Genomic DNA, 63,823 nt, shown 5'->3' with positions numbered 1-63,823 from the left:
GCTACGGGAAAACATCTGCAACAAAGATTCCCAGCAAAAAAAATGGATGGATGTTGTGATTGTTGGCTTCTTACCACCAGGGCTTCCTAAACTCTTCCTTTAAAATGATGCCCAAGTGGAATTTAACTTACACATTGATTAAATGTGATAAGACTTGATTAATCCCAATGGGGAAATTCTGTCGTCACAGCAGCATAGAAACACAGTCAGGAAGAAAAAGGTGCACACAATAAGAAAAAAATTACAAATATGTATGCAATAAAATAAGATAGATCAAAATATTTTTTTAGAAAAAGTAAGACCAATAAATAAATACACACAAACAATGAAATAAATACAGCTTGGGATGAAAGAAAGTGTCAAGTGCTGTGAAAAGAAATACAGTGCAACGTTATTTTATTGTGGTGTTGAACAGTCTGACAGCGCTCTTTCCTGCACTGAGGGTGCAGCAGTCTGCCGCTGAAGGAGCTGCTTAAAGCTCCTACAGTCTCATGGAGGGGGTGAGAGGTGTTGTCCATGATCGATGTCAGCTTGGCTGACATCCTCCTCTCACCCGCCTCCTCTACGGAGTCCAGAGGACTGCCCAGGACAGAGTTGGCCCTTTTGACCAGCTTGTTTATTCTCCTCCTGTCCCTCTCTGTTCCTGCACAGCCCCAGCAGACCACTGCATAAAAGATGGCAGACGCCACCACAGTGCTGTAGAATGTCCTAATTAAGTTAAATTAAAAGTCATATAATCTTGTAGGTCTGGACCTTACCACGAATTAAAATTAATACAAATAATAAATTGTCACCTGACAGCATTCAGATGTCCAATTCTGCTGTTTAAATGCAGCTCTGCAGCCCAGACTGCTTTATCAAAAACTCGTGCTAATGAGTCAATTAGTGCTTAGATATGTGATCGCCTGCTGCTGCTCAGTTTTACTGTTCATTCCCCTCTGTTTAAAATCCACATCAGTAATTGTTCACTGTAATCTTCCCAGCAACACATACTCACAGGCTTTTAACACACAGGAATTAACTCACACTCCTCCCAATGTGTGCGTGTGTGTGTGTGTGTGTGTGGGTGTGTGGGTGACTTGATGACAACCATTTAAAGGCTGACATTAACTTCATGATACAGGTAATTATTGTTGTTGCATTTCATATAAAATATTGAGGAATACAGAGAAGACACAAAGTGGGATTCACTTTGGATTTTCCCTTCAGTAATGAAACTTTTGTTTCATGCTCACGAATAGATTAATGCAGGCGAGGGCGTTATGGTGTGCGGTCCATAGGAGTCCACAGACCCACACCTCTACTGTACATCCTCGCTACACACACGCAGAGGAAATGGGAAACAAAGATGAAGCCACGAAGAAATCCATTTGCAATTTAAATGGAAATGAAATGAGTCCATGGTGGCAGTGAATTAGCCTGCTGATCAATTGATCATGTCAAGGACAAATAGGTAAACAAACATATCCATTAGCCTCCTGCTCCACCTCCTCCCTCGGCTCCCTGCTGTGGAGGAGTACTGGAGGATCACTGAGAGGTGAGATGATGCTGTGTGTGTCTGTGTGTTTGTGCGTGAGATAAGTAGGAGCAGGGGTAACAGAAAATACAGTCTCAAGTGTGTTTTCATGGGGAGACTCCCTTAAAAAATACAAAGTGCTCACTGCAAACACATATACACAAATGTAAACACACTGACACCAACAATAGCATACCCCACTGTGACCGTCCTGCCCAGCTCGTTACACAGACAGTTGGTCCCAGCAAGGCTCCTTTCAGAGTCAATGGAGAGAGCGGAGAAGGAGGAGGAGGAGGAGGAGAAGGAGGAGGAGGAGGAGGAGGCGGGAGCAGCAGGGCCTCAGAAACTCAAACAAGGACCAGGACGGAGACAACAGAGGAGAGAACGAGTGAAGAGGCTGCCGGAGGACAGTGGGCTGGAACAAGACCTGCTGCTTTGTGTGTGTGTGTGTGTGTGTGTGTGTGTGTGTGTGTGTGTGTGTGTGTGTGTGTGTGTGTGTGTGTGTGTGTGTGTGTGTGTGTGTGTGTGTGTGTGTGTGTGTGTGTGTGTGTGTGTGTTTCAACACTGATATACCTCTTAATTACTGCTCTAAGAAGATGCTAAAATGGATGCTAATCTATGTGTGTGCAGAATCATGTGCAGTTTTAAAAAATAAGGGTTATCAAACTTACGTTTTCTAATGCTTTTTAGTTGTTTGAATTTGGAGCACGCCAAACCATTGATATTTCCTGAATCATTTCAATCCACACTCACCGAGTCTCATCACCTATCAGTCACAGTGGCTTGTTTCTCTAATCTATCAGAAGTCTCTGAAAACTCAATCATGACAGCTAATTCATCCTAATAGGAAGCCGATGAAGAGCTTCTCTGGTTTGAATGCCCATTACAATAACCTGATTACTGCCTATTAGTCAAAACAAACAGAGATGTCTGTTTCATGGAGAATAGTTACAGAAACTAAAAGTATACTACAAAAAACATGTTCAAATGTGGTCTAAAGCATATATTACAAAATCGTAAGGTTCCTAGTTTAACACATTGGTCCCATTTGCTAAATCCATGCCAGTAGCTCTGTTAGGCTGCACTTTGAACTAAATGTTAATTTAAATTCCCTTAATAAAGCATTTCTGACCTTAAAAAAAGCCTTAACTAATTGCTGATGAATGATTTACGAGTATTTTATCAATCATTAATAAACCATTCATTAATTGATAAATTTTTTTAAGTGATTTTTTTTCCTTACTGACAAAATAATATCCAAATGCATTAAATTAAAGTGCTGATGAGTAATTTATCAATTAGTTTTAACTTTTATAACTGCAGGTTTAACTGTCTATTACAGTGATTTCCAAACTATGGGGCTCCACCTGGTAGTTTGCAAGAGCAAGAGCCTTGCCGCAAGGCCTAACATTTGCACTCCAACTGACCAAAGTTCAAAATATTGTACAATATATTTATATATATTTATTTTTATTACAGAAAAAGAGCTACATACATACAGCGCGGTGATGAAAAAAAATGACCCCGGTTATTTTAGAAAAAACATTGCCTGTCATTAGTTGGGGTATCGTGCGGTGTAATACATCCGTCCGTTCACTAGAGGGCGCTGTGTCAGTGTCACATTTTGTTTCGCCTCTGCGTGAAAAGTGCACGCACATATTACCAGGGTAACACAGGAGTTTCACCCAGGAGACCAGGGTATGTTATAAAGGACTGGTGGTTTTATCACACATGATACCGAGCTGACATCGGGTGATATCGCGTCCGACATAGCATATTGCTAATGTTAGCCTGACTTTCAGTCTTTGACTTAAGCAAACAGGATGAGAGCAAGAGGTCCAAAACGCAGTTGAGAATTATGTGGTCACATTGGACCCGACAAGATAGGGAGAGAAATACAAGCTGCCGCAAACAACTGTTTTGACGCGCCTTCCTGTACTCAATGCTAAGTGCTCCGATTATTAAACATATTCCTTAAGTTTGAAAAAGTAGCTTTATGTTGTTGTTGTTGTTGTTGTTATTTAGCTGTTCTGAGGGTATTGTATGGTTACATTAGGGAATCTTATTTTGTGGAAAGAGCTGCTGGTATCTACAGTGGGAAGTGGTGCGATTTGGTTTGGTGCATAGCGGACTGAAAAGACAGGGAATCTCTGGTCTATTAGAAAGTATGCATTAATGCACTATAAATATTTAAAAAAAACGGCATTACCGAATGGAACGGATATAGACAATGAAAATAGCCTGGTAACCTCAAAGTTGCTCTTTCAATTCATATATACAGAATTATTAAATTATTCCTATGAATGAAGCCATTATCTACAGCTTAAAGTGGCGCCCAAGACTTCTTTTCATACAAAAATTGCTGCTTCACACAGCCACTGACAGAGTTATCAATCATTAATGTGGATAATGTCTTGAATTTCTCAGGTCTAACAGACTCGCTCCACTCAGGCTCAGTACAGATAGCACTGGAGACACACGAGAGGATGGCAGCCTGAACATTTCGATCAGGAGTTATTTCATGCAGGCTGCCTGTTCAACGAACAGAAAAAAAAATGCCGCCATGTCTGATTCCAAAGCAGGATAGGATATTACCCTTAGCTTCTGAGGGCAAGGACACATGGAAAGGTATTTGGAAAATTATAGTATCGTGGCATGTAATGTATCCTGCAGTGTGAATGGTGACACAGTAAGAAATAAATAAAAGACTGTAGATTCAAATTCTTTGTGTGTAATCACACAGCTGTTTCACATGTTACGTATGCGCACCAAAGGAGGGAATTCTAAAAATATAGATTGTTATAAAACTTGACTCAAAATCTGACATGCAAGGGAACAAAACAAATTAAAAAGTGCTGATGAGGAAGCAGCAGGTTAATACAGGATGAAGAGGACAAGAAAAAAGACTCGAGCAAAGAGAAAGAGCTTTTTAAAGAGGACAATTTGTAAAACAAGGAGTTTAAAGCCAGATTATAGGCCAACAATGACACAATCCCTTATGTTCATTCCTGTAATACGCTGTGAAGAAGAGGATTTATACTTTATTGTGGTGGAATGCATCAAGGCTGCCTCGTGCCTCCTTCTCCGTCTGCCTGCCTCTTTGGGAAACATTTTCCTCCTCCTGAGGCCAGGTGTAATCCCCGCATGAAGGAAACACAGATGCCTTCAGCCAACTGCTGATCAGCCTTATAATGGTTCGAGTATTACGAGTGATACCACCAGAGGGAAAATTCCTTCAATCCAGTCTAAAGCATTTTCTCTACACTGGCTGACTTATCAGAGAGCGCTGCTTGGTTTGGGTGGCTGCTCGGTGGATCACTCCCTGACTTCTCTCCCTGTCTCCGGGTCTGAGTTGGATTGCATTGGATTGTCTTAATTGTCTCTAATGACTCTATTGTCCCAACTATTTGCTTCATTAGGCCTGTGTTAGCTCTATTAGGAGGGAACGGAGCCGAAGAGGGGAAGGTAATTGAGAGTGTTAATGAAGGCAACATGATGAGTGCCATGCTGAATGTGACTGAAAGTAAAAGAAACAGTGTGATGCTTTTCCTTTTGACAGATTGGTGGAGTATTTTATTCTGACAGGGCTTTGAATGAATAGTGTTTTAAAGGAAAATAAGTGATTTACAAATCATTGCCACAACCAATCACTTTAAAATGTGTGAAACTAATTTAACAGAGCAATAAATTGTAATTTTAATGTCAATATTTACCTGCAAGATATCCAGCTAGTCTCACCAGCTGCCCTTCAGAGCTCTGCCTGAAGCTCTTCAAACTCTCAGTCTACTAAACCCAGCTCCAGATTAGGGTCCGATTGTCCAGTGGAGCCGATACAGTGGGATTTTCTGTAGTAAAGACAGATGTTTGAGAGGAAGTGAAGGGATTCGGGCTATACAGAGGAGCTTTAGCTAAGTCATCGCTGTTAAGATTTGGCCTCATGCACCCATTTCTTTAATTGGAGGAAGAACCGTAAGCAGAGCCGGCCCAGAGTCAGGAAGGGCTGCACCTCAGTCCAACACAAAATTCTCTCACTGTCTTTAATCTGCAGAGTCTCACAGTTGGACAATTTGGGCTTGTTTTGGACTCTGTGGGTCTTAAAAATAACCAAGTTTAACAAATGGCAACAAGCAAATTAAAATTAACTCATTAATGGATCAAACAGTAAATGCGCAAGGAAATTCTCAATTAAACATGAGGTCTCATCCCCCTTCCTGGTTTACTAACCTCAGCCAGGACATGTATTTTCTCAGAGGGGTTCTTTTCTAGCTGCAAAATTAGGGCTTTCTGTACCCACAGTAAGATAAATGTGCATCTACTACTCGCCACCCTGTACAGTTTTAAGACCTCTTATTTTGAAAAAAAAATATTTTTGGGGTATATTTGCCTCTAATCCAGGACGGAAATTGGCCTGACTGCCTCAACCACAGACCACTGTGATGCTCCTCATCACTCTAACATTAAGTGCTTGGCATTTAACAGAAACATATTCTATAAATCCTAAATGAGACACACAAACATTATCTTGATGTAGCTCCTGACACGTACAGCAAAAACATCTTTTTGTACAAATTTAAATTCATCTATTGGAATCTCAATAACCTGATTAATGAGGCTCTTAGAAAATTGAGTACCCTGGTAAACAAATAAAGTCATTCATGTTTTGTAGTTATTTGTGAGTTGGTAAGTTACAGACAGTTTAGTTTCACTCACTTCTTGACCGTGATTTTAAATGATATATGTGTGAGCTTTCATGTGCGTGTGAGATAGATTTTATTTTCTTGCATGCAGCCGTTCTCTTTACATTAAATTCCGTGATCCTCCTGTTATCTTCACCCATACTCACATCAGTGTAGACAGACTCTCGTGTTTTCTTACACCAAATACATGTTTTAATAGGCCTTATTAATTTGTTAATTCTAATAAAACAGCATTAATAATTTCTTCACTGATATGTTTGCATCTATATTAAGAAAGTACATTTATGTGGTTCGAATATGAACTTTAAATGAGGGGTCCATTACACCTCTGCAGCACTCACAGTTAACACACGAAGCTTCCTGCAGGTGAGAGCTTGTCAGTATTACTTACCTCTTCCAGGAAATTTCAACCCTCCCTGTATGATCTGCTTCAATCCCAGAATGTGTGAGATTTTTTTTTTTTTTCTCCTCCAACAATCTCTTGTTTTTCTCTCTCCCATTCTCTGCCACTCTCTCCAGTTTTTCCTCTTTTTTTTTCAACACATAGGTGGATTAAGGCAGAGGGGGCTTTTGTTTAGATAAAGCGAAGGATTAGGGAGAGATTTGCCCCCATAAAGTTGTGGGCTTGATGGGCCTTTTATCCCTGCATGTCCCTAAAGCTGTGTTGCCTCTGGATTAGGACTATACAATGGGGCCCCTTGTGCAGAGGGATCCGGGCCAGGGAGAGAAAGAGAGAGACAGAGAGGAGAGAGGAGAGAAGGCAAGGAAAAGAAATGAGACAGAGGGATTGAAACGAGGGAGAAAAGAGGGCAAGAAGAAAGAGAGAAGGGGATGGACGGAGAGAAAAAAAGAGGGGGAATTATCCAGCTTTCAGAGGAAACTGACAGGTTGAAAACTTTTAGAGGAGGGATTTGCGGAGGAGATCCTGAGATCTTGTCACCAATAAAAGGGATTTCAGGAGGATTCAGAGGCGTGGGGCTGACAATAAACCACAAAATTGCCGCTGTCTCTTTAAATTCATTTATTTAATTTTTATTTTTTTTTGTAAAACATAAAAGCAGGTCTTACTGTGGAAGTGCTGCTAATAAGGTGTCTAAGAGGTGGCTCCTGGCAAATTGCTTTGTTATTCTTGTCAAAAAGGTCTCCTGCAAGAAGTCGATTTTAAACCACACATCAAAATGATTAATTGCTGTGGGATGAACAGATGCTGAAATACCCTTGAATGGAGCAGGGCAGGCTGAGGCTGGCTGGATTGCAGACCTGATGTATTCATGAAGTTGCAGAAAGCATCATTAAGAGTATTAATTAGCTATTAGAAGAATTCAGCAGCATTAACGATCATTTTGTTCTCCATCAAATAAAAGGCTGAAACAAGAGGATCAGGTTCACTTTATGAATTGTGCAAATTAAAAAAAAAAGTTGCTTAAAAAAGGAGACTAAAGGGGTTAAATATGACCACACACAAAAAAAAAAATCATCCTGATTCTGACATTTCCCCCCCAAAACAAGAGCCTTTCTTCACCTTCATTAGGGAGTTAAATGAGATTATGGGACTTTTGAGGGGAAATCTTCGAGTTCTGCTGCCAAATTAACATTTATAAAATGTTGGGTTGCTCGTCATCTGAGGTCATTGTTGGTCCACCTTGTATTCAGCGGTGCATGGCTGGGTACAAGGGTAAGGGGAGCTGTTTTGTTTTTTTTGGCGTTTAAGCCCTTCAGATGCGCTGGACAGCTCTAGTCGCTCTAAGGAGCTTTAGGTGGAGAGGCGCTGAGAAGAAACTCTTTCTCGCTTTAATTGCTTTAGAGACGGTCCTCACAAAGAGACAGTGGCCAGATTTACCTCCCGTTTAAGTTCTTATTTCCATTGGTTCACAAGTTAATCCTCTTTCTTTCTCAGACCTCGGAGAAAAAACCCGAGTGATAGGAGCCTACCAAGGCGACGGAACCAGAGAGGCACACGAGTTTTTCCAGGCGAGGGGAAACAGTTTGAAGCGCACATGGAAAAAGTTAGAGGTGGTTGAAAATAAATATTTAAAAGGAAAGACGCACTACGGAGAAGACATTTACACCGAGTACTGTAAAAATAATAATAATAATAATATTTGTAATAATAAAAATAATAATAAGCTAATTTCACTCTTTATTTATAGTCAGTATTTAAAGGTTTATTCGGATGTGTTAATATTTCTGGACTTAATACGCAAATAAACACCGAATATTTAGTCCGTCTCAATTTACCTAATGCCAATAATAGCGAGGGATTCATGTAATTAGCTCTTGTTAAGTAGCCTGCTGCAGTGTTTCTTTCTTTCTTTTAATTTTACAGGTTAGTTTTAAATTTCTCCAATCAAAATCAACCTATAACTTCTTGTAGATTTAAGTGGTTCTTGACTATTAAGCTACATAACATAGGCCAACTTAATTAAAAAAAAAAAAAAAATCGTAAGACTTTTTTTTTGCTAAAAAGAAAAGAAAAATGTCTTAAGCTCTCCTACCCCCCACCACCAACCCATCTCTCCATTAACTCATAACTTTCAGGTGACCCATGTAAACTTTATAATAAATGCCCACAAATCGCTGATTGTCCATAAACTGTGCACTTACGTTTCAATATGTGCCAGCACGCATCAACATTAATATTCTTTATTCCATGAAATCTTTTGTCTACTGTTCAGATTTGTCAGAGTGAGAATCGTGGTCAGCAATAGGCCAAGCACTTTCCCAAAGACTCTCCCAACAAAATATGCAAGCTTTACATTAAAAGGCTACTTTGCGCTGCCCTTAATTCCCTACCTAAACGGTTTTGCTCCGGGAGAAGAAATCTTCTCTAAAAACCCCTCAAGAAGAGAAGGGCATTATTGCCCTAATCCTCTTACCCGCAGTCATTTTAAGACAGGGGTTTTTGGAGGCTGAGATGGCGTCTTGTCTTTCCTATCCCATCCCAAATCCTTCCAGGCCGGGAGACAGTCTAAAGGCAGCACCCTGGCATCTATTAGCCATCTCACCAAAGTCTCTCTCTCTCTCCCCTCCAGTGGCATGGAGAAAAAGCCGAAAAGCAAACAAACTATATAGGTTGGACGCTTTTTCTCACAAAAACTGAGGAGAGACAATCGGATTAATGCACCTATAGTGCAGACAAGCAGTATGAGGACAGAGAAACAAAGATCATATTTTTTTTTTTTTATCATGCAAATAATCAGCTTCACCCACAGTTGCAAAAACTTACTCGCTTAAAAAAGTGTTTTCTATAACGGAATATTTTAGAAATCTATTTATATTATTATGAATAGCCTTGACAGGAACATTTTACTCACTTGTTCAAAGTTAGAGTTTAGTTAATATGACCCATAATTTATGAACGTAATTACAGATCAGATTTGTAAAGAAGTCAAATGTATTCCACTTTCTGTGACCACAAATCAATATAGTCAACATATTTGCTTAAATGGAGCCAGTAAAAAGCGTCACACTGTTTGTTTATCAAGTCAAGAAAAAAACAACAACAACAACAACGTGTCGACAGACATGAGGGGATTTCAGCGGACATAATGTGCTTAAATTGATCAAATTTGAAAATAACTCCAGACGGCAGAGCACCAACGTGCCGCTGGACCATCAGCTCTCTTATTTACTTAACTGACAGCCCCGAGAGCCAATAGAAAGCATGCGTGACCCCCGCGAGGCGCTCCTTAAATCCCTCCACCGAGAGCTCGCGCTCCAGCAGATGGCGGCTTCCTCACTTCTGCGGGAGACTCGGAGAAATCACCACGAATCGAGCAGGAGGAACGCGAGCGAGCGGACTTGAAGCGAAGCAACAGACTGGATGACTTTTACACTGGCCTCAACTTGTTATCTCACTGCCGGACGAAAGGAACGAAAAGCGGGCTCTGAAACAGCGAGAGAGCCACTGAGAGAGCGGAAGACAAACCCTGGATTCTGTTGTCTGACTACGAAGTGACAGAAAAGAGGACTGGGACTGCACAGGAGGTAAAAAAAAACCAAAACCTTTTTAACTTCTCCACAGTAACACATGCTTATTCTTTACAAGTTGTGTTGTTTAAACGATTTACCCAAAAAAAATGCTTTCATGTTTTTCTTTCATTTTATTTTGGAGGAAAACAAATATTGCAAAGCCTGTAGATCAATATGAAGTTGATTGTGTTTTATTTTGAAAATATTGTGAGAAGCCTGCAGTGAATGTAGATTTTACTCTCAACTTTGAAGACATATGCGGTTCCTCGATTGAATATTTCACTTTTATTTGTTTTTGGAAAAGTTTAAAAATGTTTAAAAGCCATATTAGAAATAATACGCTAAATTAAACTAAATTGTACAATTATTGTTTTGGGCCAGCTCTTTACCCGACCCATTTTTTTTTTTAATGTACAATATATTACCGAAATAAAAGGGCTCCTGTTCTTTTGGTTACACATCACCTCAGTCTCCTCTAAAAGGGAACTATTTGCAACTTTCTATTAAAAAGTCAGATTTTTTTTAATTTAATTTTTGTCTTGTATGCAAAAGAGAAAAAAAAATCTATTGTCTCAATGTCATTTTGTATTTTAAACGGTTTAAAAGGTTAAACGCTGACAATAAGACATCAGAGTCTGAATTTAAATGTGGCTTCTGCATAGCAAATATCCTTCATAATAACAGCTCAGGGAAAAATCAAAGATGCTCTTCGCCCTCTGACAGTTTACTGCAATGACACAGCAAAGAGCAGATTGTCAGGACGTCCCGTGCCCCTGAGGGCTCTTAGCAAATAACATTTTTCCTAATTTAGCCGGATCAAAGAGTTGCACTGTACATGCCAATTTACATAATGACGGTTTGATAATCGAAGCATTGAGCAGGGCAGCCAGGAGGGCCCAGTGCCTGGAGCACAGAGAGGCTTATGAATGACAATAACAGCACTGACAGGCTCGCAGTGATGAGCTATTGTGCAGAATTTGATATGGGTAGGGAAGATACTACAACCTGAGATGTAGTGGTAAATTTAATAAGCTTAAAAAAAAATAATAAAAAAAATTAAAAAAAAATGTCCACCTGCACTTTAAAAACAAGCAGTTGAGATCAGAATATTTTTCTTTTGCTTCATGATGGAAAAAAAAAAAATTGAGATTAAAATCAATGTTTTAGTCCCTCAAACTTTCACCGGCGCTGTGCATGCGAGGAGGTGTAAACAAACACACATCTGTAGCCTACATTTTTTTGTTTTTTTAGAGACGTTTATTGGTACATGATGGTTTTCTTTCTCTTATAAATTCTGTGTGATTTCAGGCTTAATTTGAATTAAATGAACGCCTTTGATTTCAGAGAAAACGAAAAAGAAACGCGGTTGAGGAAAATCGCTGGCCCGTTACTAGAGCGCGCGCCCGCCCGCCCGCCCGCGCACACGCCTGGGAACTCCGACGCAGAGCTAACCACCCAGTCCCACTGTACGTCCGTCCGTGTCAGCGTTGATGATAAATGGAGGGCCTCGCAGTCGAAACCTATTTGCACTTCCATTAGACGGGGAGCCAAATGGGGACCAACATGCATATTTTTACCCGCGGAGAAGCCATACATCTCAGCCAAAACGTTGCCCCGGGGCGATAGGATAAGAGGCCGCCAGAGAGAGGGGAAGGGGAGGGCGGAGGGGCGGGGAGGCGGAGGAGGAGGAGGAGGAGGGGGGGGGCCCATTCAACTCAAATACTTGGGGGAGTAAAGTAAATGTTTAGCGAAGCACCTTCTGTCCCGGCGAATTAAACTATTCCCCACTGCCCTCTGATCACATTCATCAGCCGCCGCAGCCACTTAATAGGCTGGGAATGGGCACTGCGGGCATCACGCGCACGCGCGCGCACACATATTCACACACACACACACACACACACACACACACACACACACACACACACACACACACACACACACACACACACTCTTGATCCAGATGCACTGCACTAAAAAAAACTAGAGAGAAATTGCTAGGGAAAAAAAAAGCATTTTACAAGAACGACCACCCACAATGTTTACATGTATCCATTATTATTATTATTATTATTATTATTATTATTATTATTATGCAATTGATTATTACATTTATCAACTAAAATTCGGTGTTTTTAATGAACATTGATTCAATCATTTTCAGGTCAATATGAAAACATGTCAACCAGCCACATGTTTACGTGAAAGAGTCTGACCTTGGTCAAATTAATAATAAGGAAACATATTATTAAACCCGTTAAATATAAAGGCTATGCGGAATAATTGGCTGATATGACAAATTCTGATTTTCTCAAGACAATGTATGAAAAAAAAAAAATCGTTTCAAATTAATCAAGTTAAACAAAACAACTATGAATTAAGAAAATAAGGACAGCAAAATGACAATCTTAAAGTTCTTATTATGTGAGTTTCCTGTTTAAGTGCAAAAACTCACCGGGCTCCCTGGATACATACCTGTCATTGAGCAGAAAGATTTATATCTTTTCCCTGTGGTCCCACTGTAATAGTTATAATAACTGTTTGGGCCTCCGAGATATCCCCTCCTGTCAGCCTCCTTGCTACTAATACATATCTAATCGTGTCCTGCAGCGATTCCTCTATGAAAATCTCGGTCGTGAAGGAGAACTACAAAACAGAGTTTTGGAAATTGCTGCCTTGTGAAAGACTGGGTGTTATCCCTTAACGACATAATCTGCTCGTATCTTTTTAAAGGCTGCAAGTATTCAGACATATGGACTATTTATATAGGACATCATTTGACCCCAAATAAATGTCGAGCTTTGCTGTTAAATGTTGCAAGAAAATTGATTTTCAGACATAAAAAAAAAAAAAAGATTCATATACGAAAATAGCACTTCCGTAATCACAGCCTATTAAAAAATAATCCTGCTCTCCGGTTGCACGTTTTTACAACACAGACCCGTAAAAAAACAAAAAACAAAACAACAACACATTTTCCAACACATTTAATCAGCACCTTGATCTGTCAAAGCAACGTCTTCAATGAGGATTTGGGTTCTCCGGGAGCACAGAGAAGACGTGAATAAATTCATGAATGAGGCATCCGTCACGGTTCATTATGGGAACGAGTGATAATTACCCCAATTAAAAGTCTTTTGTATAATTAATGGATTGAACAAAGCGATAATTGGATGTTAATGGATAACACTTTAGTTTAAGTGCGCACATCAAAATCTATTGGCCCTTGAGCGCGTGGGCCTGCCGACATTCACGACTAGTAAAACGCTCGCGTGCGTCGTGGTCCGTCACCGATCTACAGATGTATCAAAAATCAAAACGGGGGGGAGGAGGAGGAGGAGGAGGAGGAGGGGAGGGGGGGGAGGGGGGGTTGGAGATCAACAATCACAGCGGGTCCAATCAGCAGCCACGCGCCCTTGTCATGTCAAAGCGTCCTTTACGCCTCCTCTCCTTCCGCTCTCTTTATCTCGAAACCTCAACAGTCCTCTCTTCCAGTCCCGCAGGTTCAGCGACCTCTCACCATGCAGCACTACGGGGTGAACGGCTACTCCCTGCACGCCATGAACTCCCTCAGCGCCATGTACAACCTGCACCAGCAGGCCGCACAACAGGCGCAGCATGCGCCCGACTACCGTCCGTCCGTGCACGCGCTCACGCTGGCCGAGAGACTCGCTGGTAATTGAGTGCACGCTCACACACACAAATAGAAACACGGGTTAAAACCCACTGCGTGGAAACAAACTACGTTAGTCGACGCGGGGCTGCAAGTGAAATACGTTCAGTTTAAATAGCCTAGAATTTAAGTGAACCTTTATACTTTTGGTTAAATTTCTATTTCTATCACACAGCTACTTTCTTTTTTTTTTCTATAAATTTAAATTCTAACATCTGTAATAAGAAAATGGTGAAAACTTGAACGGAGAGGAGAAGACGTATAGGCTTTCGATTTGCTGCCAACTATTTGGTTTTTAATACTTTTGCATCTGTAATAACGCACTAATTTTGTGTTTCCGAAACACTGACATCCGTGCAAATAAAGTAGCCTAAACAGTAAAATAAAACTTGCCGTGTGTTTTCTCTTCCAACGGCTGTGCATTTCAAGACATCATCCTGGAGGCTCGCTACGGCTCTCAGCACCGCAAACAGCGCCGCAGCCGCACGGCCTTCACCGCACAGCAGCTGGAAGCGCTGGAGAAGACTTTCCAGAAGACCCACTACCCGGATGTAGTGATGAGGGAACGACTGGCCATGTGCACCAACCTGCCCGAGGCCCGAGTGCAGGTAGGCCTGTCGAAACAATGCACAGTATTGTGATAATAATAATAATAATGCTGTGTCTTTGTAAAACTCTGAACTGTGAATTATGGGGGCGTTTTATCAATACTAACTGTATTTTTATAAAGTATACTTTGTATAATATTGCTGCTATTGGTCATTCTGCTAAAGATTTGTAGTGGGGGACGATTCTATGTAAAAAAGTTGAACTAAAATATGAGAAATTTATATAAAGGAAATAGACATTGTGTAAATCTTAATTTATTTATTTTTTTAAACAGTTTAAGTAAAAAAAAACTGATCACAGAAGAAAAACGAACTCACTATATTTCTAATCTATATATCTTAGGTTATTCATCAGAAACCTATGTATCAACGTACAAACGTATTTTTTTTTAACTCCAGCTTGCAAAGCCCTGTAGAGATGCAGGATTCTGCTGGCACACGTGTATTGTTGTATCTGGGTGCACTGAAGTCCCGACCACGGAGTTCATGTTTTCCGCTCGCTCTGCCATCAGGTTTGGTTCAAAAACCGCAGAGCAAAGTTTCGTAAGAAGCAGCGCAGCCTCCAGAAGGAGCAGCTTCAGAAGCAGAAGGAGGTATCAGGGGAAGGAGGAAGCGAGAAGGAGGACGCCCCTCCCTCCACCACTATCCTTCCTGATACCCAGCTCCCTCCTTCTTCCTCCTCCTCCTCCTCCTCTTCCTTGGAGGTGGAGGGTCCTGTGGCTCGTCCCGTAACACTGGACATGGAGCTGAACGTCACGTCAGCAGAACATTCGGGCAGCGAGTCGGCGACAGAGGATAATGCCACGGATAAGGAGGACGACAGCAAACCGCAGAGAGAGGAGGTGAAGTGCGAGAGGGCAGTGACACCTGGAGACATCTCCCCGGGATGCAAAAGACTCAGCCCTAAACCAGGTAAGAACACAGGATACCTGATTTTTACTTTCTCAGACAGACTTTTTGATCATATTCACTGTCCTCATCAGCTGACTATTAATAAATATACTGACCAGAACTTTCTTTATCTTCTGTCCAGACTCTCCCCTGGTCTCTCCATCAGTGACACCCTCCTCCTCCAGCAGCAGCCTGGCGGGCAGCGGTCCTCTCTCTCAGAGCCACTCCTACTCTTCCTCCCCTCTCAGCCTGTTTCGTCTGCAGGAGCAGTTCCGCCAGCACATGGCCGCCACCAACAACCTGGTGCACTACCCTGCGTTCGACCTCGCTGCCCCATCTTCACTCCCCTACCTGGGTATGAATGTGAACATGCCTCCCGCGCCACTGGGCTCTCTGCCCTGCCAGTCCTACTATCAGTCCCTGTCCCATCATGCCCAGCAGGTGTGGAACAGCCCGCTGCTGCAGGCGTCAGCTGCAGGCGGCCTCACCAGTCACAACAGCAAGACGACGAGCATCGAGAACCTGCGTCTGAGGGCCAAACAGCACGCTGCCTCGCTGGGACTGGACACAATGTCTAACTGAGGACAGTGTAAACTAGGCCAGAGCCTCACCCCATTCCACTGCGTGTCCGTGTGACTGTCATAGCTCTTTAGAAACCATATACGGACCTCTTCCCGAGTACATGGGCACAGGACATGCAAAGATGTCCAAAAATAAAACCTGGCGACATGCAGTGGACCTACAGATCTCCATTTAACATCTCTCGGAGACAAACCACACTCCCTCGAGTCGTTTGATTCCTCACAGCTTTTGCGCGGCTCAAATCAATCCGTAGGGAGAAGAAGATATTTCTGCAGTAAGATGCAACGGTTCAAGTGAATGTACCGGCTCAAAGGACAATGAACATATTCCTCACTGAAAATACGATGATTTTTCCAGTCGTCGTGTGATGCTGGACCTTCTGAACATCCCAAATAAAAAAAAAAATTAAAAAAAGAATCACTGAACATAATGTGAACAGCTGATGATGGATGCTGTCAGTTTAATAGACAAAGCAAATGATGTTTACAAGAATAATGTGAATAAATGAGGCACTTTGGAGGGAATTAGGTTTGTTGGCCAGGAGGGGGAAAAAGGTATCACTAGGGCAGTAAAGAGACATTTCAATTTAGCAATGTGGTTATGTACATAGCGTGTACTACATAACAGCACATAAATAAAAATAAACCCGAGCCATGTTGTCCTTAACAGCATAATTAAAAGTGACTAATTTACCAGTTAAATGGGCACTTTGTACAGAGGCTGGCTTGATGACGAGAAAATGATTTCAGTGACTAAATTCTCAGAGCTTTTAATTACATTTTGCCCTGGGCTGAGGGAGCTGGGGCAAATGCAATTATGAACATGCATACCATTTAAAGCAGACTTTCTAAATTCAAATGGTCGGTTTTGATTATGGTCGATTCACGTAGCCACATGACACGTAACATCACGTCACAATGAGTTGATAGTTTTCTGTCAGTACAAAAACACAGTCTAGCATATTAGGACTTCTGGTTAAACACTGTCTCGACTTCTCAGCATTTAATCTCGCCTTAATAATCTCTTGAGGAAACATGCAGCTTTTTTATTGAAAGTCTCACGGACTGTTAGCACTTGATGAAGAGAATCACACACATCTCTGATGTTTTCTGTTTACGTGTTCTGGAAGATCATTTCTTCAAATGGGAAAAAAAAAATGCACATTATTTTAATATGTAAAATACAAAAAAAAAAAAGTCTATCTATTAATGTTTACTGGTAAGGTAATTGTAAAGTTCTTATTATGTTGTATAATTGATAACAGACTCTGTCTCGGATGAAATTCCTTTAGCTGTCAGATTGTAAGATTGTACTTGAGCTCACGACAGCCCGTCTACCCCTCCTCTCTTGGTTGTCTGTCTACGGCTCCTGGGTTGAACTAACATTTAAGATGTAAACACTTTCTTTCTTACTTAAAAGAAGCGACTGAACACTTTTGTATTCCCGGAGAACTACCAGTCAAAGGAAGTGAAAGTATTTGAGTGAATAATTGACCTGAGTCCTCTGTGTACTGCTGTCTTGACTCTACTTGAGTTCTGTTGTTGTTTCTAATGCTGTTCCCCCGACTGTTTCTGTCCAACTACTTGGTCCAGTGGTAGATAGATTTATAATGGGGGAGGAGAGAGTGATCGGACCGTCAGCAGTGTTGTTTCCTTTGCTCCTCCCACTAATGTAGACTTGAACTAGTGTTGTTGTAAAATAATTGCAAATAAAAACCTTGCTTGAAGATCTTTATAATTGACACTTCTCCATCTGTGCTGAATGTGGACATGGCAGAGGGGTGGTTATGGCCATAAATCTGCAGTACAGAACACATGCCATTTAACAGCATGAATGTAGAGCTACAACAAGAAGATGACAAGCTTAAGGATCTTATGTATTAATGTTATTAATCTGTCTCTCAGTGGGTATTAATCAGTGTGATTATTGATTGAGGGCACTAGAAGAACTTTGAGGCAACAACGTTTAGAGAAGCTTTAAAGTCCATCGGGCAAAGGCAAGTTATGTAAGCAAAGAATATATTTTAGGTGATCCTGGCTGAGCCATTCTGCTGTCTTAGAAACTAAACGTGGATGATGAGAAGAAAAAGAAAATGGCAACATGAAGAAAAAGCCTCACGACAATGAAAGCGTGAAGAGAAGGGCAAATTAAAAGGGCGATAAAAAAAAATATAAATGACAATACATGAGAATTTCCGGCTGGACAAAGAGTTCGAGAGCAAAGAGACAGAAAAAGAACAACGTAATCTGAAATATCTGCAAAATATAAAGCAGCGTGGAGACATAAGGCATCCCCAATGAATAAGCAGGCCATTATCCTGAAGAATGACGGCCTGGGGCGGTGATTATGCTGCTATTATATCTTTAACAGCATGGTTTGTCAAAACGCACAGACCCCCACCCAACCCTGCTCTCCCTCACACACTCACTCACACTCACACACACACACACACACACACACACACACACAGTTAAACACAATGCCACGGATAAGTGGGCATCTCTAACACATCCAGAATGTGTCCTTGCTCTTGCCACACTAAACTTCACATGTATTGTGAGTGCATCGCCCTGACTGTGTGACATTGTTCTGCTGTTAATTGAATCGGCCTTGAACATATATTTTTTCCCCCTCGGTGTGTGTGTGAATAACTAATGCACCTTGGCTCCTGGACTGAGTAATTTCTCCGACCGTTATGAATGACCGCTTTCCAAAAATCGGATAGAAGGGGATAATGATCTCACCAGATTAGCAGTGTTAATGTGGGTGTAACACCTCACCCTAACCTTGTTGTGTTTTATTACACCACATCCGTGTGTGAGTGTGTGTCCTCGGCCAAGGGCATCCTGATTGCATCCTGATTGCATCCTGAAGACTTTGGTGTGGATATGCATCCGAAGTAGATGTCCTTGTTATCCAGAGGAGGAATCTGTCCAGGTACATGGCAGGATTTCCTCCCATGGGGATCCAGACCAGAGAACATAACAATACTCTTGTTCCAAATGTTCTCTCTTTTCTTAACACCCTTCCCCCTACCAAACACACAGACACACACACATACAGACACAGACACACACACATAGACACACACCCTGGGGGTTGAACAGGGATTGCTTGATTGTACCGCTGCAGGGTCAAGTGTGTCGAGCCCTTGACGCTGGATCAGGTGCTTCCATCTCTAACACTCAGGGGCTGTATATTCACCAGTAACGCCATCACCACCTATTTGTAGGCACTCAAGGATCTCCATCTACTTTCCTTTAAGCAAGTGATGACATGTGTGTGTGTGTGTGTGTGCGTGTGTGCGTGCGTGTGTGTGTGTGCTATGAAAAAAATCCATCACCCAACAAGTAGCAGTAAAAATACTGTGATACAATCAGATGATTCAACTTTAAGATTTTAGCCATCCAGACTTCTCAAGAACATCGTTTCTAAAAGTAACCTAATATGATTTTTTTCTTTGCATCATTAAGTTAAAACTGCAACAAAGAGGATAGTTTTACACATTTTCACACAACAGTTCTTTGTACCTGACTCACACAGGCCCACCAGTTTGCTGTATCTCTTGCTTTGACTCTCTCTGTCACACACACACACACACACACACACACACACACACACACACACACACACACACACACACACACACACACAAACGCACGCGCGCACACACACACTAACAAACACACACAGCCCCTTGGAGCAAGACCCCCACACAAAAATCACAGTGTACCATTCAATCAGTGCTTTTTCTCCCTCCTCTCCATGGTTCTCTTAAAGGTTTTAAGCATGGCGAGAATGAAAAGTGCCAGCGTTAGAAACCTCGGCCCATTGAGTAGGTGACAGGTCTGCCAGAATATGATCCTAATCCTGTTTCCAGCATTCTCTTAGCCCAGTGGCACTGCCATTTTGCAGCATATTCTCTGAGCTGTCAGGCCCGGGGAAATCCCTCTAATAGTGCATTGCCCAGATACACATCAAAGCCCTCCTGGAAACCACCACCAGGAACTTAAGGGAGAGGGAAGGACAAGTACAATCAGGCTCACAGCTGCGCGCGCGCGCGCGCGCGCGCACACACACACACACACACACACACACACACACACACACAAAAAAGGGAGCAAAAACTTGCTTGAAAGTACATAATTTTGCAACAAATTCTACTTATACTTGACGCTAGAAGGTGTCCAAAAATGTGGCAACAATCCTTGCCCTCGTCCCTTTAAGACACAAAACAGAGGGGAGCAGGTTATATGAAGAGAGAAACAAAGGAAAGAGTGATATCAAGAGGCAGACAACAGGTGGCTAAACTGTGTATCCAGGGCCACCCTCCTTTAGTTCCACTTCATCTTCCATTTTCTTCTTGTCCTTTTTCTCTTAAACACTCTGACTGCCATCTCGCCCCTCCCCGGGTAATCTTCTTACAGAGAAGAAAACCCCCATTCTCTCTCCTCTTAATCTGGCTGCAGCCTAAACCCTCGGTTGCATTTCCAATGTGGGCTTCACTAAACTGAACCGGAGTGCTCTCAGTCACTTCACGGGGTATCAAGTCTGCCGGTGAATGCTCAGACTGCACACTAAAAAACACGTCTGCTATATGAAAGATTATTGGAAGTAATTTGAGGTAAGGTTTTTTTTTTACCTATGAGGGGAAACACTAATAATTGCCAAACTATTAGCTGCAACAAAAAGTGTGCAAATATCTCATCATTAAAGGCACCATAAAAGGAAGCCTGGGTTACAAGATGAAACTATTTTCAGGCCTGTCCCACCAAACTGTATTCGCCACGGCAGCAGATGTGTCCAAATTAAATATAAAAAAAAACACACATTAGGAGTAGGTGAAATGGATAAGATTGTCTATCAAGGTAGAAGATATCATATTAAGATATAGAACATTTTCTGAAAAGTTAATTGGGAAAATCTTCATGGAAGAAAAGAGGAAAAACTAACTCAAATGAAATACATAAAACAACAAGGTACTTCATTATATTAATGCCAATAGTGGACCGTTACTGAATACATTTACTCAAGTCCTGTACTTGAGTACAATTTTGAGGTAATTCCCTTGATCATTTCCACTGGCACTGTAGTCCACAACAAGTCAGAAGGTGATATTATACTTTTACCTCACTTCATTTACCTGACAACTGTAGTTACATTTTTAGTTTTGAGATGAAAATGTTACACTTAAAAAGTAGAAGTTCATCAGCCAACGCCAATAGTTCACTTTTCTATTATCTACAACTGCAACCAATACGGCATATGTCTGTATACAAGTATATTTACAAAACTATAGGAATGATTTCAGAGTGAGCTTGCGCCCAGATGAAGCCTCAAATCTCAGCTATTGTACCGGTTCTGGTTCTCTCCTATAAAATCACTGTTCCCGACTGCTCCATAAGTCTGAGCAGGTACATGTCTATCCCAGAGGATCGCTGAGAACCATGAATGTTAATTGTGATACGTAGTTATCGTATTTCTGGACTAAACTATGTTTTGTACCTGTTTAACTTCACTATGATGGACTGGACATTTCAATTCCATTTAATTGTATTTATATAGCTTAGGTGTGGGTGTTGAGGGGAGTAGTTCTGTGACGCAGGGACTGCTGTTGAGCCTTCGTAAAGGTGTTGTGGGCTGAACTCAACAAAACACCGGTGAACGGAGGTGCCCACTGATAACCCCAGAGAGATACTTCACATTCTCACCTTGTTACGAAGGCTTTGTACAAGGCAGTTTCTCACTTTGGTGTATGAGCATAGTATGCACAGTATTGTAATAGCATCCTGTGAATTAGTGAGCTGTTGATAGGTGAAGACAGACAGTAATATTGAGTCAGTTGACCCTTGTTCTGCATTTTTTTGGGTGATTTGTAGGTCCTTTAAAACTAGAAAATTCCAATCACAACACAAGTCACTTCACGGCACTTTACACCGTAAGGACAAGACTTTACCATATCAAAGAAAAACCCTGATTTCAGTCCGTCTGTCACTACACCGTCAAACGAGTTTCTGTGAAACATGTGATACAACTGATCCCGTCACTATGATTTCCAGTCAACTTGATGCTTGTAAATAGAATTTAGCTTCAGAAACGAACAGTGAAGACAGGAACAGCTGTAATCTGGAGAAATCACTGTATACACATACAGCAAATAAACGTTGTAGCATTTTGTATCTGCCCCGTGGCTGAGAGCAGCCGAGTGCGTGTCCTGCTGGGCTCGGTCTACATAGTGCATCTCCAACAAAGACCCCCAGTGTTGAAATCTGCTCTCCCACCGCCAACCAGGACACGGGTCTGATCCTCACCTCTGGGCTGGAAACAGCAGGAAGAGCAGAATCTGCTTTAAACACACCGCCGACAACCAACTCACTGCTCTCCTCCATCTTTACTGAACAAACGGACACCTCACTGTTCACTTCCAACCATCACAGACACCGAACCATTAAACTGTTTAACAACCTGCTGTAGGTACTCAGTTAATATATAGAGTTCAATATGTACAAGATCATTCATTCAGTGTGTTGTGTGGTACAAGGTGAAAGACTATTACAGTGTTTTGCATGTTTATTGACAAAAATGTAACATTTAAATTGTATCTGAAGACACAACAGAAGCACAGCTATATTGTTAAATCCATAATATTCATCTTTCTAATACACAGCATGTCTCCCTAACACAGGCTTACACACAGGGGCACAAATGCACAGCGCTTCATTGGCTAATTCAATAATAAAGCAGGCAGCCAGTCGAGTCTATAGACAAGCAGAATAGAGAGTAACTCATCTCTAACAGTCTGCCGTCTCCCGAGTGTTAAAACATGTAAATTTATGGAAGGGCCCATAGGAAACACATATTTACAATACGTTTAGGTAATCACAAGATATGCGAAGAGGCATTCAAGGCCCCGGGGACGAACGCAGTCAATACAAAAATAGTTTTTATGTGTCATTAATTCCCTCTGCATTCGCCGATACATCCCCCTTTTACCGCAGTAATACAGTAATCACTCACAATCGCACAGAAAATGATCTGCACTCATCTGTGGAATAAAAAAGCGAAGGGGCAAAACAGGGCGAGCCATCCCATTTTAGCTCTCTGCTGCCTCTTTAATGTTCAACTGGGAGCCGCATGGCTGCCGTCCATCCCTGCACGGGGATGGGAGTCGGCTCTGGCGCTTGGAGCAGCTTAATGACAGTGGGATGTGGCTGGTGGATTCGTTAAGACACACACACCTTTTTCACACTACATTGCCTGGCCAGGACAACATAAAGGGTCATCGGCGGTGTGATGGAAAAAGAGGCACCTCTGCGCTCACATTAGGTCGTAATAAGAGGAAACATTTCACCTCTGAGTGATGTCAATGCAAAACAGAGTCGATCCAGCCCCAGTAATGAAAGTTGCACACATTCAGATGTGTGAAGCCAAATGGTCAAAGAAGTCATTACCTGCCTGTTCATTATGTCCTCCCTCCAACACATATCGCATTATTAGGCATACCATTAAACCTGATGAATAACCACAGAACAAAATGAACCCATTCTCATTGCAGAGTTAAAGAGGGCAGGTAATTCTGATGGAAATTTGTGTTTCAGTAATGTGATTTACCAACTTGCAATATCATGTGTACATACAGTGATCATGCATACCTGCAACCTTTGCACATATTATGCTTTGTGTCCTGAGTGGGCACAGAAGATACAGGATACCTTTTGACTCTTTATCTACTGTTGACACCTACAGGCGAAAAATAAAATCGCAAGTGCTGGTTTTCCTTTTGATTTAAAAGAGTTCAAAAGGCTCCATGACAAACCGTCATCTAGTGTTTTCCCAGTTCTGATGTCCAACGTCCAGGTCCATGATGTTATGATAAGTCAGCCGTCAGGTCCATCAACTGTGCTCCGCCAGGAACAGTTTGTAAGAGCTGATGAGTCTTAATCCGGCAACGGAGAGTCACTCAATACTTGAAAGTCCAAAAGGTAATAACATCATGATTCACAAATGTTTCTGCACACTTTCAGGGAAAAAGTCCCACGTCTACGTAAGTCTCTTTAGCTTGCACATGTATATGGGTCCAAAGTTTGCGGCTAAGTGTGGGATGACCATCTCCCCCAGGTGGAGGTCAGGGGCGAAGTGAAAGGTGTTCCTAAACATTTGTGTGAGGGGTCGCAGATTGGCGACCTGAACGTAGATATGATGAAGATGAGGGGGAAGAAAAAAAAACGGCCAATTATTGAAGTGCATCTCTAGTGTGCCGTTTCTTGTTGATTGCGTGTGTCACTAACCTGAAGGTGGATGCCGTGTTTCTCTCGAGCGAGGAAGATGGCCAGTTCAACCACACTCTGGTTCTGGCTTTGGGAGAGTGTGCAGGTGGAGTAAAGGATCTCTCCACCTGGACAAGCTGCTTCAATTCCCGCTCTGTAGGATGGAGAGAGTGTTTGATTACTTTATGTAACACCTAAATAATAAAGCTTACCCATAGCTTTGAAGTGGAAAGCTTGACTGTATACTGTCATGAAACATAACCACATAAAACAACCTCCTGCATATTATGTTTATATTTCCAAACTTACAGCAGCAGTTCCAGCTGTAGCTGCGGCAGCCGTCGTCTCTCACCGACCCTGTTCTTACTGAATATATTGTTGTCGTTCTCTATGAGGGAATGTCTGTCTGTGGTGCAGGGAACATCAACAAGTACCTGAACTCAGAGAAGAAAGAAAGAGGTGGACAATTTTTTTTAATTAATTGAGGCACCGGCAATCTGTGAATTATTTGACGAGGATAGAAGTGATTATGTGCCACTGGCTTACTCTGTCAAAAGTGTTCCTTTCGATTTCCCCCCATCTGGTGCCATCAAAGGAGGTGATGCGCAGTTTCTCATCAATCAAAAAATGCTTAGGCACGTAGCTGTGGAGGACCTTTTGCAGGCGCATGGTCCGAGATACTGAGCTGTCATTTACACACAGAAACCCTTTGACGTAAACACAAATGATGGATGGTTAGAAACAGAACTAATACAGACAGAATCAGCGAGACAGATTATAGCATGCGGTCCACTCACTGATAGCCTGGGTCTGAAGTAAAGCCAGGGACTTCCCTCCTGGAGCAGCACACAAGTCAAGCACATTGTGACCTTCTTGAACATCCAGCGCAAGACACGGCAACACAGACGCTGCGTCCATCAGGTAGTAACCCAACAAGCCGTGCATGTCTGGTCTTAAAAAGACAAGAGGGAAGTGAGGATCAGACTATACTTTGGCTGGAGACCATGTCAAAACTAATAAAAGATGGCGTTTTTCTTACCGAGCAGGTTTAAACCGTGTGACATCCGCTCTTTGAAACACCAAGCACTTGATGTTCGGGCTCAGCTGTAGGGGAGACAGCTGCTGACTATCAACCTCAGATTTCTTCACAGAGGCATCGGTGGATTCCTGTTTGGACCCAACCACAGATTTTTGCTCCGAGGATGGCTGAGCTGTAGATGAGAAAAGAAACAGCTGACTTTTTAATGCTGGTATTAGAAAAGGACAAATTCTGACTATTTCCTGTGAAACAATTTAGTATTTACTGTGCTGAGGACACAAATAACATGAAATTAAAAGTAAAAAGTTCACACTCACTTGAATAGCAGTTTCAGTAGATAACGATATGAATTTATATTTATAGGAAATTTGTACAACTGTGCAAATTCTTGTTTGTCAACTTCAGACAAAAAGGAAAGAAAAACAGGCATGTGAGGTTCAAGAAGACGTTGTGTTTAAAAGAAAACCAATTTGCACTACATAACAGTAATCATGTGTTTACATGCGCTGTTCTGAAAAATGAACTCTAAATTTGTCGGACGCTCAGCTTTAAAACCTGAAGGAATACCGTTTTCCCCACTTCAGTAATAAGCACTAAGCAATAAGCCTTCCTACCCTCTCCATCTGTGTCAGTCATGAAGTCCCTGCATCCCTGGGCGTGGAGGTCTGCCAGAAGAGGCCCGTGGGAGAAGTTATTGAGCAGGGCGCCGTACTTCTTCTCCGACAGCAGGGCGACTCGGACTGATGGCCACAACTTCCCCAGCTGGACACTGTAGGTGGCATCAAAGTGCTGCAGGGCGAGCCGAGTGGGAGGCTGCTTGGAACGTGCAGCTGCCTGTCCGGGAGCAAAGAAGGTAAACATTTATTGTACAATGTTAATTTTACTTCATGCTATTTGTTTTATTTGTGAGTTTTAGATTGTAATTTAAATGCAAAAAAAAAAAAAAGACTACGGACAATTGAAACTGTAACATACCACACAATGTACAATTGTTGTTTTTTTTAATTAAAAAAAAGTCTGTAAAAAGAAATGCATTTCATTGCATCATCATATTGTAAAGCTTTGACAATTTCATGAATTATCACTGATTATATTTAGCTACATAAGACACACCTTCAGATATTTCCAGTGATTGTTAACCTAACTCAGCTCTATCTTCAAACCTGCTGCTCTTTTCTGCTCTCATTCATCAAGAGATGATTAAATTACCAGTAAAAATTCAAGGACTTTTCTAGAAGTATCGACTTCATTATCGAGTTCATCTTTGTGCCATCTCCTATTTAAAAAAAAAGAAAAGAAAAAAAGAAAAGACCATCATTACATGCTTTATCGATGACTAATTTGAGTACGTACCCATTTTTCTTTGACTCGGTTCCGTCTGGGTGTGAAACATCTTAAATCTTTCACTTTTCTTAACAGGAGTCTGGTGTCCAAGCACAGTGCCATGATGCCGTACGACAGGTTATTCGGTCCGACTTCGCTCCTATAAGCCAGACAAAAGTTCCGCACACACGGCGAAATCAGATGGGTGGGCCTTACAGAAAATCTGATCGATCATTGGATAAGAGGAAATTTGATCATTCCTTTTAACCAATAAGAAAAGACATCCGGTGAAGATTCTAGACGTTTCCGGCGTGTGACCGTCCTCAGCCGACCTCGCGGCCTGTGACAGCACTGAAGTTCTGACTTTTTGGCACATTTCAGAGACTTAATCATGGTGTCGGAGAGGAAAATGCTCACAAACGGGGACCCCGACGACGAGGTACGGGAAAAAAATACCGACAGGAGTCTTTATACGTCGCTTTTTCTGTGTTACCCAACTTTGCAGCTTAGTTTAGTGCATCGAGCTCAGTGTCATCTCTCTTAATGACGTTTAAATAGGACTTAAGCTGGTTCATAAACTGTACACGAAGTTTCCATTTTCTGCTATCCGAAGTTGTATTTTTTTTTTTTTTAATTATTTGGGTATTCATGAACCTATATTGCCACTTATATGCCACCCAAAATATTAAACCCATGTCTGACTGTAAGTGGAGTTTAAATTGGCTCATTAATTGGAGCGGAACTTAGTTTTAAGGCAGACCTGGTTCCTTTTATAAATGCTAATATTTGCAGACCAAACTAACCTGAATGTCCTTGATATTATTGTCACCCACCAGGAGGAAGATGCTCCTGCTGAGGAAGAGGAGGAGGAAGAAGAGGAGGAGGAGGAAGAGATGGTGGTAAGTTTGTTCTTCATATTTAATGAAAATTATTTTTGTACAAACTAGGAAATCCCATTTTTCCTTAGATAAAAATAATAGAAGTTTAAAACTAGTCACATTAACAACTTTATACAGGAATGATTCTTTTTATGGACAGAATGGGTAAAATAAAAAATCAACATTAAAGGCCAAAGATTTAAGCCCACATTTAAGTTACATATTAAGGAGGTTTGAATATCCCGATACCACCACCTTAATATTTACATGATGTACAGTACGTTTTTATTTACATTTATAGCGGTGAAGTGAGATCTGATCACGAGGTCACTGGAGATGCATGATCATGTCAGGTGTGAACTGATGTACTTTCAGCTGATTACTTGTAATCGGATCACTGAGTGCATGTTGATGCCAAGTATGAACAGCCACTATGACGGCATGCAGAATCTGTCCTTTTCCATGAATCAGTAGAGTAAAATAAACTAAACATAACTATTCTCTCAAGTACTGCACTTAATTACCATTTTGAGGTACTTGTGCATCTCTTGAATATCACAGTTTTCTAACAATCTTTCTACTCTGCTAAAATTCAAAGGCAAAATTTGTGCTTTTTACTCCAGTTACTGGCACTAAAAGGTACTGTGCTTGTCTAGAAAAGTTTCCTTCATGTACTATATTTTCATCTTGTGTCTTTCAGGACCCTCTAGAAACGATACGAGCCAAGTGTGAGCAGACTGATCACTGTGTGCACACTAAGGAGCGTCTGGAGGCCTGTGAAGCTCGGGTCGGCTCCCGATCCAACACCGAGGAGGACTGCACAGAGGAACTCTTTGACTTCCTGCACGCACGGGACCATTGTGTAAGTGTGTGTTTTACACAAAGGCTGTGATGGCAACACACTTCAGGAAATCAGTAATGATATTATCTCCGCACAGCAGGTATAACTGTGCAAGTTATTCGCCTCCATGTCTTCTAACGAAGATGCCGATTGTGTTGTTGTTTCTCGTTACAGGTGGCGCACAAGCTGTTCCACAATGTGAAATGATCACCCGCCCAGTTCCCACACATTGCAGCTGTAGAGTCTGTTTAACTGCTAAAACTTTAAAATAACCATCACAGTTATGACGTCTGTTGTTGTTCTCCTTCATTTCTTAGACTAAGTACACACCACACCTTTGTATATAGTGCATACTTGTTGACAGTCAGAAGTATCATCAGCATTATGAATCACTGCTCGTCTGTGTTACGGGTACATCTGTTTTAAAGATTTGTGCAAAGAACGGCTCATTCATGTATAAATGTGGTCAGACGATTTGCAAAAGCAAGTATGCAGCTCCAGTAATGAAGTTTACCTCAGGTTTGATCATGGATTCATTGTTCTGGCTGGAAAATAAAGACTTTCTTTGCTTTCTACTCGCTGTGGTTGCTCCTTTTTAATGCATTTGACTCCTTTGTGTCAGTGAATGATGGCATGATTCAGTTCAGAAAGCTACAAACACTTAAACCCATCTTTTGTTGCGTTTCCAAGACAGATTTGGTTTATGGTTGGGTGATATGGATAAAATACTTTTCAACTTGAAGGGCACTCAGTGCAGACTTCTGCCAAGGAACTTTACTACCATCTAGTGGATTTAACATGTATGGCATTCAGTAATTCTCTAAACGAAAGTGAAAAATAATTTGTGGACCTACCTTGCCATTGGGATCCACCCTCAAATGTAATGTTTTTTTCTGTGGACCGTGCTAAACCCTTCCACCAAGTTTCAGGAAAATCTGGCAAGCAGTTTTTCTGTGATGGTGCTGACAAACCGTACTGAAAATATCACCATCTTGGCAGATAAATCACAGCATGGAGTTTTAAGTTGAGTTACAATTGTCATATGCCATGATTAATACTGTTTCACTGACTTATTATTGTGACACACTGGATATGAAATAAATACAGTATCTGTTTTTCAGAATTTAACCGTGATGATTATGAGGCGATGGAAAAACAAAAGTTTGAGTCCTTTTAGGGGCATGCAGTATCCAACAAGCAAAAATCCCTGACAGTTCACCAGATTTCTTCCCACAACTTTAATTTTACTAGATCAGACTCTAGTTATAGAGAAGTCTAAAGATTATAAGGGGATTTATGCACATCTCAATATCACCATGTGTATTAGCAAAAAGTTACCTGCTCCCACTCTTCAATGACTTCTTACAGCAGGGATTTTATTTATCAGTCCAAAGACATATTAACTAAGAACAATCCTCTGGAGTTCACCAGTATTACTTTCCTATTTTTCTTTTGATATGAATTTTTGCTGTAAGCAAAAGAGAAAATACTTCAAATTTATAAGTTGATTAAAAAACTTTATTTGAATACACTAACACATGATAATAAATAAAATCAAACCATAGTAAAAAAAAAAAAAAATTTACAGTCATGAACAGATGGTGGCAGTGTGACTCCAAATAAAGCCAGTTAAATCAGGAACTGAGGTTAATGTTTGTGGTTCAGTCATTTAAGAAAACCATATCATCACTAGAATAGCAGACCTCATGCACACAGTGCATAACATTACAAATATTGTAAAAAAAAATGATTCCCCTCCTCACCAAGCATTTTCTTTGTTGCTGCTGCCGATAAAATCATCCATGGAGGCCTGCAGAGAGCGGCAGAGACAGAAAGCTGTTTTACAAGACTGAACAGTTTGTGAAGGTTTCTTTAAATGGTTCTTCTACAGCGCTCCCATGTAATCTGCTGTCGTATGTAATGCACTCAAAATACTTAAAATGAGGACTGCAGTTTGGCACGTGAAAGATTAATTTTATGTAATCCCTCTGAGGGATTAGTTCATGACCAGGTGAGTTATGAATCGGGTTCTGGTAAAATCATGATAAAGAGAGCTCTCCACTCACCTGCATGAGCAGCCTCTCCTTCCTCAGTCTCCTGTAGAAGACGAGAACATCTGGATCTGTTCGGACCACATGGGGGTCAAAGTCCATGACCCTCAGACCCTCCAGACTCCGAGCCCGAGACAGGGCCACGTAAGCCTGGCCGCTCTCGAACACGCGTGCCAAAGAGATCTCCACACAGTCCAGAGTCATCCCCTTGAAAACAAAAGCATACAAAACTTTTACAAATACTACTATTGAATATTTAAAATAATACAGCACACATTGATGCATGAATATTCCAGTATTTGACATAAAAAACAAAGAGGAATCCCCGAGTCAAGGATTTAGTTTGTTCACAAAAGATTAAACAAATTTTCTTGCAGGGTAGAGGAAAAAAAAAAAAATAAAAAAAAAAATAAGCATTGCTCAGTGTATAAGATTTGAAATGTTTTTGTTTTTTTTACCAACAGTGCAATAATTTCAAGATTTAAGTTCACCTGGTTAATATCTACACCCCTACCCTCTTTATTCTCAAGTTTTATCATAATTTTATGATCACTCATTTCCTCCATAGGGATGCAGGAGTGGAATTCCTTTTTAATGCCCCCTGTGCCTCGACACCTCCGCTGTAAATCAAACACTGGTCTCACCGTGGTCGTGACCAATGAACCCAATTACCCTGAGGGCCTCCTCCCCCCTTTCCCTCTGTCCAATTTCAGAGAGTGAGGTCAGGATATAGAGTATGTTGTGGCGGCAGAGTGGAAGCTGTTGGTGTGACAGCTGAGTGGTTGGTGATTACAGTCACTGCTCATTTATGGATGGAACTGGGGGTTCGTGTTCGGGGTGTCTGACCAGGTCTTTAGAGCAATTTCCTCTCATCAGACAAAACTCATGTACCTCCTCTCACCAAACCCGACTCTCTCTGCCTAGCATATGATTGTGAAACTGAGTAGGAACCTTTTAATCTGATAACTATTTTTTTCTTAATTAGATATCATACAGAAGAATGATGACAGGAAAGAGAGGTAATAAAGTTGAGCGAGACAGACCCAGGCACTCTGGTCTGGAATGTGGCTCAGTCCCTAAAAATAGTATTAGCAATTCATTTAATCCACTGGGAGGAAAACTGAAGCAAGCTTTACAAAGGAAATAGGTCTGTAAATTTGAGCTCAAATGCTCACAACATTTGTAGTAAATATAAAATAACCAGTTTAGTGCATAAAAAGGGATTTACTGGATGTGGAGTTTGATTTAAGATGTGAAAAGCTGACTGTAAACCAGTGTTCACCTACAGACCAGTTAAAATGCTTTCACCCGGTGAGGAGTGAGAAGTCCACCACAATGAAAAGCTGAAGTGTAAAGTGTGCAAGTAGTGGTGTCAATGAAAGTGTGCAGACTGAACTGAGCCATGCCAGCAGCTCTGTGAGGCTATACTCGGACACAGCAGAGAACACTAACAACAGCTCAGTGACAAGACCAACATGCTGATGTGCAGCTGGCATAATGTTTAACATTTGTGTAACTGACCTGATGGTGTGGTTAGACGAAAAGTACAAAGGGAACATTTGGATCTGTTGTCTGGAATGAATGTCGCTACAGAAACTTGGGAATGAAATCTATTAAATGTTGAGATATTTCAAAGGACTAGTGAAAACTTTGACCCGTCGCTGTACAAAAAAAGTAAAGCTTGAAAGGGAACATATCAAAGTGGAATTGTGTGTTACTGTGAGAGTGCAGGAAAGTCGACAAAGTTATCAGGTGAGCACATCTTCAATAAGTGGTCTTTGGTTGTCCTGCACCTCGGTACATTGATGTACTCACCTGGCTCTTGTGGATGGAGATGGCCCAGGCCAGTTTAAGAGGCAGCTGCTGTCGACTCAGGTGCATTCCTCCTCCAGACTTAAACACCCAGTGCTCTGGCTTCAGCACTTCTGTGGCACCACACAGGAAACGTACGCGTGGGAGTCCTGAGGATTCACCGAGTGAGTCAGAACATGGACAAACGAGACGTTGCCTCCACTCATTTCTGACGAGACCATCTGTGGCATTTTCAATAAAGTTATGCAGTTTTATTTTGACCTGAGCTGCAGAACCATCATCAAAGACTTTTAGTTCTTCTTCAATTCAAAACCCTTCACTGAAAAATGGGATTTTCTGGTAGAGTTAAAGCATACTTTTTTTAGTGGATAAAATGATAGATGATTCTGTCAAGCCTATAACAGCAATTATCCACATATTTTAAAATGGAGCATACAAAGGTGCCATTTGGTGTGAGCAAAAATCTCTCCTGTGGTTGAGTGCAGTCGCAGCAATGGTAAATGGTCTGTACTTGTATAGCGCTTTATCACCTTTTGGTCTCAAAGCGCTTTAATATGGTTTTTCCATTCACACACTAACGAGACAGATCACCATGCAAGGTGCTGTCATCAGGAGCACATTCACACACTGGAGCAACTTAGGGTTCAGTGTCTTGCTCAAGGACACTTGGGCATGTGGACAGGAGGAGCTGGGGTTCGAACCACCAACCTTTCGATTAGAGTGCAACCCGCTTTACTGTCTGAGCCACAGACTCGCAATGGAGGCTGCTTGAAAAGTAACCCGAGAAGTGTATAGTACGACGAATAAAACAAAGCACTGATAGAAAATACATGTCTTTCTCCTAAACATGAAGCATGAGTCAACTGTAAGCTTGACTTACCTTAGTTGGGCTGGGTTGCTAAATTTCTTTAACCAAAATGTTTTAACTGTGGTTTATCTTATTGCTCTTGTGTAATGTTGCATGGCAATTTTTCATTTGAAATGAAAGTGAATGACTCAGGAAGGTGAACAAGTTTATTTCCTAAAATGTCAAACTCTCCCTTTGAGCAGTCCTCTGCAATTTGCTTGCCACCGTGTTTACAAAATTTTCAATGAATTTTGGCTTTTCTGAGCAAATTATTTGAAAGTATGATGTAATGATTATGAATACTGACCTTGTTTTCCAGACTCAAAAGCCACCACGACCCCCCGTGCTCCATTCACCAGCCCGCGAGCAACATCCAGGTTCTTTGTCAGCATGACCTTTAGAAATGTCAAACATTTTAAAGCACATCTTCACTCAATATGAGTGCAGTACTAAACACATGTCAAAAGATAAATATGACATGCCAAACTACAGCAGGTAAAGAATCGGATAAAAAAAAAAAAGGACAATCTGCACGCGCACACACACACACACACACACACCTGAGCTCCCACTTTGAGCTGAATCAGTTTGCTGACGGGGCTGTGAGCATCGATAGTCTTCACCAGCGCTGGGTCACTGTCCAGTGCCTCAAACACACGAACTGAGCCTGAGGGACAGCGAGAGATTCACTAAATTTATTACAATATTACTGTGGCAAATATTCTTGTTCAGAACAAAGATAATACAGTATCAAACCACAATAAAAAAATTACAAATAAAAAGAAAATCATGATAAAACAGTGAAACTGCTGCCACAGTGTGTCAAAAACTCTCCACAGTCTCATCATGAAGTGGGGTCAAACAAAATAAAAGTATACAAGGACAGAAAATAACAGGAGTCAGAACACAAGCGGCGTCCGACTGAGACCGAAAACACCTCCAGAGAGGAAACAGGTTTTAACAAGTTTACCACGCATGACTCAAGACTCTCTTCACCTGCATCCAAGCCAAACAAAGTAGCACCTGTTTCAAGTTCAAAATATCTATGAAATCAGACGAAAGAATTCACACCTGCCAGCTGCTGCAGTTTGTTCTCGTTGGTGAGCTCCACATCATCCTTGTGAGTGCACAGCCGGGTCGCTAGAATCCCGTCCTTCTCGATCTGATGGTAGGCACTTTTCATCAGTCTCGCTGTGACTTCTTCTGTCACCCTGAAATGTGTGAATTGACAGAACTTTTTCTTTTCTGTAGAATGATACAAAGGCCTGTTGTGCCTGGACCAATATTTATGTAACATACATAACTTGATTGAACAATGGGATCACATTGACTCTCGTAAAATAAAATATGACGATGGGATAGCTTGCAAAAATGAACAGGGCTCATTATTTTACCTGCCCACCCTCACTGCCTGCAGGAGGGCGATGAAGGTCTGGTCCGTCTGCCTCCGTACTTCTGTTAACTCCATGTTGACATGAATGACCTTGCGCCAACTCCTGGCCTGAAGGTTCAGAATGGAAACGTTTTTTTGATTTGCGTTCAGCAACTCCATTAATGCTCTTCAGCAGAGACTGTAGAACAGATGTTGACTCATGAAGAGCATAGACCAGTGATGACTCATGTACTCGGATCAACCCCTCAGGGTACACACTGACATACCAGAAACAAGGAACACATTTACAGTCCCAATAAACCACAGCTTTTTAATACCAAGTGTTGAAGACCCAAAACACAACTATTTTAATTACCCATATCAAAGGAAAGCTGTATTTATCACAGGACTTAATTCAGTGAAACACACAAACGGGATTTTTTTTTTCCCATTTCATTTCATTTAGCTGACGCTTTTATCCAAAGCGACTTACAACACACCGATGGTACACCACTGGGAGAAATTTTAGGGTTCAGTGTCTTGCTCAGGGACACTTAGGCATGTGGACAGGAGGAGCTGGGGATCGAACCACCAACCTTCCGATTAGTGTGCAACCCACTCTACCGACTGAGCCACAGCCTGCCCAGGATGCACAAAGATCAACAGAGGTCTGACCTGGAAGCAGAAGCTGGCCTTTTCTTTTCCTTTAGAAACTGGAGGCAGCTGCAGGAAGTCGCCACACACGATCAGCTGGATGCCTCCAAAAGGCTCAGTGGACCTCCTCACTGACCTGCAGGAGTGCAGTGACAAGGTGAGTGTCAATGAAGATAAAACTGACTGCTGTAGGGCTGCAATGAATGATTACTGTCATTAACAAGCTTCTTGCTTAATTACTTAATCTATAAAATAATCAAGACACCTTTCAGTATCATTTAGGATACTTGGGGCTTTCAGTTCATGAGATCATACACATCATATAGATTTCCTTAACCTATTGGTTTTGGTTAGTTGTCAATCTCATCAATAAGTTCTTTGGTTTGCGTTGATTGGAATGATTAACACAGAATCCTCAACATGATGGGAATAATTTCCATAAAAGGTTAGCATACAAAACACAATTCCATCATCATCATTATTATGAATTGATGAAGATGTTTTTTGATTGAATCACTCCATGATTTATGTTTCTGCATGACTGGATCTCTTATTGTAATTGAACAGTTGCAGCCACAAGATATCAAATATCTTCTTGACATTGGCTATAATAAATAGTGGCTGTCGTGAAGATAGATTAATCTTTGTCATTGCACAAATACTCTGACAACAAATCTGAAACTGAAAATAGTAAAAAGTAGTGTGAGGGTACAAAAATGTAAACAGTTCATATAAACATAAAAGGTGCCACAGGTGTTAGTGAGGTATTGGATGAAATTGAATAAGAAAAAATTATGCACTCCTAAAAGCATAGATGTATATATAAATAGGACATGTTATCATACATATGCACGCACGCGCACGCGCACACACACACACACACACACACACACACACGCACACACACACGTGTAGCTATACAAGCATATATTTAAATAAGAACAGAAGATATCCACTTCTCTGCTGTGTGTGATGCTGGGCTTGGCCACGATGTCCAGCTTTGACTCATGTCCTCACCTGGCGACAGACTCCAGCTTGTCAAAGAACTGAGCCTCCACCATGGAGATCTCATCGATGATGAGGTGTCGACAGCACGTCCAGTGCTGCAGCACCTTGGGCCGCTGAGCCAGCTCGATGCACTGCTCCAGCGGGGCAGAACCTGACCCAATACCTAAAAGAGCGTGGATACAAAAGATGGCAAGAAAGACGGCCAGAAGGGACATGAATTTATAACATCTAATAATCTGTTAATGTGGAAAGACATCCGAGACACCTTCCTTGATTACATGCAAGATTCATAATGTGAAATACGCTATCACACAGCCATTGTAACGGAGACCAAGAACACTTTAAAATATTATACATACAACAAGAAATGGATTAAAAGAAGCAGAGACTTTTAATTACAGGGGCCATTGATAAGTAAAGCCAAAATAATGATTTGATTATGTCAAATCATTATTTTGGCTTTACTTAATGTGAGCATTTGCCTTTTTTTTTGTTTGTTTTAACTCAAAGTGACATGTTTGAATTTTAGACCGTTGGTCACAGAAAACAAGCAATCTGAAGACAGGAGGAGGAATTCCAACTTCCCTTTTTCACCACATTATTTAAAAAATTTTGAAGACAAAAGAAGGAAATAATCAACACATTAATCATTCATAGAAGTAGTTGTTAGAATGCTGCTCTGTGTTTTTTTCTTTCTGCCTATTCTGAATTCTAACTTTAGGATAAATCTTTATTAACGCCTGAAAATTGACCAATTATTTGGATAATCATCAGTAAGACTTATTGTTGTTGTTGGGAAAAAATAACCTCTGCACTTCCAGACCACTAATTCTCTACTTTCCATAAAAGAGAGACACAGCTGGACAATAGATCAGATCTCTTCAGAGGCACAATGAATGACTGACCAGCAAAGTTGTGCAACGTTGTTCCTCCGATGTGACATGCAGCCACTCCTGTGCTGGCTGTGGAAAAGGTGCCCTTTGGTGGGAGAGACCCCATGATTCTCTTGAGCAGGAAGGACTTTCCTGTACCTAGAAAAAAATATCACAGTCAAATGAGTTTAGACCAGACAAATGTGTTGTATATTTAAAGAGAGATTTACACCATAATGCATGGAGGAAACTAAGATTAAAGAGAGACAAAATACCCAAGACAATTGTCAGTAGAATGTAGCAAAGATTGTTTATATATATATATATTATTATTATTTTTTTTTTTTTTTTTTAACTTTTAACCTGCACTTCCAGTGAAGAAGACGTTCTTGCCACTCAGCACTGCACTGAGAACAGCAGCCTGTTCTTTATTCAGCTTGCGAGACGGTAGAGACAGGGTGGGTTTCTTACTTGGGTTGGCCTTTACCTGTAAGAACCAACAAATCTGCTGTTTAAAGGCACTTTACAGTGTGGACAGAGAACATCAGAAGCTGAGAGAATAGATTAAAAGACTGAGTACAATTTATCGTGCTGCAGTTCCCTGCAGTCTAAAGATATATGAGGGAACCTGAATGACATATTTAACTGAGTGGTGCTAGGGTGCTGTGTGTGCAACTCACTGGGCTGAAGTTACTGTCACTCCTGGAGCGTTTGACCTGCTGCCCAGTCCCAGCCACAGTCATCTTATTGGTGCGGTCTGCCAGCCCTTTAGGAGCCTCCTTACTTCTCAGCTCATTCACCTTCTGGATGTCTTTCTGCTGCAGGGGGCTGATGGCCTCAAACCTGCGGGGCAGGCCGGCTTTGAGCTTCTCGCGGTCGCTCAGAGGCTTGTTGTTCTGCCAGGCCATGTGTTTGATGCTCAGGGTTTTGAGAAAGAGGCTCAGCTGGTCGGGCGGACAGTTGGACATGAGCACCTGGATGTTTTCTGGGAGCAGCTTCACGGTGCACTTCCCGTCTCTGGCGAATTTGGTGAAAAGTCTGAACTCCTTCAGATGATAATTTTGTGGTACTTTCCCGTTGTGGACTCGCAGGATGATATCCTGGAACTCATTTCGGCCCAGAATAACGGAGGCTTTCCGGATGACCTGCCTCCGGGTGGCCTGGCCGGAGCTGTTCAGCTGCTCCACAGTCACGCAGCATTGTAACTGGGCACCGTCCTCTCCTGCGAGCATTGCTGCAACTTCGTGCTAAACACAATAATCTACGTTAAATCAGGAACAACACGTTGCTCCTGCAGTTTCCTGTAACACGTCCAACAAAGCAGCTGTCCCGGCGGATACATGAAGAAATAGACTACAACTATTTCTAAATACTAATTTCTTTATTGATACTGTAACGATTAAACGTGACCACGTGATCAAAATAATCAGGTAACTGCCGTTACGGAAAAAGTTCAAACTTAACTCTTACCTTTGGTAAATAAATTATCTTTGTCTTCCGTGTCGCAGTTGCTGCTCCGCCTCTGAACGCAAAACATCGATTTTCAAATTGTCAGTGTGAAATCAGCCAATAGCAGAGCGACGCTCCCGTCCAATCAGCAGAGGGGATTTAAATTTACGGCCAATGAAAACCAACCAGAGACGCCCCTGTGCCTGTGAGGACCAATCGGTGGGATGTAATCAGTGACGTCTTATTTGAGAGAAAGACACATGGCTATCCGGAAATGTGTTTAAAGTACCACTGTTTCTAATTACATAGGCGTATAGGCTACTTGTTAGAAAAAAATGATAATCTTCAATGTGCAACAGTGGTGGAAGAGGGACTCAGATAAATAAAGCATTTGTCTCGTGTTATCTTAACCCACATCATTACATATATGCGGATTATATTTTGTAGCCTACTATTAATCTTAATCTGCAAAGTATAAAGTTATCAAACAATAGTGCAGTAAAAGAACACAATGTATTCTGCAAAAACATATTGGAGTGGAAATACTCAAGGTGCCTCAAAATTGCTCTTTAGTACAGAACTTGAACTACAGGAAATAAACCAACTCTGGGATCTCTGGGTCATGATTTGTGCTGTTGGTGGAGCACTTTTGATTGTGTCTTACTGTGAACATCAAGAAAACAACCTGTCTTGCTCTTCATTTTATTTATGGTATCATTTCCATTATGTTATTATGTGTTGACTCATTGTCATGGCTTCATTCATTTTTAATTTAATTACACACACACACACACACACACACACACACACACACACACACACACACACACACACACACACACACACACACACACAGCAACAAACCATATCAAAGTATCAAAGCAGATCATATAACACATCTCAGGACCTGATGGGAGGAGAGAATGTTCCTCCACATTCATGCAGTCATTAGACAAGGCTGACCAAACTTAATAAAAAAAAAAACTTAAAATAAATTTCAAAGTGACTCACATCTTCAGCTGGGGAGTAATGTACAGGCTAGGTCAGGGTGTTTGATTAGTGTGAGACATCAGACACTCTCAGCCTCAGCATATATGGAAAATATCCTCAATTCATTATGGTTAATGTGTTATCACATATTGTAGCACTCACACCAAGCAGACAGAACTACATTATCATCCAATATGAGGTTGTTCACTAGCTAATCAATCCATCTGTCTGTCTACAACCCCCTGTCACATTGCCTTTCATTTGAATGAGTATTAATGTAAGTACATCAAGCAATTAAGCTTTTTTCTGCTGTTGTTATTAGGTTTATTTATTATTATCTAATTATGGTGCCATAAATTAAATCAGTCTTCAAACATGTTATATGAAATACCTTTTTAATAGTTTAAACTTTTTCTCTGTTGTTTACAATCTTTTTATGGAATAACGATGATCTTGGCTGCTGTACCCTAATTTGATGCTGTACACATTCTTAAAAAAACATAAAAATATGAAACGGCAGGTCCCTGCCTGAATAAGTTCTTGTGATTGTCAGTCCTGGGGACAGTCTAGTCCTTCTCAAATGGGATTATAGCATTTGAAAAGTATCTGCGATGACCTTTCCTGCAGCTAAAATATTAATCAGTTTTTTTCTAAGGCAGACCTTCAACCTTAGCTGTAAAACTTCCAGGGGATTTAAACTGTGCTCAGCAGACAGAGTGTGTTTTTAAATCATTAGAAAATTTCCATTGTGGATATTATTCACGAGGATATAATGTTTCTGTTTTGAAAAGCAACACATTGTGTGTGAGGACGTCCGCCCTGACAGTTTAACTGTTGAACATTTGAAACTGAATCTGAGGTGATGTGTTCCACTGCGTGCAGTGGACTCCAGCATGAGGGTTGGAAGTTGGCTGCGCTTGTATAATCTGTACTGATGGTACATTTATAGTAAACACTTTCCTCTGATGTTGCTTCTGGCCCATGTGGTCAGTATGAGCACAACACATCACATGGCTCTCCAGAAACCACAACAACTTTTAATACTCTGTGTTCCAGATAAACACAGGGTGACCGGCAGCAACACTGATTTCCCAGCATTATGTGAAAATGGAAAGATACATACTAATATGCATTAAAGGAGGGGATATTGAAAAGCTTGAAGTAATAAGTGCCAAATTGTCTTTTAAATTAAAATGCATGTTGAGCCACTTGTCTTAATCATTAAACACATTAGAGCACATTTTCATTACAGCTGACTGTGTGATGGTCCTGTTTTTATATAACAAGATGGCAGAGGGGGACATAATTTTCAATTTCCACCTGACCTTTAACACTCACTATTAGCTGGACAAAAGATGGGTGCTAGTGTCTCTCACCTCCCACAATGCCACAGTGGCTTTAACGACGACCTTGGGGAAATGTGTTGATATCGGATTATAAACCAAACAACAGTGACTCACAAGATACATGTGACTTTTAATACCGAGTATTGTAGGTGCTGATGCTTCTCTTTTGGCCTAATTTCCATGTAATATTGAAGCTGAACAACATCTCCTCCCTGCCTTCCATCACTTTGCTGGCTAATCTGACATAATCTAATGAAGGTTTCACTCTAAAACGCAACACAAAAACACAGTCATATGAGAGAACTATTTTCCCTTTCTTAACTTCTTTCGAACACATTTCCTTCTCTTCTTCTCTCCTGCTGTGTCTTTGTTACGACATGTTTCTGTCCAGTAGATAATAGAGCCGATAGAAAAAGAGACCTCACACGTATTCTGTCAGAATAAAGGGCACATCCACTTAACCATTCACCATCCATCCACCTACACATACAGTACGCCTGCTGTTGATTGTTCCTGCTATGGGTGGAGAACCTTTTTCCACCTAACTGCATGTTAATTATACATTGCTCTTAATGAGCAGCTACACACCCAGGCATCTTTAACACCTTCATTGTGTGCACTTCTGGTGGGGTTGTTTCACGATTAATTATTTATGCTGAGAAACAATCAGGAAAAACAAGGTGCAAACCAAGTGAGATGCATTCAATGAGTTTATCTGTGTAAGCCCTTCATGTTCCAATAGAGGGAAAAGACAAGAGGGATTTGTTAAATAAATCATATCAGTCAGTCTTTAGTAGTATGACACATTCCATAGGAGATCCTGTCTTCTCTCTGGTTTAACTACAAGAAATACGCTCCTTGGTCCATCTTCTGTAAAGCTGTAGGCCTATATTTGAATCCTAGAAATCTATCTTGTCTGTTTTTTAGAGTACATCTTCCTCTGAAATCTGTTCAATTATTGTTACTGTTTTAATGTAGTCACCTCAGGAAGATATGATCTCCTCATATAAGAGGTAGCTCATTATTTCAGAACGGGAACTGTAAGGCTTATGACTCACTCTGCTACAAGCTAATGCAGACAATGACATTGAGCTTGGTACAGTAATTATTCCATCCTTTACCTACATATTGGACTGCCTCTGGCAATTAGATCCTCTGAGGGAGGGGAAATGCCTTGAAACGGAGGAAAGGAAGGTAAATTAGGATGGATAAAGGGCGGTCTGGATGAGAGGCCACCGGAGAGTAATATCACATAATCAGGGACAAAACAACATTACAAGTCGCAGATTTCATATATTTATTGGACATTTGTAAAAGAGGATGATGTCCAAAACAGAATGAAGCTAAAACAAATTATCCATAAATGTACATTTGATGTAGCCACTTTATTGTTTAAGAAAAGGCTGTAATGATGAACAAAATCATGTGTAGTGGAGTGAACTTCATGACTGCCTTGGACAGCATATGAGAGATCAATAACTCTGGCAAACACTGTGACTGAAAAAAGCACAAAGGTACAGACATAAAGTAAATCCCAACTCCATGCCTTTTCTGAGAGACAGTGGGATGTAGGTAAACAGCTAAATTCCTTGAACACATAAAAGTCCACTGAGCCAGACAGATGTTAATATTTACTACTGCTGCCACTCAGATTGTGAGTGAGCTCTGAGAAACTTTCTACTTTCAGCAGAACTGAAAAACTGCCTTTTAGTCAAAAACTCACATACATTATTCTGCACAGTGAAGTTTAAACATCAAAACAAAGTAACATGGATCAAAGACATCCGAGTGGAGGGAGACTTGTAAGTGAAGAACCTGAGGACCTCCATTTGTTAATGAACCTGATTGAAAGAGGAGATTCATAGTTATAATGGTTATTTTGTCCCACCCATGTAAATGAATTGGATTGACACAATATTAGGAGCACCTCTCAGTATAACCCAGTACAGTTCAACAACACCACAAATTACAGTCTTGCAATAAATGTACCCCTTGAATCAATCACAGTGATTAAGAACTGAAAATTATAATCCTTATGAAGGGATTATTTTTTGTATTATACTGAAACTTCCACCATTAGTGGTTTTAATGTTGTGCCATTAAGCATCTCATCTACTGTAACTTCTGGCAAGAAAACAAATTGTTGTTATCTAAAATGCCAAACTATTCTGCTAAACTCTGCAAAAATCCCTCAAATCTGTGAAAACTTAATTTCAGATTTTTAGAGATGGAAAAATTACACTTGCATGTATTTATTCTGCAGCTCTCCCACAATTTTAAAGAGTCATTCCTGTGGTGAGCCTGAATTTGCTCTCACAGTATATCAACAGACATTTAAAACAGAGGAAGTTTACCAAACTCATCCTCTAGGAAACACTAACCATCATACTTGACTGTGTATCATGCTTTTTTGATTTGAGGTACATTAGATAAAACTGAAAATCTTGCAGGCAGCTCGTTCACTTCTTCCCTTCTTAAATAATTAAGTTAAGGCTAGAGAAAGTCAAATGTCTTTTTTAAAGATGAAGAAATGTCCCCGTCCTCAGAGAGGAATTTAAGAGACATTAGTATTCACCTGCAGACACCTGCTGATCTTTTAAATCCAGTCGGTGAGCAGCAGCTTCCTCTCAGTGGGCCTTTTACTCAAGAGCAGTGTGAAGATAATTTATTGATGTTCTGTTTTAAAAAAAATTCATCTCCACGAACATCCACAGCTTAGTGTGGCAACATCCAATGTAATTATCCTTTCTTCACTATTTATTTTTCATCACAGTTTGAGGGCAGGTCTACAGACCCGTCACCTCTGACTGATCTCTCTGCACAGATTGACAGTGAGGAAGTTTCCTCCCGAGAGTCATATTATTTCATCCATTTTCCTCCTCCTATACTGTCCCACTGACACCAGACTTTCCCTTGCAGAGACCCTGCTTGGTGTGTCAGGCCTTTTTAAGTGGTGTCATGGAAATCTTACCCCTGACAGACAGAAAGACAGAGAGCCTGGGAGGCAGGGAGGCTTCTCATTAATGCTGACATCTCAATGAAGTGGTTCAAAATTAGAATAAAGAATACAAAAATATATATATATAACAAAGAAAGAAACTGCCAGAAGTTTTTTGAAAATCACTTTTTGAAAAGATTCTATTCAACCCTTAATGAAAAGGATAACATGTGCCTTTTTTTTCCCACAACAATCTTAATGCAAGTTCAACTTAGGTTTTCTAAAAATGTTTCCTGAGCTGACATTCACTTGACAGCTCTTTAAAAACTTAGTCATTAAAAGTATTAGATAAATATTTTTGTTGGCAAACTTCCAAAATCAAAAATTCACACTTTGATTGTATTTCAGGGTTTATTAGTGTTTATAAAATAATACCCACTGTAAAAAAAAATTTTTGTTATTTTTTAACTCCAGTGAAACAGACCATCAGGAAACACATTTTCTTTCAGATTATAACAATATGCATGTTTTAAAGTCACTGGTTTGAGTTCTGAGTCATTGTTTTATTCTTTTGATTTCTCATTTGGTTTTAACCTTGAAAAATCTTGTTGTGATGCTGTCAAAAACAATTTGATGTAGGTTTATTTAGAAAAAGGTTCTGGGAAAAATCATTCCATCGCCATGGAAACACTAGATGTACTACACAACAGCTTTTACTTTTCATTTGGCATTTTAGGCTTACGAAGTTTAACAAAACAATCTAGAATAAATAATCAATCAATAAAATACGTTCTTTATAATGCACATATCAGAAACATGAGGGTAAACAGCTGTAATAACTCAGTTCTTAAAATTTTTTACGATGTAAATTATGAAAAAGTGTGACTTCAGACGAGTTGAAGTGTTGCAGAGAAACTGTTAGAGAAGAACTGTGACATGTTTAAAACTGTTTCAGAAAACATTAGCGAGATGTTCAACTGACTCTCAGAGAAAAACAAATGGAAGAAACACCCACACAGAAAAGATCGCAGCTCTTTTTTTAGCCCAAAAATAAAAATATTCAAAATAGTTATTTTTCTTCACCTTAAAGTGGCTGTGATTTGTGGCAGTATCATCTTCCTGAAAATTGTCTCATCTCTGCTTCATGTCTCAGGTGTTTTCCACTTTTTAAATATTTTGTTTAGGGGAGTCAAATGGCTGTTTGGCAGCCTTGGCGGTGGAGATGATGATGTCAGGCGGGGAGCGGGGGATAGTTGACGCTGCTTATTTTATTATCAATTAATTAGTTTGCCTGTGGCACCACATCTCTGTTTCTATGTGGTTACTCGCTCGCTCGGTTTAACAGACGTCTCAAACTGCTCTTAATTGCCTTTGAAAGTAAATCAGCTCGTTTTTTCCCCATTAGAATTATTTGTGAAGCAGCTATGATTCTATTTATGAGATGTAAAAATGATAATTTCATCTCTGATCTTCTCTGTAAGGGTATTGGTAATGGAGTTTGGCCAAATCCTTCTGCTGCTAATGAAATCTCTTCATTGGAGTGTCAAGTATGTTTAGATGAGCAGAAAGGAATGACAGTAAATTATTCATGACATCACAGCATACAGCAAAGTAATTGCAATCAATAGTTTTAAAGTCACGGGTAATGTCCTTCCGGCAGATATTCTGTGATAGGACATGAAACTTGAAACACAACAGAGAAGAAGAAGAAGAAGAAGAAGAGGAGGAGGAGAAGGAGGAGGCGGTAGAAGAGGAAGAAGAAGAAAAGGAAGAAGAGGAAGAAGAAGAAGACATTCACAAACACAAACACACGCACACAGCTACAAACACACACAGGGCTATGTTTAATGAAGTGTAAGTTGCATGGGCAGTGTGTGGGAGGTCAGTACTGAAACAACAAAATGAATAGTTGGAGGCTATGTGACAAACTCTGAAGCAGAAGTACAGGGTGTGTGTGTGTTATCTTTGGATTGGACAGATATTTCAGGTATTAGTGTCAATACCTGTAAAAACATTTTACCATTTTCATTGCACACAGTGAAAGATGATGTGACTGTTTCCTGTTGTATATAACAAAGATGTGAAATCCAATACTAATCCCTCCTGAGAGGTTTTTTATGAAGCTTTCTTCCTCAACTTGTCAGACTGTCGTGGATAATGTGATTTCTTCCTCTCACTTACTCAGTGTTCAGCTTATTTAGACTGTGTGAAAGTGATACTTTAAGACACCATAATGACATTACATGTTTCAACACTGCAGACAGTGGAGCAAAGACAAGGTGAGATGTCTGCTAATAATACCAGTGATTGCCACACTAATTACATTTCAGTGGGCAGTGGGTGGTCTTCACTGTCTGTATTAAAGAAAAAGTACCAGGAGAACCTATTTCCACACTGAGGACGCTGTCACAGATTTGAACCTATATTCGAAATAATGTTTTATTTACTTCTTTATTGGTAAAACTAAATCTCAGCAAGGGAAAAGAGGCAAAAATGCCTGTACAATTTTCTTCATAATTATGAAATTCATAAAAAAGGAAAAAACAGTGGATAGCCAGATAGATCATTTCCACTGATTCCCTTTGAGACTAATTAACACTTTAATCTTTACACCGAAATGTTATTTTCAGTGAAAACATGGGCTTTCATCAGCTGAAGAGCAGTGTTGGGCAAGTTGCATGAAAACTGTCATCCTTCCTCACTGAATTGCATTACTTCAACAAAGTAACATGTATTTAACACTACACACATTATAGCAGTAAATATTGTCAAATAATTCAGGATAAATCAAATGAAAGGCCAACTAATTTGCTACGATCAATACTCATTTAATTTGCACGTTTCCAACCAACATTTAAAACACTGCATTTGAACTAACATCATTCTCTCAATAACCTTTTTCATTTCCAGGACCTGAAGAGTTGTATGGTGCTCACATTTTTGCATCTGCAGTACACTCATTATGAAACAGCATTTTTGCTCTAAACCATCTTAAAAATCTTAAAAATACATGATTCCATTGATATCTTTTTGCAGCGGATATCTTACTTACAACGAGATTGAACGAGCTAAGCTGTTTAGTGTTTCTATGTGCTGTATTTTTTCAGTTTGATAAACGATCTCCAAAAAGCAATAAAACGGACGAGATCTCGCCTCTGTTGCTAGGGTTGTTACTACGGGTCGGACTACTTCCTGGAGGTTTAAACACGGCATACATTACATTCGCTTCTACTGAAGCGACTGGTTGTTTTCCAGTTGTTAGTCATACCCCATGTATTGACAGAGGTGTCAATGGAGAGATGGAGTTGACCTGAATGTAGACTTGGTTTGAGGTTGTGGGGAAAAAATTTCCTTTACACCAGTCAGATGTGATCTACATACTTGTGATTTGTTTTGGTGGTTGTACTTAAAAATCAAAACAATGCAGTCTTAATTCAAGTTATATTGAGGAACTTTAAAGAAAAGTTTGACAGTAACAGTTGTAATCTGTTGGGAGGTTTAAACAGCCTAGGTTACTTTTATTTATTTTAAGACTTTTCAGCTACATTGCCAAGTTTAACACATTTATTAGAAAAGTAATAAAATATGATAAATTACATTAAATTGATACAATTATTTAAATAGTTAAATTAGCCCACTTATTAAATTTTTAACAAGTTGATTTGTAATCTGTAACTTATTACATTTTAAAAGCAAACTTCCAAACACTGTCAGCAACCTGTCACGTTTATTTACCACTTCAGCAGTGAGTTTTAACTACCTGACAACCATCTCCATGATGAACAGTTTACCCCAACAAACGAAACAGTCACTGCAAAGTCTGTTGAGGCTGATAACCTCAACAGATGCACTAATACATTGGTTAGTTTGCAAATTGTTACACAAGTTTTCATGCAGCATTAATTGTTGCACACTGCATATAATCACACCGCATATATTTGTTAAATATAAATTTGTGACGAATATGTTGTTATTTTGTTGTCAGTCTTACTTAAAACCTTTATAGTGTGATGAAATTTTAACTCCATGAATGTCAAACAATACACATTTTTAAGTGTTGACTGTTAACACTGTAAAAGAGTTCATATTCAAACAACTCAAGGTTAAAGTAAAATGTACTCATCATGGGAGTCGAGTTATAACTCCCAAAGATTTCAGGTTCAACTCCTGAAAGGTGTTAAAAATCAACTCCAAGAAAAGAGTTACTTTCACTCTGCTTGAGAGTGAAAGTTGGTCTCACACAAAAAGAGATGATTTGAACTCAGAGAGTTTATTCCAAAGATGTGAATTTGCTGTGCACCAACACCACATACAAAGTTTGGCGCCACAGTGTTAACAGCCGCTTTGCTCTTCCGGGTTAAACACCTGACAAATACTTCTACCTGTATAGACCTGAGCTCTAGATATCAGAACAACGACCCCCAATGTACAAGATTGATTTGGACTCACACACACTTTTCCATCTCTGTACATACAGACATGTTCACATAGGCTACACACTATTCGCAACAACTGACATTATCTTGTTACAACAGCATCTGCTCGTGGGAGGGATATATTAGTCAGCAATCAGTATTTGAAGCTAATGTGTTGGATAGACTAAAAATGGGCAAGCGAAAGGATTTTGACAAGGGCCAAACTGTGATGTCAGGATGACTGCCTCAGAGCATATCCAAAACAGCAGGTATTGTGGGGAGTTCCCTGTGTGCAGTTGTTAGTAGGCTACTTAAAGTGGCCCAAGGAAGAGCAACCAATGAACCAATGTGCATGTGGTTGCATAGCTTCAGACCAGTCAGAGTGCTCACGTTGACCCTGTCCACTGCGCCTACAATGGCCACATATGTAATTAAGTAAAGTTTATTTAATATAGCACCTTCCACAAAGTCACAAAGTGTTTCACAACAATAACAGCAAAAGCAATGTTAAAAAATATTAAAAGGAGTCAAAACAAACCAAAATACCAGCAACTGGACTATACAGTGTTGAATCACGTTTTCTTTTTACATCATGTGGACATTCAGGTGCACGAGAGTTGTTTACCAGTGAGATGAGACACACTAGGTTAGGTTAGGTAGGTTAGGTAGTTACTTTATTAATCCCCGAGGGGAATTTTTTTTTTAAAGTAAAGTAACTAAAGGAAGAAGACAAACTGACAGAGGCAGTGATGCTCTGGGTGATGTGCTGCAGGGGAACTTTGGGTTCTGACATTCATGAGGACACTTAGACAACTTCCACCTGTTGCAAACCACATGCACTCCCTCATGGCAACAGCATTCCGTGACAGCGGCGGTGGCTTAAAGGTGCTGGCTTGGCCTCCTAAATTCTCCAGATATCAATCTGATGGAGTGTGTTTGGGAAAACAAGCTCATCCAGGGAGGCCCCACCTTACAACCTTCAGGACTGAAAAGACGTGCTGCTAACTTCTTTGTGCCTCGACAGGTCAGAGCTGTTTTGGTGGCACGAGGATGACAGACACTATATAAGGTTGGTGGTTTTAAGGTGACTGATAATTATTTTAACACTTCACAATTTTGTTGCATCCCCAAACCAGAAATTGGACTCTACAAACATTACAAACATCTGCTCTTCAGAAACTTGGCAGAAATCTGTTATTAGTGAGCAGAATGTTCATCTGTGTGGTTGTATCAGTGGTGGCTCACATGATGAAAATGTGCAATATCCTACAGCCACCTGATGCATGAAGCGAAGATACAGCAGAGGACCATTAGCGCTGATGAATGCAATCGGTCTGAGCTGGCTGAAATGCTTATCATCCCCACAGAGGGACATATAGAGAGGAAGGGTGGAGGGGGTCTCTTCTAAATGAGGAAGATAATGTGCAAGCACACTGAGAGAAAAACATTTTAAATTTATGAGAAAATGTTATTTCAGTTTCAGTTGTTTTTTTAAATTCTGTACACATCAAAATGCCAGAATAATCTTCCAGCAATATCAAATCACATTAATTCCCACAACTCAAACAGCCTTTGAACACAATAATGAATTCACCACTTTGAGCTCCAGGCTCCTCAAATATGAGTAAAACTTAATGATGGAGATGAGTGGGATGCACACACATATACGCAGTGTACACATAAACGCACAGGTGAGCTAGTCAGGCATGTAGCAGGGCATGAGTGGGATGTTGACATTCAGAAGTACATAACAAAACAGCGAATGAGGGAGGAACAGATGTGTATGGCCCCTGGGGTTTATCACAAACATCTGGTTTACAATAGATCACATTATAGGTCGACACGCAGAGATGATTTTTGACCACGTCAAATCCACAGGCATCTTATGATGATGGGGAAAAAAAGAATTATACAGATTAGTTGATAACATTATACAACCTTTGAAAAAAATGTAATTCTTCCCTTTTCTGAAAAAGACAAAGAGAGCAATAAAGGCAAAGACGTAATTGGAGTAGAGGGACATAAGAACGAGATCCAAAGAGGAGAGGAGGTAGAGTGGGTTGCAGAGAGTAAATGAGCCTCAGCCTCCCTTGTGTAATGAGCCTGGCAGGCTGCAGCAGGAGCAGCTGTCTGATTGGATGTTTGTGTGGAGTGGCAGCCCTCCTGGGAGAAAGAAAATCAGATAAAGCTGGATGATGCCATCGCAGTGGCGCAATGCCACCGCCAGCACTGAGCTGTGAAACATCACCGTTATAGCACAGCGGCAGGCGTCACCAACACAGTGACATCATCACATCTCATTCTTTTACTTCACACAGAAAGGAAAGCTGTCATCACGGAGTGTGACTGAATGATACAAGAGTAAAAACTACAAACTTTCTTTCTTCCTTTCGAGCTGCTGCAGAACTGAAGGACTTCTTGTTTTTTTCTTATTGACTGGAAACACAAATCACCTCAGAAAATGGGTTTCCTGGGATCCGTTATTCCTGCAGAGGCTCACATTCGTCAGAGGAAAAGCAACATGTTTTTGCAAAGGTCTACCTGCAAGTCATTGTTTGTTTCTAAAGTCATGACTTTTAATGTGCAAATCTGAGCTGCGACTAACTCCAGGTGCATCTTACAAAGACAATAATGATGCACAGGTTTGTCCAAAACCTTTTTGATAAAGAAAAAGAGAAAATAATGTGAAAAGAAAGAGATTTGAATCTCTTTTGTAACCTGTAAACACAGACTTTGTATTTTGTATTTAAGGGAATTGCCGAGGTCCCACTGCAAGGTTGGCCTGGCAGGCTTCCCTTTTTGTTAGGTTTTATTGTCCTGTCATTTTGTTTGTTTTTGAGTTTGTTTCTTTATGTAAATGTCACTTCTGTTAAAATAATATATTTTGTCAGTACTCCTAGGAATATGTTATTGATCATAATTTTAGTCTGTCTTATTGGATCGTAGCAAGCCGGAAAACGTTTAACTTAGCTTGGAATAAAGACTGTAAACAGGAAGAAGCAGCTTTTCAATTCTTTTTTTAAAGGTAACAAAATCCTACATGCACATCCAAAGCTAATAAAAACATGATCTTTGTTTCATCAGTACAAAAACAAAAGTGTCAATATTAGTTGTAATTGTGCCAGATGTTACAGTACATTTTGGCCGGGAGCACTGACTTCCTACAATCTTCACAGAGTCAGTTTTAAACCACCCTGTTCTTATTACACTTCAGTTTTTGCACCAATCAAACAAACAAGATACAAGGACCATTTGTTGCAGTATCTAAAATGTCTAACTATTCCTTTAAACCAGACCAAAAAGCTGTCAAACTGACAAAAAAGGAACTAACAAGAGTCCTGATCTTCAGGCCCCTGTGACGCTGACAGCTGGTCGGAGGCTTTATGTTTACATTCATGTCTGTCCCATCCTTGTGAAAATCTCAAGAAGAACTCAAGGGACTTTCTTCTAATTTGTCACAAAAGTTCTCTTTGACTCAAGGAAGAACTGAATCAACCTTATTGGCAAATCAATTGAACACATAGAAATTCCTTCAAAGTATTCACTACATGTTGACTGGGAGCAGGGGCTTACAATCACAAAGCACAAACAACAGATCACGTGCTGCCACATTAACTTGCCAGCAGCAAGACTGATCAATACCCAACTTGCATATTGATTCCCCTCCAGACAGAAAATTGATCAGAGTGTTCGGTATAAGCAGTGAGAATCTTCCAAAGCTCTTCGTTATTATTGCTAACTGAGAACTGAGGTGCAACCTCAAACCATTAACACCATTAAACCAACCGGTCTGATTTACACACATTTATCAGCCTCCTTTCCGTCACAGACAGCGTTAATGACTGTGTGCGTATCAACGTTTTAGCATCCTTCAAGAACACACATACCCTCCAGGGACACTTTGATATTAAAGTCCTGTAATTTGAATGGGGAATCCCCAGTGAGCATATCTGCGAAAATAACAATGACACACATATGCACAAAGCGAAAGCCCTTATTAAACCAAATCCATATCTGCTCAGTGCGTGGATCCCTCACGAAGGTGTTGTATAGAAAGACGGCGTGTATTTTTATTGTGGGCATCAGAGACACTGATGTCTGAAAGCTTTGGGTTATTACAACGCATAATCACATAAAACTCATAATCACAATCACAGTCACAATCACATACACACATACACACAATCACATACACGCACGCACGCCCAGGAGGAATCAGTGCAGGAGAAGAGGAGAGGAATCCATTTACACAGACCGAGAAAGAGAGCCCCAGCCTCCGCCACAGTCTACCATTAGACAGACCTTTCTCCTGTTTTATATGATGAATTCTTTCATTTACACTAAGATTATCCTGTTGCTGCTGCTCGGTGTATGTGTGTGTTCGTCTCTCTCTGTCTGTGTAGTATACACTGTGGTAAATGGTTAAAACAATCTTATTCACGATCAGTAGATTAATAGAACTAAAGACATTTTGTCAAGTAAGTTCAGTTGGATGTACTTCATTTTATACTACGTTACATTTCAGAGGGAATATTGTGCTTTTTACTGCACTTAAGTAATTAGAATTATTTATTGACATAAAAATTAGGATTTTTAAAATGATGTGATTACATTTTATTAGACTATCTACTCATACAATTTTAAATCAGCTTCACAAATTGCTGCTTACACATGAATACATTAGAAGCATAATTCTTTATTCTTAACTGAGGTTTTTAGTGCTCAGTTTGTACTGTTCACCATCTACAACTGCACAAACATGCTGAACCTCTGAAACCCAAACCTGCAGCAGAACTGCAGCGTGTGTGGTGAATGACTCACATCTCCTCACTACGATGAGACAATAGGATGCTATCAAGACACCTGCGGCAATCTTGAACAAATATACGTTGTGATTTGCATGCTGTATGTGTAATTAGGTCCTGATTGCCAGGGAGGCTGCTCCCATACATGCTCATTGCTCTGCAGGGGCAGTCTGACACTGAGGGTCCTCTCTGTTGGCGGGATGGCATGCACCATGTAGGTGACTTACCCGAGCAAAATGTTTAGGTCATAGTTCAATATCAGCTGACAATTACTGAATTATCAATTATTATTACTCTTGAATTATAATGTTGTCTGTAACCCACAGTATAATGTGGGATTTATTTACACCAAAGAAAACAATAGAGATGTAATTTCATCATGAGACTCACAAACTTATGGACATTATGAAAAATTAATTGGAGAGAGAGTATATCTAATGGAGCTGCAGGTGATGATAAGGCTGATAGCAATTTTGCAGTTCATTGAACTTCAAATTAAATTTTAATAAAAATAAAGCGACACTCCCCATCTCATCTTCGTTTGCTGTCAATCAAACAGTCAAATATTCACCACCAGCCATTATGTTTCTGGTCGTCTGTCCGTGCATACTGTACGTACGTACATTCAAGGCTTGTGAATGTGATATCTCGAGAATCCCTCTGTTTCCCCAATCACCCTTTTCCTCATGTTTCCTGTCTTCTCCCCTGTTTGTTTTTGTCTGTCATGTGTTCTATGTTTTGGTCTGTGTCTGGTGGGGATGGATTCATTCGACTGCCACACCCCAATCAGCTCGCACAGCTGGTTCTCATTCCAGTAATCACCACCTGGCACCTGGTACCACGCTGCAGTTCAGTAAGTCTGTTTGCTTGTTCTGCAATTCCGGTTCTGACTACCTGTCTGTCTCCTGCCTGCAGCAGTCCTACCAGTGTGCCTGTCTGTCTGCTACCCTGTGGTACGTAACCTGCTGTCTAGTGTCGATCCACGGAGATCACCAGTTGGCGTGTCTTGGCAATCCTGTGTCGGTCTATGGGAAACCGCACAGTCGCACCTGCTTGCTGTCCTGCGTCGGTCCACGGAAATCACCAGGTATCCAGCCCCCCTGCTCAGCGTTGGACCTGCCTGCCTCAGCTCTGGTGAGAATTACAGGGACACTCTCACCAGCCTGCACAGGTCTCGGGGACCTTCTCCGCCTTCGGAAAGACCCTGGGTCGGTAGTGACTGTTGTTGGCCTCACAGCCGCTCTGGACTTGCCTCTGTTCTCACGCACAATCCCCTGGACTATTCACCTGTTCTGTGTTGAGAATAAACCTGTGTTCTACCAAGTCATCTGCTATGTGTGTGCATTTAGGTCTGTTCAAACATACCTCATAACAGATTTTAATGGTCAAAGGTCAAGGCCCCTGTGACCTCTCTTTTGTCCCATAGCTGTCCATTCCATTCTAGCAATATCCCCCAAATACCTCGAGGGAATTTCCTCAAATTTGGCACAAATGTTCACTTGGACTAAAGGATGAACTGGTTTGACTTTGGTGGTCAAATGCAGAGGTCAAGCCCTGCTGTGACCTCAAGTAATCCCATTCTCATGGACACGATATTTCAAGAACGCCTCGAGGGACTTTCTTTAAATTTGGTACAAATGCTCACTTGAACTCAAGAATTAACTGATTCGATTTTTGTGGCCAAAATCTTTCAAAGTCTTTACCGTATTGTAAAAAGATGGGTCTGGACAAACATGGATGTAAGCTACAACTTGACTGGTTGGAATGGCATACAACAGCAAGGTGGTAAATGTTTAAAAAAAAAAAAAAAACATTTAGTGAAGATATTCAGTGCAGCTTGCTAAGATAGCTTCTCTTCTCAAACACAATCTTGTATGAAGACTTTTCCACATTAAAAACGAACCATTCAGTCACACTTATCATAAAAAAGGATCAATTCACACCTGTTGGAGTTGCGCATGAGGCACAAAACTGGTGAAAAAATCCAAACACTGAACATAGTGAAAAGAAAACATGGCTCTGTTTGATTGACATCTTTGTAGTACTTTGTATTCTTGTTTTCATAAAGCTGTCATCTATTCGAGCAATCAGTAGTTTTGTTCAGTGGATGAACGAAGACAGAAGCGTACAAAAGACTCAACAGACTCTGAACAAGAATTTCAAAAAGTGACTTTAAAAATCCTAACTCCAGATGTGCTCCTCTTTGCTACTGTTGGATGGATTTATTTGAAAAACAAAACAAACATTACAAAGCAAGAGATTTCTTTATTTTCATTTTCCATAAATAAGGCATATCAAATATGTTTGAGCTGTGGGCTGATTGAAACTGGTTTAAGGGAGGGCTGCATTTATGTGACAGTACCAGATGTCATCACAGGTAAAGACAAGGAGCGCCATAAATATTTCTAATAGTAACACTGACAGTTTGTCCCCATGAGTCATAAGAGGAATGTGCATCTCTGTGCTCCACGATTGATATATTTTTTTCATGCCAATGGCTGTGCTCTGTTTGGACATCAGATTTTAAACATTTTAAAGAGAGGGGTGGATGTTTTTTTTTACTGGTGTTGATGATCCAATTTTGCTGAAAGGTTGGCTGTCTTTACGTCACCATAACGCGCTGTTAGTAAAACGTCATCGGTTGGAAATTAATCAGGCGTGCAGTTATCAATGAAAGTGTTTAAAGGTGACTGTACAGCGGCGTGTTGGCTGTCTTTGTTCGGAGGTTGTGTTAAAAGGCGCTGGCCTTGGTGCTGAAGTTTGGGATTTTATTACTAATCTGTATTATTTCCGTCTCTGTACCTTTATTTCTGAAACATATTAGGTTAAAGAACGTGTTTTTAGTTTTTGCATGACCGATTGGACTTCAGGTAGTTATAATCATGAGTATTCCCATGGATAGGCCGTCTCAGTGACTCCGGTATTTAAACAATCCAGAATTTTGTGATTTTGATGATGAAATTTTAATTGTGACCAAATATTTATGCGGATTATAAAGTTATAGAAAAAATACATTGTAATGGTGACATTGATTAAGAGTATCATAAAATATATTTAATGCGATTATTGAGTTCATGTCCTGTGTTTTCCGCACTCCGCACACAAACTGGATTAAAGAAGGTTTTGCAGGTTTTTATACTATAGGTGATACTAGATGTTGTCGTTTGGCTCGAGGGTTTTGTGAGCTGACGCTACTGGCATTTTCCTTCAGATATTAGGTCAATACGTGGCAGGCAAAAATAGTTGAATATTGATAATTGATTGTACTTTGGCTGTAGAAATGTGATCCAGGCAAACTTGGGTCATTGCGTGTACAGCCCGTACGTCACTCTCCTGACATCAGCACTCAGCTTAAATACCCGCAACACCGAGTGGTGTAATACAAAAACAGGCACACCTTCATACGGGCGCGCCGGGAGTCAAACACACTGCTGGAACCTCAACAGAAGAATAACTTTAATGTACTTTGTATTATATTTAAAAACGAATATTTCAGGATCTCATTTTTTGCAGTCTATAATTTATTTTGAGCAGCGCTCTATTTCCAGAGCAACTTTTCCAAACTTCACAGGAAGTCCCTGCGCTTTAACCCTCGTGTATTGTTGGTTTTGATAATGAACAACGACTCTGTTGCGTTTGGAGAACTGGACACGAATGTTTCTGAGCTGCTGTCGCCTCTTTCTCTCAGCCACAACCAAAGTTTGTTCCCCGCGCTCCGGCTCGAGTCCAAGTCTTTGGTCACCTCAGCCACAATGTTCGCCGTGGGAGTTCTGGGAAACCTCATAGCTATCGTCGTGCTGTGTGTCTCCAAAAAGGAACAGAAGGAAACTACTTTCTACACTCTGGTATGTGGGATGGCCATCACGGATCTGTTGGGGACGTGCTTCACCAGCCCTGTGGTAATCGCTACATATGTGGCTAGCCGCTGGCCAGGAGGAGCGCTGCTCTGTCACTTCTTCTCCTTCTCCATGCTCTTCTTTGGCTCAGCCGGTATGTCCATCCTGTGCGCCATGGCTGTGGAGCGATACCTGGCCATTAACCGAGCGTATTTCTACTCGCAGCACATAGACCGAACAATGGCGCGATTTGCGCTCCTAGTCACCTACCTGGTCAACATTGTCCTATGCATTATGCCCAGTTTTGGCTTCGGCCAGCACGTTAGACACTTCCCCGGGACTTGGTGCTTTCTAGACTGGAGGGCGATGGATCCACTCGGAGCCTGCTACTCCTTTCTGTACGGCGGCGTGATGCTGGTGCTGATTGCAGTGACCGTTTTGTGTAATTTGGCGGTGTGCAGGTCGCTGGTAGGGATGAACCAGAGGACAGGAATAGTCAGGGCTGAGCTGTGTGAGCAGGGAGGCTCACGTCGCCGCTTCCCCCGGCTGCAATCCGTCACCTCTGCTGCGGAGATCCAAATGTTCTGGCTAATGATCTTCATGACCATCGTCTTCCTGGTCTGCTCCATTCCATTAGTGGTAAGTTTTAGTGTTTCTATTATATTTGCGCGGAGTGCATGCCAAACAAATCTAGTTATTTTTATTCGATATTATACCTTATCTCTGACATGCTCTGTCGTGTTTTAGGTGCGAATCTTTGTTAACCAACTCTACGATCCAGCCTACATTTCTGCCGGGGGTAAACCTAACTACCGCAGTGACCTGTTAGCAATCCGCTTCGCATCATTTAACCCCATATTAGACCCCTGGGTGTACATTTTGTGCCGGAAAAACCTGCTGCTGAAGGGCTGCGAGAAGCTCAAGAGGACAGTTGCCCGGGGTAAGGATGGTTGCGGTGACAATATTGGTTGGGTAGAGGGTCAAAACTCCCCTGCGTCTTTGAACAGCAACGACACCAGTTACGCGTCATTACGCACAGCAAACTACAGGAACGACGTGGAACACCAGGTGTCCATCAAGAACAAATCCTTCACAGACTTCGCGATCAGACAAGCGTGGGAGTACGACACCGCCCGGGTCAACTTCCATCCGTTCAGCGTCGAATCGACGGTGATCCTGGGCTGCGAGGAGGAAGTAGCAGCTCAGTCCAAACAGGACGCGGCGGCAAAGGCTTCTCCGAGACGCAACTCAACGCCGCCGCTCTCCACACATGTTAGAAGAGTGGACATTGTTACCTGCACGTTCAGTACACCGAGCTCCTGTCAGTCAGCGAAATATCTCTGATGGACGTTTGTTATCTATCAACAGCAGCTTTCAAGCATTTCTGGCAGCTACTTCATCCGCACGGCAAACTGGTGCTATTCAATTAAAATTATACTTACTTTATCACTTTTAATGGCTTTGAACGCAGCCACATAATCTTCAGCAAGTCAAAGGTAAACAGATAAATGGCACTAAAAATCAGCATCTCAATCATCTACACTGGGTCACATACCACATATGATTTAACCTGACCTGAAAGCGCTCTGAATGTACTCTAGGTTGAGTATTCTACGTGTGGATCCAACCCAAGTACAGCAGTAGATATAGAGGAGTGAAACGTCCATTCTACATCTCTTATTTATCATCCAGAATGTATGTCTATTCAGTTGAAGTCTAACACAAGGTCCAAACCATGGAGAGTTTTAAGCTGTACTGTGGGTTTAATTGTTCACCTATAACGTGATTTTGTGTGTGGTGTGAACCTGATAGACTTTGAAAGAGCAGGATATCACCAGTGGTGATAGTTTTACTGTCATTACACCCACTCTGGGTGCTAAAACAAAAAACTATTTATATTTGGCCGATGGCCACAACTGTTTGTGTCATATTCTGCTGAATATTGAGGACATTGCATATGAAGTCATAGATGATCATTTCCAAACATGGAAATTTAAACATCATACCCCATGGGTACAAATAATAGGTGTGACAAGAGTTTGATACATTGTATCCATGTGTGCCATTCACAGTAGGTTTTTCCATCATGTGTTATTACACTGTATTTCTGTGACAGTGGATTATATATTTTTACAAGCTGCTAATTTGCTCTGTGCCATTTAACAGTGTTGCATGATGCAGGGAAACTGAATATGGACATTTTGAATATGTAAAATATTTATATTGTACATTTGCATAATGTCTAATGTTTTGATAACTGCAGTTGTGAACAGCTGATGTGAACATATCAGCTATTTAAAAAGAAAATACTTTTTTTTTTTTTTTTTTTTGCTTTAAGCTGTATGACCTGAGGTGTTTGCTGGATGTGTTGGTGGGTCTGTGCAGTGAAATAAAATGTCTGAAGACCGCAAACTGGTATGAAAAAACTTTGATATTTTCATGGCAAACATCCTCAGCTGACAGACAGGTGGCAGAAGAGCAACGCTTCTTTCAGTTCTGAGGACAACAGGATCAAAGTTAGCTTTTTATTTTAGACCAGCAGGTGGCGCTATAACACAAGTCTAGTTGAATTTGAGCTGGAAGAAGGTAAGGGTGTTAACTCACGTGCGCAAAGCAATAAGTGTCAACACTGAAAACAAGATGTATATTTAAAAATGTTTATTCCCTTCGAGGATAATGCCATACAAAAATAAAGGAAACTTTATAATAATAATAATAATGATGATGACGTCTGACTTGAAGATGAAGTCTGACATGTTGGAGAGTTTAAACTGAATTTAATTACTGAACCGTTTTGTAACTAGAAATTAATGTTCAGGTCTTGTAGTATAAAATTTTCATCTGTTCAGACCAAACATTGATTGATTTTCTATTTCTAAAACTTGACACTCGAAATAGAGGTTAGTTGTCAGACTCAAATGTCTGAGGTGGTCTTGAGAAGAAAAAAAAAGTGTTCATTATACCACATCGTTTTAATGCAGGTCAATATGTTTCTGAAATCTATTCATCAGAAATGAATTGTCCGGAGGAATCGGAGCAGCTGTTTTGTTTTTATTTGCCTGATTCTGCCCAGCTGTTCAGTTCAGGTTTGAGTTCCTGCAGTGGCTAAATGTAAAAATCAGCACCTTGAAAAGAAAATGTGAGCTGAAGTAACCTTCAACATGACCTGTGAATCTTTGCAATAAATAGATATATATCTACATTATAGAGTTCATTTAAAAAAAAAAAAAGCAGCTCTCATATGAAGCCATAATAAATAAATAATTTATCTGAAATAAATATATTTTACTTTTATACAGTAATACATGAAGATGCATGGCATCCATTTGGCTGAGTTCACCTGAACATAGAAAAGATAAAATGTAATGTCACTGTTTGTGTGGAAAATAATGATATGGAACTTTTGGAAAAAGCCGGCTTCACTGTAAGCAGTGGACATAGTGCCTGTCTGTTTAGTCTGAAGTAGATTATAAACACAGGTTCAGTCCTTTAACTGTGTTTCTTCTATATATCTATGTGGATTCAGCCTTCAGGTGTCGCCCATATAAAACCAAAACATGTTCACATAAGGAGTCTCTTTTATGAGCAACAGTTGGCCTCGAGGATCTTGCATTAGTTACCAGTTACTTAGTTCAAAACAGTTCACTCTTTGATGAGGCAGCAATAAATCCAGACTGGGAGCCCCTGATGACCTTCCCTCCGTCTCCGAGTTTGAACTTGGCCCTTAATCGCTCGGTTGCACCCAGGCAACTTCCTCCTCAACAGGAAATTCGCCACAGGAGGCAAACAAGTGACCCCGATCACTTCCTCTGCTCCATGTGTGACGGCGCCCCCCTCTGGCCATTTCAGACACACAGGCCTTGCTACACAGAGCATCCGTCCTGAGCCTCTTGACACTTCTCTGTTCAGGATGGGTGACACCACTCTTCATCACCCCTTCCCTCGTCTCTTCAGCCCATACACATGCAGCTGGCAGCGGACAGCGACTGGATGGTCCTCCATGTGGTCTGGGCATCCATGAAGGAAACCGGCTCGTACCGGTCGGGCCGGCAGCAGGGGTGGCTGCTGACCTTGCGGGCAGTGCGCCGAGGCAGCGAGCCATTTTCCAGCAGTGCCTTCAGTGCTAGGTCATAGTTCATTCTGGAGGACTGGCAGGAGCCGACGCAAAACTTGAAGAGGACAATTTCATCCGAGTCAAACCCCAGTCCCAGGTCCCTAACCCGCATCTCCCTCTTCTCCACACGGCAGTCCCTGCTGCTCTGTTTCGGGTGCCTATTTTTACCTTTACCCTTTCTATTTCCTTTTCCTGTCTCTTCCTCTTCCTCCTTTTCTTTCTTCTTCCTCTTCTTCTTTCTCTTCGGTGCTCCTTTGGGTTGAGGTTCTGTGGGGTCAGAGGAGCGTGGAGAGCGCCCCACCCAGCGCCTACTCGGATGGTCATCCACCTCATCCATTACAAAAGGGTCTGAAATTGAACGAAAAGAAAAGTCTTAGTCGACAGAGAGTGACAAGTGAACGCTAGAAAGCAGAAAAATTAAGAGCAGTTACATATTTTTTGTATATAATCTACAATTTCACTTTGATAATGATTTCAAATCACATGTAAATACGCTCAAATGACTGAGATACGAAGCAGATCCTCAGGCTAAAGCTTCTTTCCAGTCTAATAGCGCTCGGCGAAGCCGAGGTGCTGTAAATTATACGTTCACGAGAGCTGCAGTACCATATAGCGCATGCCAGGTGGAGTACGGGTCACTGTCATCTTCCTGCTCCTTGTCCTCCACCACCTCGGGCAGCGTCACAGGAAGCTCTCTCTCCTCCTGGCCTCCCGGCGGGCCCGCAGCGGGCCCAGAGTCTGATCCCACACCAGCAGCACCGGCTTTCATATGAGCTCCTTCCACCAGAGGCAGCAGAGATACGAGAACCCACAGCAGCACCTGAGGAAACGGAGGAGGTGTGAGCTGGCAGAATGACATCAGAGGGATTTGTTTGACTCACTTTGTTGTGTGCTAAACGTTAGTCAAATTAAACAGTCTTGTCTAGGAAAAATGTGTGCTTGCTGTGACTGGAAACTGTGCAGACAAAGCAAAATATTACAATATTTTAGCTCTAAACAATAAGCTGGAAAACGCTAAACTATAACTCACTGGCGCTACAGAGTCCGGTGATAATTATCTGTGGGTTTGTCGCCGCAAGCAGCTTCTTTCACGTGACACACTCATTAGATCCATTATTCATACAAAAACAACGGTAAGTGCAGCTTTAAGAAGGTTGTTTTTTTTTCAGAGATAAACTGGAATCATCTCCATCTACGTGGCGGTAGTGTACAGTGGTCTGCTGATTGCTTTTACCTAACAGCCAAGGTGCTAAAACTAGCTTGTTTTTCCCCGTTTACAGTCTTTATATGCAGCTAAGCCAACCAGCTGCTCATATTTATCCCGCAGACATGGTAATAGTATCAATTTTCTCATCCAGCTTTTGGCAAGAAAACAAAAATGCGCATTTCCCAAAATGTTGAAGTATTCCTTGATGTAGATTTGTGGTGACATATTGCAGACTTGTCGGGTGTTGGCGTACTAGTCTTTAAGAAGGCTTACTTCCGCACAAATGACCGTCCCCACCAGAGGAATCGTCTGTTCAGTCATATATTTAATAACAACACTAAGTTGACAAAGTGCTTTCAAAACATAAAACTGATAAAGAAAATTAGATGGTAGTTAAAAGAGCTAATAAAACAAATACATCTTCAAAAGAGTACTTTGTCTGAAGCCCATTTCATCAAAAGTGATCTCACCTACTCTTCAGTAATAAGTAAGTCAAATAACCCTGCTTTCTTTCTGCCCTGGATCAAACTCTATCTGCTGGCTTATAACTTAGCAATGAAAGCTACGGTGCTGACAGGGTTCCGTGACTAGCTCAGTCCCGAGACTTATGGGGATGGATTTCATTAACAATTTATACTACACATCATCTGGTTTATAGTGGTCGGCACAGTGGAAATGAAAACTCATGAGGCCGGGTTATTTGCAGAGACGATGATATCGGGGGAAGAGAGGGAGAAGAGACGGAGAACAGATGAAGCGAAGGAGGCTGCAGAGAAAGCGGGAAATAAAGTTGAGGAAAGTTTCGGGGCGCTCTCGTGATGTCTGTTCCTGACAAACCTTGGCCTTTGGTGACATTACAGAAGTAATCTCCTGTCTATCCTTCTTCCGAACCCATCTGGTCCCACCTGGTGAGAAAAGAGAAAGAGAGGAATGTAAGACCAAGAACAAGGCTTCACTCAAATCAACTTTCCTCCTCCCCACAACTCCCTTTGAAAAGGGTAACATAAACTAAAGGCACAACATGCGGGCAATATGATGTCTACACATTCACAATTGTCCAGATACTGTAAAAAAAAAGAAAAGAAAAAAGAAAACAGTCCCGCGGGTCCCTGAGCAACCGACGTGTCACATAAATCACGTCCTCAACGCATGAGGACGATGTTTTTGTTGCTGCTTCAGTAAAAGACCAGTGTTTTCTGCCAGCTAGTGTGTCCAGCGCTGGCTTGTCTGCTCATATGCCCCCGCAAACAGCCGCAGTCCAGCAACAAAAGGCAGCATCTGCGCTATACTCGTCAAAGGCATTCTTCAGGGTTATTCCTGCGGCAGAGGTACAAGCAGGGGGAACCAGGCGTAGCGAGAGCACTTCGCGGAGGTCCCAGACAAAAACCACAGAGATGCAAGACAGGTGATAAGAAATGTCACGGATGCAGATGTTTATATATGGTACGTGCAAGTGTGGAGGATTGCCCTGGCGGCGGGCCCCCTCCCTGTCACACGAGGTTCCGTCAGGTTTGGTGTGGTGGCCCCTTCACGTAGACCTCCACCGTAACTGTAGATGATCTACCTTGCATCAGGGTCGACATAAATGCATTTTATTTAAGAAGGTAGAGCAAAAGTCAGCTGATCACAAAACCATTAGTTCGAACCCATCCATTCGATCGATTTTGAGATATCGCAACATAACAACAAAAGTTGTCCGCATTCATCTGCTGGTAACAATGAATGTCTACACAAAACGTTATGGCAATATTTTCTGTTGCTTTTAAGATATTCCACCCTGGACCAAACCGGTCGACTGACAGACCACCTACCAATGCCCT

At 41.0% G+C, this 63,823-nt stretch overlaps 6 protein-coding genes across 6 annotated transcripts; 3 read left to right on the top strand and 3 right to left on the bottom strand.

Moving 5' to 3' along the window:
* Positions 1-9,952: 9,952 nt before the first annotated feature.
* Positions 9,953-17,665, top strand: dmbx1a (diencephalon/mesencephalon homeobox 1a). Its single transcript, XM_069139580.1, has 5 exons — positions 9,953-10,200; positions 13,681-13,860; positions 14,288-14,466; positions 14,979-15,378; positions 15,500-17,665. Exons 2-5 carry the CDS (start codon positions 13,707-13,709, stop codon positions 15,937-15,939), a joined length of 1,173 nt encoding a protein of 390 aa, XP_068995681.1. The 5' UTR covers positions 9,953-10,200; positions 13,681-13,706; the 3' UTR covers positions 15,940-17,665.
* Positions 17,666-22,500: 4,835 nt separating this feature from the next.
* On the bottom strand, positions 22,501-26,694 carry nsun4 (NOP2/Sun RNA methyltransferase 4). Its single transcript, XM_069139553.1, has 8 exons — positions 26,599-26,694; positions 25,860-26,079; positions 25,246-25,417; positions 25,004-25,158; positions 24,753-24,913; positions 24,516-24,640; positions 24,228-24,360; positions 22,501-24,123 (listed from the first exon to the last, which is right to left on the bottom strand). The coding sequence occupies exons 1-8, from the start codon at positions 26,689-26,691 to the stop codon at positions 23,980-23,982; spliced, it is 1,203 nt and encodes a 400-aa protein (XP_068995654.1). The 5' UTR covers positions 26,692-26,694; the 3' UTR covers positions 22,501-23,979.
* A 176-nt stretch (positions 26,695-26,870) lies between these two features.
* LOC138192249 (cytochrome b-c1 complex subunit 6, mitochondrial-like) lies at positions 26,871-28,862 on the top strand. Its single transcript, XM_069139522.1, has 4 exons — positions 26,871-27,007; positions 27,405-27,467; positions 28,147-28,308; positions 28,462-28,862. Exons 1-4 carry the CDS (start codon positions 26,960-26,962, stop codon positions 28,492-28,494), a joined length of 306 nt encoding a protein of 101 aa, XP_068995623.1. The 5' UTR covers positions 26,871-26,959; the 3' UTR covers positions 28,495-28,862.
* Positions 28,863-29,884: 1,022 nt separating this feature from the next.
* pif1 (PIF1 5'-to-3' DNA helicase homolog (S. cerevisiae)) lies at positions 29,885-38,209 on the bottom strand. Its single transcript, XM_069139564.1, has 12 exons — positions 37,584-38,209; positions 37,267-37,390; positions 36,937-37,062; positions 36,041-36,194; positions 35,045-35,159; positions 34,392-34,498; positions 34,069-34,208; positions 33,558-33,664; positions 33,305-33,392; positions 32,154-32,299; positions 30,354-30,545; positions 29,885-30,097 (listed from the first exon to the last, which is right to left on the bottom strand). The coding sequence occupies exons 1-12, from the start codon at positions 38,133-38,135 to the stop codon at positions 30,047-30,049; spliced, it is 1,902 nt and encodes a 633-aa protein (XP_068995665.1). The 5' UTR covers positions 38,136-38,209; the 3' UTR covers positions 29,885-30,046.
* An 18,251-nt stretch (positions 38,210-56,460) lies between these two features.
* On the top strand, positions 56,461-58,818 carry ptger4c (prostaglandin E receptor 4 (subtype EP4) c). Its single transcript, XM_069139525.1, has 2 exons — positions 56,461-57,321; positions 57,430-58,818. The coding sequence occupies exons 1-2, from the start codon at positions 56,461-56,463 to the stop codon at positions 58,024-58,026; spliced, it is 1,458 nt and encodes a 485-aa protein (XP_068995626.1). The 3' UTR covers positions 58,027-58,818.
* A 708-nt stretch (positions 58,819-59,526) lies between these two features.
* Positions 59,527-62,872, bottom strand: LOC138192275 (artemin-like). Its single transcript, XM_069139568.1, has 3 exons — positions 62,841-62,872; positions 61,403-61,616; positions 59,527-61,144 (listed from the first exon to the last, which is right to left on the bottom strand). The coding sequence occupies exons 1-3, from the start codon at positions 62,856-62,858 to the stop codon at positions 60,633-60,635; spliced, it is 744 nt and encodes a 247-aa protein (XP_068995669.1). The 5' UTR covers positions 62,859-62,872; the 3' UTR covers positions 59,527-60,632.
* Positions 62,873-63,823: the final 951 nt, after the last annotated feature.

This window comes from Embiotoca jacksoni, unplaced genomic scaffold (genome assembly GCF_022577435.1).
Source record: "Embiotoca jacksoni isolate LCO1_2020_lvr unplaced genomic scaffold, fEmbJac1.0.p SCAF_83, whole genome shotgun sequence".
Lineage (NCBI taxonomy): Eukaryota > Metazoa > Chordata > Actinopteri > Embiotocidae > Embiotoca > Embiotoca jacksoni.
The sequence above is the reverse complement of the archived record's forward strand: the minus strand, read 5'-3'. Positions and strand labels throughout refer to the sequence as shown.

Bases quoted from the DNA above. Each gene is read 5' to 3' on its own strand.
- dmbx1a (XM_069139580.1), top strand. From the start codon at position 13,707: ATGCAGCACTACGGGGTGAACGGCTACTCCCTGCACGCCATGAACTCC. The intron at 13,861-14,287 runs GTAATTGAGTGC...GTGCATTTCAAG, and splicing joins GCTGGCCGAGAGACTCGCTG to ACATCATCCTGGAGGCTCGC. The intron at 15,379-15,499 runs GTAAGAACACAG...TCTTCTGTCCAG, and splicing joins AAGACTCAGCCCTAAACCAG to ACTCTCCCCTGGTCTCTCCA.
- nsun4 (XM_069139553.1), bottom strand. From the start codon at position 26,691: ATGGCACTGTGCTTGGACACCAGACTCCTGTTAAGAAAAGTGAAAGAT. The intron at 24,914-25,003 runs GTGAGTGGACCG...TTTACGTCAAAG, and splicing joins ACTTCAGACCCAGGCTATCA to GGTTTCTGTGTGTAAATGAC. The intron at 24,641-24,752 runs GTAAGCCAGTGG...CTCTGAGTTCAG, and splicing joins AAAGGAACACTTTTGACAGA to GTACTTGTTGATGTTCCCTG.
- LOC138192249 (XM_069139522.1), top strand. From the start codon at position 26,960: ATGGTGTCGGAGAGGAAAATGCTCACAAACGGGGACCCCGACGACGAG. The intron at 27,008-27,404 runs GTACGGGAAAAA...GTCACCCACCAG, and splicing joins ACGGGGACCCCGACGACGAG to GAGGAAGATGCTCCTGCTGA. The intron at 28,309-28,461 runs GTAAGTGTGTGT...TTCTCGTTACAG, and splicing joins TGCACGCACGGGACCATTGT to GTGGCGCACAAGCTGTTCCA.
- pif1 (XM_069139564.1), bottom strand. From the start codon at position 38,135: ATGCTCGCAGGAGAGGACGGTGCCCAGTTACAATGCTGCGTGACTGTG. The intron at 37,391-37,583 runs GTGAGTTGCACA...TGGTTCTTACAG, and splicing joins GTGACAGTAACTTCAGCCCA to GTAAAGGCCAACCCAAGTAA. The intron at 35,160-36,040 runs GTGAGGACATGA...GCACTCCTGCAG, and splicing joins AAGCTGGAGTCTGTCGCCAG to GTCAGTGAGGAGGTCCACTG.
- ptger4c (XM_069139525.1), top strand. From the start codon at position 56,461: ATGAACAACGACTCTGTTGCGTTTGGAGAACTGGACACGAATGTTTCT. The intron at 57,322-57,429 runs GTAAGTTTTAGT...GTCGTGTTTTAG, and splicing joins TCTGCTCCATTCCATTAGTG to GTGCGAATCTTTGTTAACCA.
- LOC138192275 (XM_069139568.1), bottom strand. The intron at 61,145-61,402 runs GTACTGCAGCTC...GTTCAATTTCAG, and splicing joins CACCTGGCATGCGCTATATG to ACCCTTTTGTAATGGATGAG.